The sequence below is a fragment of the Lagenorhynchus albirostris genome, chromosome 3 (genome assembly GCF_949774975.1).
Source record: "Lagenorhynchus albirostris chromosome 3, mLagAlb1.1, whole genome shotgun sequence".
Taxonomy (NCBI): Eukaryota; Metazoa; Chordata; class Mammalia; order Artiodactyla; family Delphinidae; genus Lagenorhynchus; species Lagenorhynchus albirostris.
This window is the reverse complement of record NC_083097.1, coordinates 82,097,115-82,169,203: the sequence shown is the minus strand read 5'-3', so window position 1 is coordinate 82,169,203 and position 72,089 is coordinate 82,097,115.

The window sequence follows — 72,089 nt, the reverse complement described above, 5'->3', positions numbered from 1 at the left end:
ACCGGCAATTATTTTGAATCCAGTAATTTGTAAGAGAAACAGACTTGTCAGTGGTTGATGGCATACAGGCTAACTCCTTTCTGTCCTCCCAGTCCTGACTTCATTCCTTATTCCTTCCCCTCATGGTGTAGATAATTAGATATATGGCAGAGAATTATAGGCATATGAAAACTCAAAGAACACGGATGCTGTGAGCTATGCTTATCTAGCTGAAGGCAGAATTTTTTCCAATGTCATCCTCTTTGTCAGTTACAAAACTGCTGGGTTTATACATTAATAATTCTTCAGTTGATGAAAGGACGTCGCTGTCAGAACACAACTTTCATTGAACTGTTGGTCCCAGAAGGTCTGGCTCTCAGTTGGCTGGATGTCTATTTTGGTGGAAAGTCATTTTTTCAATAACTCATTATCATATACTAAAAAATGTGAAAAAATTGCTTTATTATTCCTGTGACAAGGCTGAAGTGGACCACACATGTGACTGGAGAAATGAAACATAAGTCAGGCAGCATTTTGGACCTGTGTACTTTCTCGCTGGATAAGAAGACTGTGCTAGAATCCACAAATTTTTTTTTTTTTTTTTTGCGGTACGCGGGCCTCTCACTGTTGTGGCCTCTCCCGTTGCGGAGCACAGGCTCCGGACGCACAGGCTCAGCGGCCATGGCTCACGGGCCCAGCCGCTCCGCGGCACATGGGATCTTCCCGGACCGGGGCACGAACCTGTGTCCCCTGCATCAGTAGGCGGATTCTCAACCACTGCGCCACCAGGGAAGCCCAGAATCCACGAAATTTTAATGAATATTTACTTGACCAATAAAGGGGTATGAACAGGGATAAACTCTAATAACCTTTTTTTTTTTTAATTGCTAAAGGCAAGAAAACAAGAGGGAGAGACTAGGAAGTTAGACTAATCAGATAACGTAGCATTTTATAGAGATTAAATTCTTGTTGCATAGTTTTTGATATGTCACGCCTTAATCTGATTCAGTCATCTTAGCGAAATTACACATTTTAAAAGATGTATGTGTCCTGGCATATTTCATATTTTAAGGACTATCAGAGGAGCACAGAAATGTTTTCCCATCTTCTCGGATTAAAATAGCAAAAGTGCACCATCAGATAGGGTTCACTTTACAAGAACAAAATCTACTCCAGCTGATTAACCAGAATAGGATTTATTACAGAGTACCAAATGGCTTAGAGAATGATGAGGCGAGCTGATAAAATAGACTTCAGGCTAAGCATCCAGAAACTGTTTCTCAGGTCACACCACAGACCTGGGCAGTCAAGGTGGCTGCTGCTCCTGTGACAACCAGGGTGCTGCCTGGTGAGGAGATATCTGATGCTCTGCTGCCTGCTCCAGGGCAGTGTTAACCCCGCCATGATCCACGCCGGGAAAATGGCACTTGATGCTCTGCTTCTCTTCTCACTTAGCTCCTGTCTGAATTCTAGTTTTCTAGCAATGCTTCTGACTGGTGAACCTAAATCACATTTAGAACTGCACATCTAAGGGAGCCTGGGAAATGCAATGCTTAGACTGCCAGTCTAGGCAGTACAAGGGACACACTAAAGAAGTTGGGTTATCTGCTGAATGCGTTGATTTAGTATCTGTAATTTTATAATATGGGTGTTGCACAAAGATTCCTTGAATTTCTTGGCACTCTACAGGTTTCAAAGTGCCTTTGGAGTCATTAATGCATTTGATCATCACCACAGGATTATAATGGCTAAAGTCAGGTGTCTGAGTCTCAATTTTTCTCATACTTAGCAATACTCTGTAGAAACATTTCTAAGGCATCTGTACACCTTTAATTCATACATTTCACTAACTGCACAGTATTACATGATGTAAATGTACCCCCAAGTTATTTAATAGTCCCCCATTAAGGAACAGTTACTGAGTTTCCTATTTTCCTCCATTATAAACAATGCTACAACAAATATCCTAGAAGACATGTCCTTGTATGCAATTACTTTTTTCTTTTGCCCCATCAAAGAGTGAGTACATGGCTAGTCATCTCTTAGGATTATTTCACCTTCTTCCTTAGCAATATAACCCTTAACTTTCAGGTGAGCATATTTATTTCTTGCAGCTAAAAGTACTTGTGTGACTAGGTAATATAAGCACAGTTCCTAGAAAACATCTTAATATGGAAGCAATGAGTTTTTAATGCCTTTCTTTCATATACTAATTGACAACTGACATGAAGTTGTGATGGCTGGAACTCCAATATTCTTTGAGAGCCCAGAGATGTAAGCTGTGGCTAAGGATGACGGCTTTGGACAAGACCCTGATTACCATGGAGTGTCCTAACCAGATTGTGTATTTCTAGGCTTATTTTATGTGAGACAGAAACTTCTATTTTGTTCCTCCACTGTCATGTTAGATTTTCTGTTAAAATGTGTACATTTGGCTGCAGTTAATAGTCAAATTGTGTTCCCCAAAAGCTACAAACTTTACATTTCCATCAACAATGAATAAAAACATACTTTCCCCCATATTTTTGTTTTTTAACTTTTGCCAATTATATGGGTAAAAATATCTATGTTAATTTAGTTTGAACTTCCTTAATATTATATTTCAGTATGTTTTTATGTGTATTTGGCCATTTGGATTTGCTTTTCTGTGCATTATCGTGCCATACTGAGTTGTTTATCTTAAAATGTATGAGAGCTTTTCATAGGTTTTTGATAACTATAACTCTTAGCTATTATATTGTTTTTGTAAAATTTCTAAAACATAAACAATAATAGTAATTCCACATATATTTCTAAAGTGTTTTTTATCAAAAACTTTTTTAGTATTTCTTAACTAAGTATAGTTTGGGGGAGTGTATATTATCTTTATTATGGTAAAATAAGATACTTCTGTGGATATTTTATTTAAAAGTTTTTTAAAAACAATAAGTGAGAGGCAGTATGAAATATAAAAATAATTTTTAAAATAAGAGAAAAATCAAATGATCTTAGTCATGCAAAATTTCTGAAGTTTATGTCCACATACCCATCAGGAAGATATGGAGAATGTAACGGTGGAGTAACCAAGATAGAGACAGAATCTAAAAAACAGAGAATGCCAATAGGAAAGAATGCATTACCAGTCTCCATTCTAACTCCCACAGCAAAGCAAGTTCCCTTCCAGTGGCAATGCTCGGCTATGTATCTTGGTGAAGGGAAATAAAAGTTCTAGAATACAATGATTACAATTGGTGTGCCTCATGGAGCTTCTTATAATTTATAAGAACATAAGAATCAAATGTTTTCTAATAATAATCCAGATAATTCCCATGCTTTTATTCTTTAAAAAAATTATTGAAATATAGGTAATTTATAATGCTGTATTAGCTCCAAGTATACAGCAAAGTGTTTCAGTTATATATATATACACACACACATATATACATATTTTCTTTTTCAGATTCTCTTCCATTATAAGTCATCACAAAGTATTGAGTATAGTTCCCTATGATTTTATTCTTCATTCAAGTATTCTTTAGAATAAAATAAATGTTATTCTGTATATGATTTTCCTCCAAATGCTGAACTCCTGACCTAGACTTAGTTCTAGAAGACCAACACTAACACACAGGTGTCTAACACTGTGTTAGTAGATTCAAGGCTAGTCTGACGCTAGACACCTCGTGAGCTATTACTGTACCTACAACAGGTATAAAACTCCTTATTTTATTCATTTTATGTTCCTTGGTGTCACAAACATTTAACTCTGAATCCTAGGAATTCAAGTAACTTCTCTGTATCTCCATTTTCTCACCTATAATCTCTATTTTACTTGTTGGGAAAAACAGATACATTAATGTATGTGCAGGTACTTCATTCAGTTTTGGCACATAATAGATTCTCAATAAACGTAAGCTTCACTGAGTCCTTATATGATGCTACTGGGAAGATGATTTGAATTCCTGTAAAGATATATATGCCATACTCCCTACACTAAAGTAGTGGTTCTCAACCCAGGACAACTCCCCACCACCACCAGAGGATATTTGGCAATGTCTGGAAGCATTCTGGTTCTGTCCCAACTGGGAGAGGTGGTATTACCAGCATCTTCAAGGTAAGGCCAGGAATGCTGCTAAATATCAAACAATGCACAGGACAGCCCCCCACAACAGAGAATTATCCAGTTCAAAATGTCAGTAGTGCCCTTCTCTAAAGATACTTGCCATCTAAAATATCTAAACATGTTTCTGACTAGATTCATAGCAAAACTGAAAGCATGACCCAATAAACTTGTTACATCCTAACATTCTCTCCTTGACTATGGTTTGAGGGAGATGCATTACGTACTTTTGACCAGGCCATTGGGATCCTTTCCAATCAGGAGCTGGGGAATCTTACAACCTGGACCCTCAGCAAGACCAGCATCAACTGCAGAATATGAAGATCCAGCTTTGTGGTGATCTGTTTAACTCAACCCCGCTCAAGTTGCATGGTAGTCCCGTTGCTCTACCATGTGGCTTTCTACTGTCATCCAAACTGTGACATTATTTGTACGGTTTAGGGCAAAATTACTAACAGTGCATACATTAGCCACAAAAAAATGTAGCAGTCCCATAATAAATATGCCATAGAAGAAAATGACTGACTGTTGATGTTCTGGTGCAGAAACTAGGTGGACACAGTACCTATTCACTTGCTTTGTGTGACAGGGGATACAATATTTATGATTTATTTAAGGCAGAAATTTCTATATCTTTTTTAATAAAGCAGGCTGTACAATGAAGAAAATGTATTTTTATGAGGGCAGTTTGGGAGCACCTTGGCATTTCTTTTATTTTTCTATCTGACTTTTTGCAAGTTGCTCTCTGATGCTTCCATATATCAATAGTTGACTTATGAAATGCAGGTTCTGCACACTCTCTAAAATCACAAAAACCTTCTATAAGGTAAATATAATTGATTAATATAAGCATAACATCAATATCCTAAAATATGCATATTTCAATGGTAATTTTTAAATGTAAATATCTATAAGCCCGCATGTATCAAAAAATTGTAAGCTTTTTATAGAAATAGTAATTCATCTGCATATTCTATTCCATGTGTTGATGTAATATATCCCTACATAAATCCATTTAAGTATTACCAAAAATATGCAAACATAAAATTAAAATGTTATTGTGAAAACCTCAACCTCTGTCCCAATAACTGCTTTTTATTTATACTAAAATAATACAAATTTGATAAAATTACAATATTTTTATAATGCATTTTATTATATCATTCATATTTTCTTCTCAAGTTATCAAAAGCTTAGAAATTAAAATTAGGCAAAATAAAAAAATTTACTTGGTAGAAATGTGGCAAACTTCTTCAAATCTCTTTTAACCAGTGCTCCTAAGAAATACAATAACAAAGTGTATAAAAGAGCCAATAAGACATGTTTTCCAAAGATGGATTCAACCTAACTACCAAATATACGAGTCATGCAAACTAGTATTAACCTACTGTCAGGGCTGAAAAGAAGTTGGGCTTTATACATCTAATACCATAGAAAAATGAGGGAATTCACCTGACCATTTTGATCAAAATCAACTACTGTCCTATCATTATTTAAAAAACAAAATAAGCAAACAATAGTAACTCTTAATGACTGCTATAGGTTTTTCAAATCTATGGTTGATAATTAAGAGCACGTGATACTAGAGAAGTAAGTGTGCTAATTTATCCTGGCATTTTCTTATACAGGCCTCCCAGTAAAGCTCATTAGCAGATATTTTACTCTCATCAACTGCTGAGCGAAATTGTCCTGGCTTTAGTGTCATCTGCAAATCTTGAGATGTTATAATCATTCACTCTATGGAGAACAATAATGACAGGTCCCAGAAATTCAGAATTGGACACTTACGTGAATGTGTACTAGCCATCTATTCTAATTCTAGATTTCTTTTCTGCACCCTCTCATCTGATCTATTCTCTTGGCTTTCATCACTACTAGTAAACAGAGAGAAGAAGAAGGTAGAGCAAAATGTTTCATACTCTGCACGGTCGTTTTCCTGTCAGGCAGAGGGAGATGGTGTTCTCTTGCTTCCCCTTCCTTTTGACTTATACCCATTTATTCCTTCCCTCACATGGCCCCTTCAGCCTCTGAACTATTTGTTTTTTATCTCTACCCTCCTCCCAACACACCAGCTTCAATATCTTGAGATAACCTCTACAACAAATTTATAATTTTATAAAGATGTATAAGTCTTAGCTTCAAATAGGTTTTTTGTTTGTTTGCTTTTGTTTTTGTTTTATTTTACTTTTTACCTTGCAAGGAGAAAAATGCTAAGGATTTGACTACTTACTTGAAATGGAAAGCAGGGAGAGGAGGTATGGAAGAGAGAAAACAGTTCTATAGGAAACAAACATATCTCTTTGTATTTTTTTTTCTTTAAACAAAGGTATTTGGAAATCCTAATACTGGAAGGGCAAAGAAAGCATGTATTAAATGTATGTATATAACTTCTTTCACAAATTTATAATTTCTCTCAATTTTCTTACAGACAGATCTTACTTCCCATAGATATTCTGTGTAATTAAAATTTTTATTAAGAAAAAAATACTAAGAAATGTAGATTCAAATTAGGAGTGTATTTAGAAGTTTAACTATACCCTTAAAAAAAGTTCTTTACTAAAATTAACTATTAATTCTTTAATGGAGTCTAACTGCAGCAGATAAGACATGGATGCTTGCATATCACCCACTCTATCCTCCAACTAAAGTAACATTATCAGTACAGAATTTTGTTTTCTTTTGCAGTACGGAGGCCTCTCACTGTTGTGGACTCTCCCGTTGCGGAGCACAGGCTCCGGATGCGCAGGCTCAGTGGCCATGGCTCACGGGCCCAGCGGCCATGGCTCACGGGCCCAGCCGCTCTGTGGCATGTGGGATCTTCCCGGACCGGGGCACGAACCCGCGTCCCCTGCATCGGCAGGCGGACTCTCAACCACTGCGCCACCAGGGAAGCCCCAGTACAGAATTTTTATATGATTTTTCAAAAAAGAATTTATAATTGATATATAGATCACTTGAATCTTAGACCCTGAATTAACATATACACTGAATTATAAATAACCCAGGGGTTCAGGGAGCTTTTAGTTTCTGAAATTTTCATAATAATGAGTTGTAAAAACGCTTTGTCAAAATCTGTGACTTCCAGAATGAAGATTCTCTTAATGTTGCCAGAAAAACAAACAAACAAGAGCCTTAGAGTCCTTGTAAACCTTTCCTCTAGTTACAAAATAATGGGAACTGTAGTTCCTGAAATGGCTCAGAAGTCATTGATTCTACCTTTCAATGAGTATCTTAATATAAACTTTAGAATTTACAGAAAGAAAAAACAATATTGTAGCTATAAAACGAACTGCCATAATGGTAGATCCTTGTTGCCCATCTCTGTGATTAATATTTTGCAAATGGCATCTGAGAAAATGGAGCTTAAATTCACTCTTCAGTTGCAATATCATATTGAACTGTATTTGTGAGTGGTTAGACCATCATTGTACTTGGTATTAAAATAGATCTTTCTGGCATTTCTTTCATATCATAATTGCAATATAAAATTTACATAGGGACAATTAGATAGCCTTAATATAAAGCAAGTTCCAACCCAAATTAGGATAAAAACTTTAACTAATCCTTTTAAGTTTAGCACATTGTCTAACTGATAAGTGTAAAAAATAACAAAAACAAAAACAAAAGGCTTTTAAAGCTATTTCTAGTCTTAAATAATAAATGTTATCATTTGCAATTTGGAAGTGAAAGAGCTAGTTTTAAGGGAAAGTGCTCTGGCTAACCTTATAATGAAACCAGATATTTGAATGCATATTTGAATTTTGTGGAACTCAGTGATGTGTTCAAGTTTGCTCTTTGAAAATTGCTACTTGTCGTCCATGCCAAATATCTATCTTTACAGGTGATGGCTGCATTGGGGATTATTTCTGGTAAATAAGAATGGTGCAGACTTTGGAGGCTAGGCACTGGATTTTCATTATTTCTTCTACAATAAATGAAATTATGTGTAATGAATTGTAATTTTGTTAATGTGTACGCAGATGTTCAAAGAAAATCTAGTTTTTGTTTGGTCTTTCTATTGTTTCTTTGTCGTAAACCTGTTGAGTGGGATAGGAACCATAGTCCCACATACTATATTTAGAACAATCCAGTAAATTCATTTGATTCCAGGAACTTAAATTGTTACTTTAGGTACACTCATCTGTTTTGAATGAATCAACCAATCTCCGGTAAAAACTGAAACTAGGATATTTGCCTTACAAAAATGATAAAAGGAGTAAACACAATTTGAATAAGTCTTATATTGAACAAAAGAGAAAAAAAACTAACAAAAAAGCATTACAAGCATTAACTGTTAAGTAGAGAAACTGAAGCCAAACCAAGTGTAATAACTACTGGATGATAGTAAGTAGCCCAATCTTTTTTTCATTAAGAGGTAATAGTGGGACTTCCCTGGCAGTCCAGTGGTTAAGACTTCGCCTTCCAATGTAGGGGGTGTGGGTTCAATCCCTGGTCGAGGAGCTGAGATCCCACATGCCTCAAAGCCAAAAAACCAAAACATAAAACAGAAGCAATATTGTGACAAACTCAATAAAGACTTTAAAAAAAAAAATGGTCCACATCAAAAAAATCTTTAAAAAGAAAAGAGGTAATAGTCTCACAATGGAATGGAAAGGGCTTGTGATACATATTGAATATTGCCTTCACCTCTCTAAGTTTAAAGATGAACAGTTCCAACAAGGTATTCCAGTGAAAAGAAGGTTAGCTATAGATAAATGATAAATAAAAAAAAATTAAGTCCCCAGACTTACCCCCAATATCCTGCTTTGCTGAGAATTACTTGAATAATTTGTGATTTTTAAAAAAGTTATCAGGTTAATTACCTTAATACTTCATTTTCTTTGAGTGTGGAGACCTAACTACCGCTTCATCATACTAATTACACACTGCACTTCGTTAACTCACATTAGCTACTATTTATGGGGATACATATCTTCTAGGCATGGTATTGGGCCTACATATAATACAATAATCAATCCTCACAATGAAAATATAGATTTTAGAATTATTTCACAAATGAGGAAACTGAGGTTCAGAATAAAAACATAACTAGCTCAGCTTCACCTGGGGTAGTAAGTTGCAGAAAAGGATAACAAACAAGGTCTAGCAGACTTTAAATTTGTTTTCTTCCAACTAACCTATATATAAAGAAATTATTGAGCACCTGTTCTGTCCTAATTTTTACTGAAAACCTGGGTATGGTTAAGCACAAAAAGGAAGGTCATTTACCTATAGCAAAACCTCCCTCTTATCTATTATATTGCCAAATATCTATTCTTCTATGATACAGAACACAATGATAGCTGCCTAAGGTATGGCTTTATAAAGGGGGCTCTACTTAGCTTGGATTATTGCTCAGTAAATATCTACATCTCCCCCGCCCCCATGTGAGTGCAGTACACTTCTCCATCTCATTGACATTGAGTTCGGCCAAGAAATTTACATTGACCATGTGTTATTTGCAATTGTGATGTAAATGGAAGTTTGAAATATGCTCTGAAGTTGCACTTGGTCACTTGTATTCCTGCCCTTCTATGAGAAGACTCTCAGGTACCTACTGGTCTAAGAATAAGAGACACATGGATCTCATGATTTTTCCCTCTTCATCTATTAAGGTAGTAAATGAAATTGATTGCTTTCCAAATTAAACTACCCTTGCAGTTCTGTAATACCTACATGGACAGGAGAAACAGTCCATTTTATACATCGCTGGATTTTATTTTCTAATATTCTGTTGTGGATCTCTGCATCTATGTTCATTAGGGATATTGTTCTGCAGTTTTATTTTCTTGTAATTCTTTGTGTGTGATTTTGGAGTCAGGGTAATGTTGGCCTTTTAAAACAAGATGGGAAATTCTCTCTCCTTTTGTATTTTTCTGCATGAGTTTTTGTAGAATTGGTTTGTTTGATAGGATTTGCCCACAAAGTCTTCTGGACTTGGGGTTTTCACTGTGGGATGGTTTTCATATATGAATTTGAGATATGTAAGAGTTATTGGTGTACTAAGGTTATATATTCCTCCTGAATGAACTTTAGTAATTTGTATCTTTCAAGATACTTGTCTCTTAAGTAGTAGGATTTATGGGCATAAAGTTACTTTTAATATTCTTTTAATTTTTTCTAATTTTTCTCATTTCTGGTATCATAGATCACTGTTCAAGGCCTTGAATCAGTTACCTACTTTTTTTTGGCTATAAATTTCTCTGTAAGCACTGCTTATCTGCATCTCACGAAGTTTGATATTTTATGCTTTATTTTTTATTCAGGTCCAATATTTCATAATTTTCCTTCTGATTTATCCTTTTACCCATGAGTTAGACTGTTTGTATACATTTTTAATTTCCAAATTATTTGGGGATATTTAAGATACCTTGCTGTTTTTGAATTCTAGTTTGATTCCATTGTTGTCAGAAAATTTAATTTATATAACTTGAATTATTTTAAATTTGTTGAGATTTGTTTTTGTGCTAAGGATATACACTATCTTGATAAATATGCCATTTGCACTTGAAAAGGATGTGCATTTTGCTATGGATATGTCTACTGAAATATGGTCAATACATCTGAAAACCTAAACTTTCTCTTTTGTTTATTAAAGTCATTTAATTAATTTCAGGTTTATTTTAAAATTAATCAAATGAACTTAATTGAAAGTAAATAAAATTTAACTTACTATGCAGGACTTGATGACTTAAAACTATAATAGCGACAACAACCATTTCTCATCTCTCATTACCCTGTGGGTTGCCTGGGCTCAGTTGAGTGGCTCTTCTGCTCTGTGTAGTGTTACTTGGGCCACAGGCTCTAATGGGTGAGAATGGAAAAATGAGGCCCACTTGCATTGCTGGCAGTTGATGCTGGCTCAGCGTTCAGATTTCAGTTGGGGCTGTGAACCAGTGTGCTATGGTCCTCCTCTAGGTGGGCTCTCCACATGGCTTGGAGTTCTCACTGCATGTCTGCTGAATTCCAAGTAGAATGGAAAGCATGAATGGTGAAAGCTTCTGAACTCTTAAGGTCCATCTTCAGAAGTTAAACAGTGTCATTCCTGCTACTTTGTATTGATGAAAATAATTTTCAGGATAAAGTCAGATTCTAGGAGAGGGGAAAGAACCTCAATTCTCAGTGAGAGAAATAGGGAAGACTTTGCAACCATCTTTAATGCCCTATCTTCGCATATATCTTTTTGACAAAAACAAAATATGTCAATGGTAATTCAAGAGCCCTTTCTTCTCTTTTAATCAGGAAGTTCAAAAAGTCATGGATACTTAATATTACCATATTTTAACAATGCTAAAATGTGCATTTTTTCTCCTTTATAAATCAAGAAACATGATCAATAGTATTTTACACTTATAACTGGTAGTGTATTATTTTGCTTTACATGAGGATGCAGCTCAAATAGTGGTTTAGATTTGATAAAATATCACAAATAGGAGATTTTATGCATCTACTTAGCATTACTCATGCTCTTTTTAAGCTATGAAAGTTCGGGATTTTACTTTATTTTATGCCCAATGTTGTTACACTTGAATGTGAGTGGGGAGTCTCTTCAAAAATAATACATCTGACAGGCGGAAAAGAATCTATGAGCAGATCCATCATATATGTTAGGTGGTTGGTCAGAATAGGCTAGGTTACAATGCCTTAAACAATCCCCAAATCTGTGGCTTAATACAACGAAAGGTATTTTTCTCACATACTACATGAACAATGCAGCTTTGTTTTACACAGTAACTCAGGCACCCAAGATGATAGAATGTTCACATCCCATAGTGTCATCATCTGTACATATGAGCTATTATGGGAGCAGGAAAAGAGATGGTTGGTACTGACTCTTTTATTTTGCTTTCAGCTGGTCCTGTCTATTGCACAGTCTATTCATCTTAATAATTATGACTCCACACAAATGAAAAGGGACATTGATTTTAGGGGAGACAGATGGAATACTGGGTGTGCATCTTTCTTTCTACATAGGCTGGCATTGCTTCTATCCAGTGGGATTTAAGAGGACATCAGGAATTCTCACATTTAGAAAAATTGCCCTGCAGGCTAATTATTTATGTTTAAACATCCATCATTAGAGATTTATTCCAGTGGATTAAGACAGTATTTCTCATTTACATAATTATGTAATTATACAGTCAATGCCGAATACTTTGAATCTTTATTAATATTAACAGCTTGGTGTGAATGAAGTTATTAAGGGTTATTTTAATGGATAAACTTAGTAAAATATAACTTGGTAGCATGAAAATCTAGATTCAACTCAGTAAGGTCAGGCTTGAGTAGCATGTTTTAGTGAGGGATTCTGTGCAACTCAGGTAAGGATAATGGAACTAGGCTTCTTAGAGTGATAGAGGTATCATAGGAAAGGGTATGATAAAACAAACCTTACTTTAAGTGAATTACTCTAAAAATAATAACTAAAAAAAATTTGTGAGAACCTTTGGTGCTGTTCTTCAAATATTTTAAATTCTGTGCCTCTAGAACGTATGGTTAGTTTTCACTTTCTTACCTATTTATTGTTGGATGGAGGCCTGTAAACGAGCCAGGGCTGATCTGTGGGCATGTGATCTGTGCAGTCTCACAGGGCCCTGGTTAGAACGTTCCCATGCTTGATTCTGTTTTCTACTACCATCATCTTTAAAGTCCTACAATTTTTTGAATAAGATTTTAATTTTAAGTATGCATTGAGCCCCATAACTTATGTAGCTAGTCCTATAACTAGTTCTGGGCAATTAGTTGTGAATGGAAGTGATATGTATCACTCCTGGGATGATGCATTTATAGTCAGGGCCAAATCCTGCCCAGTTTTCTTCTCCTACAGCAAATGATCCAGGTTTCTCTGTTAACCTGGAGTGAGTTTCATTTTGAGCAGAGGTGCCACGTGAAAATAATGGTCATGTCATATGAATGAGGAGTAAGTTTGCAGTAGATTGCAAATATTGGTAATAGGGGTAGGGATAGAATAAGATAGTTACACAGCTAGAAATCCCACTAGGGGAAGATAGATAGAGAGGGACTTCAGGAGATCACCAATAAGCTAGACACCAACTAGAAAATGCCCAGAACATATGGCAGCTAAGCAACAATCAGAACATTTCAAAACTAAACAGACTTACTTAGGCCACTACCACAGAAAAATGGGTATAAGACCTGCATTCATTCAGCTTTGGGAGGTCTGTAAGATAATGGACCCTGAAAAAACTGTATTCCTGCACTTAGCCAAAACAGGAACACAGGTGAAAGGGGAAAGAAACTAGGTGAAAGGGAACATTATACTGGAACCCAACATGAATTACTATATTTTAGTACATGTTGCCACCCTTCTGCTAATATACATATGATTTAAATAGCGCCATGATAGTCCCAGTTAGACCATATAGGGTCAAAGGAGGAACTACTGATGTAAGCCTTAATGCCTACCCAAGAATGAGGAAGAAGGTGGTCTTCTTCCCTCCCCAGTTTTTCTTTGATTATAAAAATGTAGCGCTCTTTGTTCTCAGGGCTGAGCTCTCTTGCCTGCCTGCATGTATCTCTCACAAGCGTCCTGTGCTAATATACTCACTCTTGACTTATCACTTTGCCTCACGCTGAATTCCTTCTGCTTCAAGACAAAAGAACCTGAGCTTCAGTAAGTCCTGACACTAGGTGAGCAGTTTTAATTAAAAGGAAGTGGGTTCAAGTCCCCTCCTAAGACAGGGATTGTGGGTTCAATTTCCAATCTGCGGTGCAGCTGGGTTCGAGGGCCGTCAAGGAGTATGGTTTCATTGATACAATTCTCAATGTTCCATGTGTGTTTGCCCCTTAGGAACGAGCTTTTACAGCTCCTCACTTCAACAGTGGAGTCTACTTTTCCACTCCTTGAATCTTGGCTTTCTTGTAACTTGCTTTGGGAAATAAACTGTGGTGGCAATGATACTGTATGTGATCTGAGCCCAGCCCTTGGGAGGCCTTCCATGTTTTCTCTCTTTTAAAGCCCTGCCAGCTGCCATGTAAACAAGCAGGGACTAGCTTGCTGGAGGATGAGAGACCATCACGAGCAGAGCGGAACCACCCCAGTTGAGACCAGGGATGTGTGAGATCCCAGCCATAAGCATAGAGGCTACCAGTAGGTTGCCCCCCAGCTGCCCACAGATGCATGAGTGATCTCCTCTGCGAGTGGTTACCTCTGCAGAAGAACTGCTCAGGTGACCTACTAGCTTTGAGCTATTGACTTTTTGTGTTTTTTATTCGGCAACCATAGCTGATATAAAGATTTGAAAGATTGTTAGCAGAGAATATTGACTGAAAAGCTATTTTTTTGAAGCATGTACCCTATGCTACAGATACTGTTCTAAGTTCTTTATATATTATCACATTTGAGTCTTTTAACAATTACGTTGTTCTATTATTATTCTCATTTCACTGATAGGATAACTGAAGTAGCAGAAAATGATTCACCCAAGGGTTGCAATACATAGTACAACAGAATGCAAGCCATGCAGTTTCACATTGGGACTGTTTATTTTACTCAAGTTCACAAAAATTGCTAATAGGAGATCTCTTTGTGTGACAAAACACAGATTGCTGGACATCAACATGAAGGTTTCTTATTTGCTAATATTACTGTATGGGGGACTGTACCTTGGAACCACTGCTCTTGGCTTTTGACCTTAGACTGGTTAAAATGTGTTATATTAAAATTCAGAGTGTTTCTCTTAACATTTATTGCTATTGATGCTTTTTACATTAATTAAGTGAAACACAGTTTGATATTTCTAGGAAATATTACGTTCACTTTCCCTATTTGCTATTTGTAAATGAACCACAGAATTCCTAATTGAAAAGAGAAATTCTGTGGCAAAATCTTAAAGGACAACTTCTAAAACTCTGGTTATTCTTTTGTTTCAGAGATGCCTGGAAAAACTGTGGTTATAGATTACAGTGAGAAGATTTAGTACTAGGGTTTTTAATATTCAATCTCACCATATTTTCAGGCTGTAGTTTTACAAAAATAGTAGTTCATGTCAATCTAGATTGCTCTGATAATTGAAAAAGAAAGAAAACTGCAACTTAATTTGTTTCCTCAATGGCTGTGTAAAAGCAGACATTCCATAATGATGTTAACCACAGGAGGTCATGGTGAAAGATAGCCCACTGGTATTTCGATTACCACAATGAGTTTGTATAGGCATCACTGATGAATGATTATTATTGTACATTCACTCACAACTTCATTAAACTCCATTAGGAAAGTTTATTGCACAGTTGCATCATTATAAGTAACATGAACAGCCAGAAAACCCTGAGGAGAAAACATAGTTAAATGGTGGATTAAATAGTTTACTTAAATGGAAGAAATGGTTTAATATTAATTAGAGAAATGAGTATTTTTAATTATCCAAGCCTGGGCTTTCTGCCACATGCATACGGGTTATGGCTATCTATGCAACAAAATCAGTATGAGGCCAGTTTCCATATACCATCCGTTCGAAAGACTGAGGAAAACAAACATACTATTTTCACCAAAGTCGTCAAATTGTAGACTGGCATCCTAGCCATCTTCTATGGAAATTATTGATTCCAGTGGTATGACAGCTGTTACCTTTCTTCTAAGTAAGAAACCAGCTGTTACTTTTACTGGAATCAAATTATCTGTCAAACACTGTTGTTGAACACAAAGTTAATACGCGTCTCCCAGTCCAATTTGAAAAGTATCTGACAGAGAAGGAATTTACCTCAACATAATAAAGACCATATATGAAAAGCTGACAGCTAACATCATACTCAGTGGTGAAAAACTGAAAGCTTTTCCTAATCAGAAACAAGGCAAGGATGCTCATTTTCACCACTTCTATTCAACATAGTACTGGAAGTCCTAGCCAGAGCAATTAGTCAAGAAAAAGAAGTAAAAGGCATACAAATCAGATAGAAGAAGTCAAATTATCTCTTTGTAGATTACATGATCTCAAAGAAAACTAAGAATTTAACAAAAAATGTTAGAACTAATAAACCAGCTTGGTAAAGTTATAGGATACAAAGTCAACACACAAGAATCAGTTGCATTTCTATACACTAGCAAGGAACTATACAAAAAAGGAAAAATTTTAAAAAGTCCTATTTACAACAGCATCAAAAAGAATACTTAGAAATAATCTTATCCAAGGAGGTGAAACACTTGTACACTCAAACTCTAAAACATTCATGAAATAAATTGTTTTTCTTAGATTTTAAAGAAACTTTAAAGAGATTTGAGATGTATTTTATCATATATTCTTAAATAGGTGAGGTAAGAACACTTTTGGAATAAACAAAATCAGGTACCCATTTTATGCCATTTATAGTAAATCCATTTGCCTTCCACTTACTGAATATGTGCCATGTGCCAGATTTTGTGCTTGGCACTTTCCAGATTATACTTCATCCTCACATCAGCCTCTAGGTTAAATATTTTCTTCCCTTATCAAACAATTCCAAAATGTGTACTTATAAACAAATTCTCTTATAGGGTATTATTCTAGTCCATCACAGTTACTTGAAAACTATATTTCTATTAATGACAACTAAATCCAAGGATCAAACTAGTAATGGTGATAATACCTAATTATTTACTGAATGTCTCTATAGTATGTCAGAACATTGATAAAATGGAAAAAAAAATCATGATGTAAATAGTAATATAAATGGAATTACAATTTTGGTGCTCCTTATTTTACCAGTCATATGGGAGTGAATATATAAGACAGTATTTGATTTTTATTTCTACCCAAAAGATATTTCTTCCCTTTTCCTTCCTTATTAACAAAATCAGAATCTGATTTTGTTCAATTATTTACTCTAAAAGGACAGTAACCCTGTTCAAAATTTAGGGGTAGGGGCTTCCCTGGTGGCGCAGTAGTTGAGAATCTGCCTGCTAATGCAGGGGACACGGGTTCGAGCCCTGGTCCGGGAGGATCCCACATGCCGCGGAGCAACTAGGCCCGTGAGCCACAACTACTGAGCCTGCGCGTCTGGATCCTGTGCTCCACAACGAGAGAGGCCGCGATAGTGAGAGGCCCGCGCACCACGATGAAGAGTGGCCCCCGCTTGCCACAACTAGAGAAAGCCCTCGCACAGAAACGAAGACCCAACACAGCAAAAATAAAATTAATTAATTAATAAACTCCTACCCCCAATATCTAAAAAAACAAAACAAAACAAAAACGGAAAATAGGGATAGTATTAAAAAAAATTTAGGGGTAAATGTGCTTTAATGAAAACTAATCATGGAAACCCCAGACATTTCATAGATAATTAATCTAGGATGTGATACAATTCCATTCAATGGGATGTGAAGGAACATCAGCTATGAGGCTTCTTAGAAGGGTTTTTTGATTTTTAATATGATTAAATTGGAGTAGACAGCATCTTTTTTTTCCCCACTGTACATTATTACATCTTTCTGTGACGAACTACAGCACCCATTGTATGACGACAGGATAGCTGGACTGTTGAAATAATCACTTGTAAAGTTATACTACCTCAGGCTTTCTCAGTATACAAAATAAAAATTTTAATTAAACTTACTGATTTTGAATTAAGCTTTTTGTTACCGGCAGCTAAGGTACATCCTATTTATTACAGTATGCAAAGTACCAAGTGCATGGAGACTATAGTGAAAGAAGAAATTGATCTACAGTTTGTTCTATGTGGTCTCTTTTTGCAATTCTGAAACTAGTAGTACTTAATTTGCTTAATAAATGATTTATCCTCTCATTTATTTCTCAAATTCAAATTACAATCAATGAAGAATATAAGATATCTCAACTAGATTCAGATTTCCCACAATACATATGATTTATTTACAACGATACCTTGAAAAATCAGGTTATTTCTTTTTGAGTTTTCTCTTGCCATCATCTACAGTTTCATATCTCAGTCAATGAAGGTTATAAGAAATGAACAAAAATCTACAGAATATTTTGAACTTTACTAGACATAGAAATAACTTTTCAGATTTATCTGATCAAGTAATTTCTTTAAAGATATAGAAGGAAAATCAATTACAAATCTAATGATAAAACAAAAGCATGGAACAAGTCAAAGGAGATGAAATTGATTTGTAAATAATTTAGAAGGTGGCATGAAAGACCAGATGTGGAAACTTGGAAGGCCTTTAATAACCTAACCCATTTTTTAACCTCTCCTCCTTATCCCATGCAATGTCTTACCCTGGTCTCTCCCCAACAGTTTCCTTGAGAAAGACAAAATTTCTTCCCATTTTCTCACTGAAACCAGTGCTTCACTCAGCTGAGATCTTTCTCTTTGGTACAGCACCTTCTTCCTGGAACATTCATTCCCCAGATCTCAATCTGACCAACCCCTACTCCTTTTTCAGTTATCAGTTTAAACTCCTTTCTTCTTGAAGCTTTTCCTGACCCACTATAACCTGTTTAGGTACCTTCCTATTTAGGATGCACCTGCTACTTTTCCCATGATGGCACTAATTCTATTATATTGAATTTGACTGTTTAATAGACTATGAGCTCCAGAAGAACAGGGTTGTGTTTGATTTGTTCACCATTTTATAGCCAGCATCTAACAAAGCACCTAGTACTTAATGGAGACTTAGTTAATACCTGTAGTTTGAATGAATAAATAATTATTCTGAGTAATGATGTTGGCATTTTAGAGCTTATGGGAGGAGAAGAGATTACACATATTAAGAATGGAATTGCAGGCTTTGAGAGGAAAACAAAACAGACTCAGACTCCCTGGCAGATCACTGCACTGTTTTCCAGATGTGGAATCTTACAGAGCTGTAGGTTTAGTTTTATAAATACCAAAAGCTATTAAGTATATTATTTTTAGCTTTCTTCTATATATGAGATACCATGGTAGATACTGGTTAAATAATGATGAATAAAACCTTGGCTTCTGTGCCTTCAGGGGCCTTTCAATCTATGGAATGAATGTCTGAATAATGTGTTTCTGTGCAGTACTTTAAAAAAAGTATTTGCATTTACTCTCATTCCTCAGAGACTCCTCTTCTTCCACCAACCCATTTCTCTTTTATCAACAACTTTTTCCAAGGAGTTTAAATTTAGATCCCTGGGTAGGAGGAACTTGATTATTATGCTCATCTCCACATGGCCTATCTATTAGTTATGGTTTGGCAAATCTACATGTGTTCCATCTTGAATTGTTGACCTTATAGCAGCTTTAAAAAGAGATAATAAAAGTGAGAAATGTATTGGACCCTTAATTAATGGGTGGTTCTAAGAGCAATGTCAAGATGATCAAAGGTTTAAAATAAAAACAGATTGGTTGAAGTGATGAAACAAAAAAGTAATTTACCTTTCTTGGTACAGCAAATAGGCTGAATGTTCCTGCAAAACTAACTTTGACCCAAGTACTTTACATGTTTGATTACAGTGAATGTATCAGGCCTATATAATTTTTTTTTTTTGCTTTTTGTGGTACGCAGGCCTCTCACTGTTGTGGCCTCTCCCATTGCGGAGCACAGGCCCCGGATGCGCAGGCGCAGCGGCCATGGCTCACGGGCCCAGCTGCTCCGCGGCATGTGGGATCTTCCCGGACCGGGGAACGAACCCGTGTCCCCTGCATCGGCAGGCAGACTCTCAACCACTGCGCCACCAGGGAAGCCCAGGCCTATATAATTTATTGGTAAATAAATGCTATGTAAGGTTGACGTGAGTTAGAACTTCATAGACTAATGGCCATTTATACTATGAATACCAATTTTCAGCACAGCTGAGGCAGCACAATAATGAATCATGGCTAAAGGGGGAAAGAATAAGAAACATTTCCACATTATGAACCACAGTCCACTTCTTGCTAATGAGGCTTAAATCCTGCCTTCATATTCAGTATAGAGACTGAGCTCTTCATTTCCAGAATATTTTTGGGATAACAGATCATTCAATTGGGGAAGACATTAAGCAAAAACCCAAACAAACAAAATATTCATGTTTCAAAAGTTAGAGAACAAATCTAGTTTATCTGTCTTATTGAACTAAAAACCCTTTAAAATAATATAACTAGATTATAAAGGCCATTTGTAATAACAGAAATATATGTCACTCATTATTTTACTAGTATTAACCAAATTGCTGTTATTAATAACTATATTTGTTTCTATTTCAAGCCTTTTACATTTTAAAAAAAGTGATTCCTTTTTCTTGAAAATCTTCATTGTTATCTATATGTGTATCTTTATCTATAGTTTATTCATACATTCACAAAGTTTGTTTTTTCCCATGGGTTAGGATTTTATTATCCTAACTCTTGGAATGTCTAGTAATTTTAGATCAAATACCATTTTCTGTTAATCTTTTTAGAGATTCCAGATATTTCCAAGAGAAAAAATAGACAACTGAAAAAGACTCATAGGTGATTTAGATATTAGTGTTTACAGGTTAGGGCTTTAACTGAAATTGCCATGTTTACAAAAAGGAAAAAAAAACTCCGGAGAAAAAAGTTCAAATGATTGGGAAACATTAGATTGTAACATGGAGTTCCAAGAGTTCTTGGAAGAACCTAGTTATGTCCTTTGGAGTTTACTGTTGTACTTCAGTACAGACTGAGTGAACAAAGACATTGGTGGTTTCCTTTTGCTTGGTGAATTATGAATGCAGAAGGATGGGTGGCAAAGTCTGCTACTGTAGGCATATCACACAGTGCCACAATGGGGCATCGTGTATTCCCCTATCAGGTGTGGTAAGAATAGGTGGCTTGACAAATGTATGTCATTGTGGCTAGCTGGACTCAAGCTGTCTTTAAGCAACCTGTCCCTGTTGAGGAGTGTTTTTTTGGTATGAAAGTTCAGGAGCAGTAACTACTGCACATAAAAGAAAGAAAGTGTAGCCTGTATGTATATAGCTCATATCAGGAAAATATAAAATGCTGAGTTTCTCACAGGGCCCCCAAATATTCTGATGATATCAGTTTGCATTATGTTGAAGATTGCTGTGCCTTTCATTGTTTTACTTTTTCTTATTTTTTCATTTTTTTTCTTATTTTATTTTTCATTTCATTTTATGTTACTTTATTTAATTTTAATTTAATTTGATTTTCACGGGGAGAAACATTTCTTGTTAGTAGTTATCTTGAGCAAAGCTATGAAAATTATGAAGTAAAGAAAATTCCATAGGAGCCATGGACTATTTACATATAAGGATTTATATGTTACATTTTCATTATTTACTTTAAAAGCTTTATTTTAGAGGAGATCTTTCTAATACTATTGGGAAGTGAATAACTTGTCATAAGTAGAAAATAATAAAAAATTATTAACTATCTATAACGATTTATATTTTTAAAGTTCTCTTTGTATCATCACAAAATCTCATTACAAACAGTGATATGTATAGCCCGTTTGGGAAAAGATGCGTATATTTGAACTAGCACTGACTCTGATGTTAGGAAGACCAAGACTATATCTAACTTTCTATCACTTTTAATTCAAATAGTGATAATTTATTCTTGATAGTTGTCTAACATATCTGGCACTGGTTTCCTCATACGTAATATGCAAATAAGGGTATCTCAGGATTAAATTTAGCAGAATGTCTTTAAACAAGAAAATAGAATAGTGCCTGGTCATAGTCCCTAAGCAGTGCATAGGAATTCTTATTATGATCGTCATTTCTTTTACCTAAACTGTTTGTTCTACTTTCTATATTTCCATCTGCTAAAATCCTACACAAGACCAAACTTAAGTATTACTTCTCCTATTTTCCCAGTTGTAAGTAATAATTTCAAATAATATCTTCAAATAATTTAAAATTATATATGGAAAATTAATACTTAGAAAAAAGTCAACACCTTTTTAGGCCTTTAATTCAAGATACAGATTCAAACATTAAGAGAAAAATAAATGGATAACTGGTAGGATTATGGGCATATCTTGGAGATGTTGAAGATTTGGTTTCAGACCACCACAATAAAGCAATTATCACAATAAAGCAAGTGACATAAATTTTTTGGTTTCCCAGTGCATACAAAAGTTATATTTACAGTATACTCTAGTCTATAAAGTATGCAATAGCATTGTGTCTAAAAGAACAATGTATATACCTTAATTAGAAAATACTTTATTGCTAAAAATGCTAAGCATTTTCTGAGACTTCAGCAAGTCATAATCTCTTTGCTGGGGGAGGGTCTTGCCTGGATGTTGAAGGCTGCGACCAATCGGGGTGCTGGTTGCTGAAGCCTGGGTGGCTGTGGCAGTTTCTTAAAATAACAAGGAAGTTTGCCCCATCAACTGACTCTTGCTTTCATGAACAATTTCTCTGTAGCATGCAGCACTGTCCGACAGCATTTTACCCACAGTAGAACTTGTTTCAAAATTGAGGTCAATCCTCTCAAACTCTTTCACTGCTTTATCAACTAAGTTATATTTTAAATCGTTTATTGTCATTTCAACAATCCTCACAGTCTCTTCACCAGGAGTAGGTTCCATCTCAAGAAACTGCTTTCTCTGCTCATCCATTGGAAGCAACTCCTTATCTAAGTTTCATCATGAGGCTGCAGCAATTCAGTCACATCTTCAGGCTCTACTTCTAATTCTAGTTCTATTGCTATTTCCACCACAACTTCAGTCTTCGGTACTGAAGCCTTGAACCCCTCAAAGTCATTCATGGGGGTTGGAATGGACTTCCTCCAAACTGCTGTTAATGTTAATATTTTGGCCGCTTCCCATAAATCATGAATGCTCTTAATGGCACCTAGAATGGTGAATCCTTTCCAGAAGGTTTTCTACTGATCTTGCCTGGATCCATCAGAGGAATCACATTCTGTGGCAGCTATAGCCTTACAAAATATATTTCTTAAATCACAGGACTTGAAATTACTCCTTGATTTATGGGCTGCAGAACGAATGTTCTGTTAGCAGGCATGAAAATGACATTAATTTCATTGTATATCTCTACCAGAATTCTTGGGGGATCAGGTGCATTGTCAGTGAGTGGTAATATTTTTAAAGAAAAAAATTTTTTTTCTGAGCAGTAGGTCTCAACAGTGGGCTCAAAATATTGAGTAAACCATGCTGTCATTCAGGCTTTGTTGTTCCATTTATAGAACACAGGCAGAGAGTAGATTTAGCATAATTCTCAAGAGCTCAAGGATTTTTTGGAATGGTAAATGAGCATGGGCTTCAACTTCAAGTCATCAGTTGCATTAGCCCCATCAAGAGAGTTAGCCTGTCCTTTGAAGCTTTGAAGCCAGGCATTGACTTCTCCCCAGCTATGAAAGTCCTAGACAGCATCTTCTTCCAATAGAAGGCTGTTTCACCTACACTGAAAATCTGGTTTTTGGCATAGCCACCTTCATTATTTTAGCTAGACCTTCTGGATAACTGCTGCAGCTTCTACACCAGTCCTTACTGCTTAATTTGCGCTCTTAAGTTATGAAGATGGTTTCTTTCCTTAAACCTCACAAACCAATCTCTGCTAGCATCAAACTTTTCTTCTGCAGTTTCCTCACCTCTCTCTGCCTTCATAGAGTTGAACAGAGTTAGGGCCTTGATTTGGATTTCAGCTTAAGGGAATATTGTGGCTAATTTGATCTTCTGTCCAGATCACTAAAACTTTCTCCTATCACTTATAATAAGGCTGTTTTGCTTTCTTATCATTCCTGTGTTCACCAAAGTAGCACTTTTAATTTCCTTCAAGAAGGTTTCCTTTGCATTCATAATTTGGCTGTTTGGCTCAAGAGGCCTAGCTTTTGGCCTATCTTGGCTTTCGACATACCTTCCTCACTAAGCTTAATCATGTCTAGCTTTTGTTTTAGACTAAGAGATGTGCAACTACTGCTTTCACTTGAATACTTAAAGACCACTGTAGGGTTATTAATTAGCCTAATTTGAATATTGTTATGTTTCATGGAATAGGGAGGCCTGAGGAGAGGGAGAGAGACAGGGGAACAGCCGGTCAGTGAAGCAGTCAGAGCACAACATTTATAGATTAAGTTCACCATCTTATATGGGCATGCTTCATGGCACTCCAAAACAATTACAATAGTAACATCAAAGATCACTGATCACAGATCACCATAAAAAACATAATAATAATGAATATTTTTGAAATATTGTGACAATTACCAAACTGTGACACAGAGACAGGGAGTGAGCAAATGCTGTTGAAAAAAATGGCATCTATAGATTTGCTTGTTGTAGGGTTATCACAAACCTTCAATCTGTAACACAACGCAATCTCTGTGAAGCGCAATAAAGTGAAGCACAATAAAACAGGTATGCCTACGCCTGTACTCCATTACGTGCTTTTCATAGCATTATTTTTATGAAATCGGTATTTTAATATTAGAAATGATGGGGTTCTACTTTACATTTCATGAAAATGTTAGAGAAATAATACCCACACTCTTATATACAACACACAATTTCTGAAAATAATCCACTGCTCAGTACTCTATTTTTAAAGAGAAAGGAAAAAGGGCAGTATGCCATTTTGTATAACTAGAGAGTTTAATAATAAAAACTCTCATATAAAGAACAAAATTAGCTGAACTTGCAAAAGGAGTGTAGAACACATTAAAATTCGTTAGAGTAAGTGCTTCTGCCTTTTAATGAGCTGAAGCATAGTCTCTGTCTGTACAATTGGATACATTCCTATCAGGACAGAAAAGGGCTATTAAAGCTGAAGAGGCCAGAAAATAGCAAAATCGTGAATAATATTAAATCCTTAACAATATGCATATAGTGATTCTTCCTGGCATCATTAGTGGATTTTAATGAAATGTATGTAATTAACATATCTGTAATTATTATTCTTATTTTTAAGGGAGAGTGCACTTATTTAATATGAATTTAGTTGTACATCAAAAATTTGGATATTAAAAATATAATAATCATTGTTTTTATTCCTACAATGAGATTAAATCAAACTAAATAATGTAAGAGCATTGAAAAATTATAAAGCAATAAATGCACAAGAAAAAATATGTCAAACATGATTTTGAAGGGTCAGGTAAGTTTTCAAGAAAGTCTTCTTTCTCAGTGGTAACATTTTCTTTCCTATAACTTTTAATTTAGTCTTCTTTAAGGTTATAAAGGAAAAGTTATACAGTATATGTAAATCCATAAGCAGTTACAATCACTTTATAAAGTCAAATCTTAGCAGATGGCAGCACTGGATGATTGAACAGTTTCCTGTAGTACTGTGTGTCTCAACTAAAAGAGTTCTGGAATTCATAAATATGGAATGTGTGAAATGTGAAATAAAATGGAATCTCTTATGTCAAAGGGCTTTAAAATGGAGCCAGGAGGCCATTAAGAAGGTGGTGGACCTCACGCACATCCTCACCAGACAGAACCAAGAACTTTTTAACTGGGCCAAACCACAAATAGTCCAATGACTCTGCAAGAACACCTGCAACTTGTCACAGTAACAACTTTTACCTCCCTCTAGGGAAAGCCTTAGCACTCAATCAAGTTTAGCCAAGACTAGCTTCTGTCTCTAACTATAATTAAAATCCTTCATAATGTAAACCTCTCATCTTTACCTTTAAAAGCCCTTTTTGCTCCCTAGTGGGGACACTGTTTGAGTTGTTACCCAAGGATTCTATTCGGTCCTGAATTGCAATTCTTTGATTCTGAATAAACACTTTTTGCTTCACTATTGCCTCCTAAGTTTATTTAGGTTGACAAATGCATTAATAGTAATGGAGGGTGATGCAATGTCTTATCTTTTGAAATTGGCAATCTTAGCAGCAGTGAAATGATGTTTTTTATTTTTAAATTTTTTTTTCATGGAAATAGCTCAGCTGACTAAAAGTCATTGTTTATATTCTATTAATTACTTATAAAAAGGTCAGAAGTCAAATTAACTTTTAATTTAGCAAGTTACATTCTAAATACTAGATTGTTCTTTAGAAGTGATCTGATAAAGTTTTTGAGGACAAGCTTCTAATTCCCGATAATGTGTTGTTATGTTGAGAAGGCATTTGACAGAATTTGAGAAGGTGACAAAAATCTCTGAATAATATAGATCCTAGGTCACCAAGAATTAGAACTGTAGGGGAATCTCTTAAAATGAAGAGGCAGCTGCATCCAGTGATTACAGATCAGCTTCTTTAAGGTTTTCTCTCTAATTGCTGCTGTCATTGCTATAACCTCTGGAGCTGCATCTTCCCTTTTAACACTCTGGACTAAAAAATAGACATTTCCTTTGGTAAACCCATGTAGAACTAGAGATAGGTTAAGGCTTAAAGAGCCAGGGAATAAGAGAAGGAATATGAGTTAAAGTACAAAGAATCTGAACAGCCTGGATTAGAAGGGGTATTTTAGAGTTTTTCAGAATTTGAGAGAGCGCAATGAACTGAATGTTTGTGTTCCCCTAAATTTCACATGGTGAAACCCTATTTCTAGTGATGGTATTTGGAAGTAGGGTCTCTGAGAGGTAATTAGGTCATGAAGGTGGAGCCCTTATGAATGGGATTAGTACCCTTATAAGAAGAGGCCGGAGAGCTAAGAGAGCTAGCTAGCTCTCTTTCTGCCCTGTGCAGATACAAGGGAAGTTGGTTGTCTTTAAACCAGGAAGCTGGCCCTCACCAGACACTGGCTCTGCCAGAACCTTGATCTTGGACTTTCCAGCCTCCAGAACTGTGAGAAATAAATGTTTGTTTTTAAGCCCCCAGCCTACTGAAATTTGTTATAGCAGCACAGAAAAGTCTAAACTAAGACAGAACTAACTTAGACAAAAACTAAGACAGAAAAGTCTAAAACACTACCAATATTTTAGGTTTCAATATGTTAATAATGAAGAAATCCAAACAGAATTATAAAAATGTGGTGTTCTTTAAATGTGAAAGAATTTATACTTTTAACATAGTAATATGACTACTGCATATATAGCATCTTTTGGCTGTGTAATTAATAACCTAAATTTTAATTTTCTTGGAAATATGAGGCTTGGGGACAAATGACCTTTTTCTTGTATAGGTCCTGGATTACTTCACAGAATTTCTTTCTCATTGTGATCAAATCTTAAATATAGAAAAATATTCCACTGGGTCCCTTAAATGCCTGCTACCATGAGGCAAATGCTCTGTTTCACAGTCATCACATATGAACACTTCCTACTGTAGACAGACTTTAAATTTTCTACTAAGACAGAGGCTCATTCCCCTTTTCTTCTTCCCTGTTACCTATATTTGGTTTTCTGGCAGAGGAAATTTCAAGAGGAAAACCATGGCCTAATATCATGTACTAAGCACATTTATTTAAAGAGAGACACGCATAGTAATAGTGAGGTCATTCCCTTATAAGAAGAAGGACAGCAAATGAGAACTCCTTGGTTTTGTAAAGATAAAAATTGTTAAGTGATAATACTTTGAAGATCTGCACTCTTGGAATTTAAAGTAATTTTTCTCATTTTGTGTGGAAAACTCCCTAATAGTCTTGTAAATAGATATACAATTACTGTATTAGTGCTCACATTAATACCTATACCAGGCTACAATGACTTTGGGGCAAATTTCTTCCCACAGGTTCTGCTACCTAAGCTGCCATATTCACTATTTATTATTTACCATCAGGGATTAAACAAGACATGTGGGGATATTAATATATGATTGGCTAATAACTTACGACCTGTGTATATAATCGTTTGCACAAAGATGTATTGGGCCCTTCAGATTACTTCCTTGAGTATTTGGAATTGGGCAACGTTCAATGACAGAGGCAGCTGGTACTGGGTCCAGATGCTGATCTAATTGAGAGATAACTGATTTAGAAATAGGACTGAAATGAGTCATGAGCAATCACACAGGATGAGGGAGCAGGACCTATTAGTAAGTAGAGGAATCTGGCTGATAGAAGAAGGAGAACCAACCAGAAGAGCCACAGACACCATCCAGGCCCCGAAAGAGAGTCAGCACAGTTTTTGACAGTTTTCTATGTCCAATTACATGTATTTTATCAGTGAATCACTGCTTTTCTCTTGAGGTGACTTGAATCTGGGTCAGTCCTAGCTTTTACATAAATTTGACTAAATCGTTGTCAGTTCTTAGCTCTTACTCTATGTGGGACGAAAACAACGTTTTGAGAATGATCTGCAGGGACAAATCAAATGAGTATTCTTTCTTCTCCACCTTGTTTTAGGGCCAGTATTCCTTTGAGGATACATTTAGAAACAGCCAATTTTTTTAATATTTGATATCAAAGTCATTGATAATGTAGCAACTTTAACTTCAGTGAAGAGACTGAAATATTCAGCAGCTTTGACAAGGAGATTTAAGGGTCAGTGGGTACCCAATAGATTATTTTATAAAGAAGAAATGAAGAATGATTGATGCAATCAGCAAAGGAACAGCCTGCCAGAAGCTGTCCCATTCAGGCAGCTCTGGACCCAGACATGAGCAGCTTGGGTGGAACCATGCAAGGAACCCAGTGCAAACACAGATTCTAGCTTACATTCATCAGTAATTTACTAAGTACCTTCTGGGTTCCAGGCACCATGTTAGGTGTTAAGCACTCATGGCAGGAAACAAACACAGAAAACAAGGCTACCCTACAAAGAATCACTGCTTTCTCTGTTTAGGAATTTGTTTTTTGCAGCAAATCCATTAGAGTACCTAAAATAATCACTAAGCTTCTTTTGGTTGATAAAGGTTGTATTAAAATATAACGTTTTACATGGCAAAGCTAATATATGAAACCACTAATAGTCAATAATTTGTTAGCAAGAATTATTAATTAATTAGGTAAGTGGATTATGAACAAAGAAGATAGTGCTACTGGTAAAAGTTTAGCCATCAGAAACAGCACTGGGGATATATTTATGGCAGAGACCTCACTGAGGCTCTACAGATCAAAAACTATAAGAACTCTTTTTTCTTTCAAGAATAAAATAGATTTGGAGTAGACAACAAAAAAGTTAAAGTGTAGCACCTCTATGGAGAGTTCCAGAAAGTGAAGAAATGACATGAGGGTAACGCACCATTGGGCAAGGGAAGGGTTGAAATGGAGTAGGAATTTAGAGAAATAAATCCTGAAAATGAATAACGCTTAGCAAAACAGAGGCAGTGAGAAGTCAGAAGAGGAATGCTGGAAATTTGGAAGATGCTCTGGCCTCATTTGATGAGACTAAGATTCCACAGCCTATTGTGTTGACCACGCTTCTCTAAATTCTCTCTCTTCATGAATACATTTTAAAAACTACATGTTGACCCTGGGGACCACTGGGGCAAAGCACCTTCCCACAAAGAGAATTAAAAACCATGGAAGTACAGTTTTCCAATGTTTTTTCCCTGTGACAGGTCTAGAGTGAACCAGTAGTTCTGAATGTGAGAAATTTAAATTCAAGAATAATATTACAATATTAGCAATTGTCCTACAGTGAAATGATACCAAGGATGGAAACTAGCATTTATTAAAACAACATTTGAGCTGCTTTTGGAAGAAATCAGGCTTTACATATGATTTAATTCTCAGATTAGCATTTTAGGGACTAATTGACCTTGAAATTACTTTGCTTTCAGAAAGACACCTTGTTGAACTCTTACCTCACCTGATAAAACAAACATTAAGGAGAGTGAAAAGAATGGTGCCATTTTATGAATATGAAAAGCAATATAAATGCTAAATGACAATAATGCCACCTCTGCATAACATCTGCTGAACTTTTGGAAAAGTTCTGCCTGGGTACTAGGTAGCTGTTCCTTCTCTTCTGCATTAAATAAGTGAAATGAAAGTATATCAAGAAGCGGAAAACGGATAAACACAGGAAAAGTTTGTTCTGTTTGAAGGTTTAATATACTGGAATTAATTGCTAAAAGTGTTTTCAGCTGTAAAACCACGAACACCATGCCAGTACCAAGCCAAATAAATATGCTGGAAAGAAGAGAGTAAATCTGGAAAAAATCATGACACAAAAGAAGGATGTCTAAATAAACAGCTATGGAGCTCTGGGTTCAAGAAGGCGACCTAGTTACATCCTGAATTCATCTCCCCCCGCACCCCACCCGCCACCACGGACATGCTGAGTCTGCAGCTCAAGAGCGAAAATTTTCCTCTTTTAAAAACCTAAAGGCGGGCTGAATGACAACTCCACATCAGATAAACTAAAGAAAAACCACATCAAAGCAGGGCAGAAGAGGCCGAAACACAATCTCGACATAAACCCCCTCCCCCTACCACCCCGTGACGCGACCCACAGCAAAGAGAAAATTCAAAACCAGGACCTTCTCCCTGAGGAGCTAAGGTTTCGAAACCCACGCGGGGCACCTCAGCTTTTTAAGATGTGTACGCGAGAAACAAGCTCCCCAAACATTTAACTTTAAAAACCAACAATGCTCCCATCTCCAGACCCAAAAAACTCTACGTAATTATCTGAGAAACAAATAGCTCGCGCTACTCACCTACCCCGAGGCCCGGCAGAGACAGCAGATGGCGTCCAGACATCAAGTGAAGGAGGCTCACCTGCTTATATGATAGGCAACCGCCTGAGGGGCAGGCGCCTAATTAGCACATTCATCTAGGAGTTCTGCCTGTATATTAGATTACTGTTTCTTCTCTTCTGCATTAAAAAAAATGAAAGTATATATTTTAAAAATAGGCATTTATGTTTTTTGGGTCTGTGAGTCTACCAGAATCACCAAGGCGATCCCTGAATTCTGCTAAAGGTCAAAATAAAGTGCCTGCCAAATCAGGATTGTTCCCAACACCTGGGAAAGGAGAGTGGCCATCCATTTAAGGCTTTAATATTGGAAACTAGAGGACTGTGGAAGGCAAAAAGTAAAAGCTGAAACTTTAAGTTCAGTAGGAGCATATTAGATACACGAGGGGAAGAAGATGAGTTCTTTCCTCATCAAGGAAACTGACTCAAATTAACTTAAGCAGGAAAGGGGGATGTATTTGGCTCAGTAACTGGAAACCTCAAAGGAGTAAATGGGCTTCGGACATGGCTGGATCTCAGCTTTAAAGCTACATGATCAGGAATCTGCCTCTTTCGCCATCTCTTAACTCTACTTTCATCCATGTTGGCTACATTCTCAACAGGACTAAAAACAGCCACCACCAGGTGGACTGAATTATCTTTCAAGCTAGAAAATTTAGTGAAAGAGAATATCTCTTCCAAAAGTTTCAGCAAACGTTCAAGCAGGGCTGATTTGCCTGGCTTGTGTCCTGTGCCCACCCCTAAACCAATCACAGTCTAGAGAATGAAGAATCTGATTGGTGGATCTGGGAAATGTTTCCACCTGTATGGGCAAAAGGTGCCGGGGTGTGCAGACATACCCAAACACAAAGAGAGGGTTCCTCAGAAGAAAGAGGACAAAGGAAGGGGAGCAAGAATATATGATGGGGAGACAGGGAATACAGGCATCACAGCTCACTACAGCCTTGTTACTAAGTGTGGTGTGCTGAGCAGCAGCATGGACATCACCTGGGATCTCCGGTACAAAGGCAGAATCGCCAGGCCTATCCTAGACCTACTAAATCAGAATTGGCAACCAAAAAAAGATCCCCAGGTGATCTGTATGCACGCTGAATTTTTTAAAGCACTGACTGACACTTCCACAGAGGATTACATCCATAACTAATCTCACCATCCGTACCTTCTGCCAGTTCATATTATTAATCTTTTTCACATCCCCAGGTTTTTAGGCTCTACTTAGTGGCAGAATGTCTGATACTTTCCTCCGAAGGCTCCCATACATCACAATAGCAGAAATAATCCTGATGCAAAGTGAAAGTAAGTGGCACGTTAAGGTTTGCTTGCAGGATTATAATGCCCATCAGTTCCCTTCTCTAGATAAATTTTAATTTAATTCTGCCCATCAGTTCCCTTCTCTAGATAAATTTTAATTTAATTCTGTATTCCACTTTATCCTTTAACGGCTTTTCTTTTGCTTTTTGTTAGGTTATCTTATAGTTTATGCAGATATAAATCTAGAAGGATCAGTGGATATTATTTTAGTCACAATCCTTGCTCAGACCTTGTGCAAGTCACTTGATTGGCAATTGTTTACTCTGCTATTGTCTGGATCATCCCAAATACTCAGACAACGGATGTCAAAAACATTCACTGTTCTTTTTTTTGTTTTCCTTGTGGCTTTGTTGCTATGCTGCTGTGCTTGCTCTGTGTTAATGTGACATTACTGTCAGAAAGTTTTCATTTTGGTCATCACTAGCAGTTGCACTGCATTTTTCCATGGCAGCTCGTAAAATGCCCTGGAGTGCCTTGTTACTCTGTTGGAATCACAGGGCTCAAGTTACTATGGCTTTTCTTATGGTCCAATTTACCAAGATACATCAATAGTTTTGCAGAACCAACTCAATGTGGCTAAAATCGCCTTAAACATGACATTCGTTTTTCCCTTAACTTTAAATAAATAGTAAATGGATAAAGAGTAAATTGGTTTATTTCGAAGGCTTTATTTCTATTAGCAACCAATGTCTTTGCTTCCTGACTCCTGTTTTCCTGAAGACATTTTGCTAAAATATGCCATTCTTGGAAACCAAAAGCAGCCTATTCCCCCAAAAAGAATGCTTACCTCTTTTTATTTGCTAGTAAAAGGAGGGAAATAAATATTTAGCTTCAAAAAGTTTAACTTGGAAATTAACATTTATTTGTAATTAGTTACCTCTACTTTTCTAAGATTCAGATCACTTCAAGAGCAACCACAAATAAATTACTTGGAAATAATCATTCTTTTTGGAGTATGCTGAAATGGGGCACAATGTGAAGACTGGGCAGACCTATGCACAAATGATTGTTTCATCTCTGCTGGGAAGTCATTTTATCCTTTAAGGTGGGGAGAAATGCCAGGTGTAGTAGACAAACACTGAACATATTTTTCTCAGTAAAATATGAAATTGCTTATCAGGTTTTGGAATGCTAAAGAGCCATCATTTTAATTTTATTTTTAAAAATGTAAACAGTACTATATGTGAGTACATATCTTAATCTGAATCATTCTTTAATCTGGGTTCACGAGAAGCAACCAGAAAGAGATTCTCAAATACTTGGTATAAACTAGGCGGGTGAAGTGAGAAAAAAGTGGCTGAGATAATAGTTGTCTTAAATATTAAGTAATGTAGGAGAATTCTTTTCAATATCTACCCGTATTATTAGTGTTAAATAAACAAGACTGGAAGGGCACGATGTGATTTTTCAGTCTATCCATTGTTGAATTATCTCTCATGGCTCATGGAAGTTCCCTAAAAGGAAAAATGTGATTGCTCTTAAATTGCTTAGGCTTTTTTTTTTTTTCACTAATTCAACCATTTTTGATATTTTGTTTACTGTTGGTCACATAAAAATCATTTTTTTTTTACTTTTTCAACATAAAAGTATACATTAAAATAGGAGGACAGAACATATTTTAAATAACTTTGTTAGATTGAGTTATAAAATTTAAATATTTAGATATGTATTATGTTGGGTCTTATTTGTATTTTGTCCCTGAACCCCTTGTATCTTAGGGAAATCCAATTTGAAGGTTATTAAATTGCTTAGGCTTTTAGAATTTACTGAGCTTTATGGAATTTTATTAGGAATTTCTGATCTCCCATAAGTAGTCCTAGGGCAATGAATTTTTGTCAGGACAGGTCTTCTTTGCCATATATCCTCTAGGGCACACTGCCCTATATGGTAGCTACCAGCCACAAGAGACCATTAAGCACTTGAAATGTAGCTAGTTAAAATTGAAATGTGTTGTGAATGTAAAATACACACTGGATTTTGAAGACTTAATTTGAAAAAATAAAGTGGAATACCTTATTAAGTTTTATATTGATTATACATTGAAATGATAATATTTTGGATATATTAGGTAAATATATATTATTAAACATAATTTCAACTGTTTCTTTTTACAGTTAATATGTGGTTACTAAAGAATTTAATATTATATATGTGGTCCTCATTTGTGGCTCACATTGTATTTCTATTGCAGTGCTGATCTAGATTCTTTATTGTTTCTGAAAAGGATTTAACTTGTGCTTAAATTATTAAGCACAATTGCTTAATAATACTTAAATTCTTAGTTGATTAATAAGATATTTTTATCTTCAATATTTCTCGTGGCAATTGAGACAGAAGGACATATGCATCTCTAATGTAGTTGGAAATTAGGAGAATACATAATGCAATGTGTTTGTGCAGTGCTTTTCATTCACTGTTCAAGCAATAAAATAAATTAAATATAGAGACTAACAAATGACTTAATGTTTAAAAGAGAAAGAGAGAGAAAAATGTATCCCTGAGTACTCTTTGGAAATACCAATGACCTTGGCATTTGGTTACCACATCTGTGGCTTAGTCAGAGGTAAATTTTTTTCCATATTAGAAGGAGAAGCTGTTATTCTCTCAAAAAGAAGATTAAAAAGAAATGAGTGGCATTTATATTATTAAACACCAATTTTTGTTAGTAGTTGAATCCAATAGCCAGTTTATAAAAATTGAGTACTGTAATAAGAAAATACCTGGTATAAGTGAAGAAACCAATGGAACAGTTGGTTTCCTAGGAAGCAATTTGCAGAGGTATCCTGTAATGTGAAGAGTTGATGTTGAATCTTACATTGTTAAGTGGCTTTGCTCGGGAATTTTATCAACACAATTATGATGCATTTTTCCAATAGAAAACTAATTTTCATTTAAGCAGTGAAATCAAGCTCCAGCTTGATCGTTACAGTGACAAGGATTATGCTGTCAAATCAGATGGGTCCACATGAAGGCAATGTTTTTGTTTAGACAAATACTGAAAATTATTTGAGTGCAAAAGATCAGCACAATAAGCTTCCAACTTCACTGAATAAATTTTAAAGAGAACTTGTGTCTTCTTTCTTAAATGAGAGTTTAAAAAGACTAGAAAATGCCATGAACAGAATTTTATTTTTCATTATGAATTTAAAAATTTGATTTTGTATTGATTACCTGTATTGATAGTGTTCTTTACTAATGTTAATGCTTCCAGTATTTCCAAGTTGTACACTTCCAATATTGCAGGACCCTATCCCCAGAGCCTTTAATTTGGTGAAATTCTTTTGTCGTTTGTTAAAGTACATCGTAAAACCAGGAACGTGTGAAGTGATGATGCTTGTGGCTAGGTAGCCCTCTTTCCATAATGAGAGGAGGAAGACTTCATCACCAGTGAGAAGAGCAGAGAAGAAGAAACAAAGGAGCCTTGAAGACATCACTGAGTTCCTGAAAATACCTTGGGACTTCCCATCTCTCAGTGATGTCTTAAGTAAACAACTAATAAACAACTAAAACACTATGCTTTAATCACTGCCCAAAGCATTCTTCTGATGATGTAATTCCCAACCTGGGGATCTAAGGTGCTTGCTCACACCCATTAAGCACTTTCAGAATCTCAGAGGTCCTGGCATGTGGACAAGGTACATTACCAGGTTAGTAGGGTGGCCTTGACTTTGGCCACAACTGGCCTGATAAAGCAGCTTTGGTCTGGTAAAGCTACCTTGGCTGGCATACCTGTGTCCTCAGCACTGGCTTTCAGTGTACTGACTCAAACATGCCTATGGAAAGGATGAATGAATAGGATCAGATGGATGGACGGTGTAGTGCCTTTGATGATGGTTCTTCGTAATCCACTCACACCTTCCCAGTCCCCTTTCTCCTCCTTAGCTGCTCAAAGTGCTCTGTTGAAAAATAGTGGTGGCTGGGGAGTTTGTAAGAAATTGATGCTTTCACAATTTCACTGTTGACTGTTTAGAAAAACATCTGTTTTTCTTTTTTGCAGGAGTTTTAATTACAATCTCCTAATTCCAGGAGTTAGGGGAAAGTAGTTATAATTTTATAGTCCACAATATCATAATATCATGGCACTAAAGAAGGAAGCTCTGTGGGCAGAAGTAATTGTTGACGGATTATGGGGAAAATTTGGAGTAAGGGTCAGGAGACTTTAGTTCTTGTCCAGCCCCACTACTGACTGGCATGATGACCTTGGGATCTCAGTGTATTCATCTGTAAAATGAGGAATTCAGATGACTAGGTTTCTTTCACTAAAACACTGTATAACCCTCCTACAGTCCTCACTGCTTTGTTGCTTTACTGGAGGCTTCAAACCTAAGCTGTACACTGTGTTACAGCTCTAATATATATTGTGCTATTTCATTTTTTAAAAAACAAGGAAGAATGTATGTGTAGCTTTTGGTAGCCACTGGGCTTTATATCAAGTAACTCTTGATAGTTTTATACCTAAAGGGCAAAATACATCAAAGGGATGATCCACTCTGTAACTCCTGACATATTTTACCTTGTCATACAGATGCATTTTCAGCTACATATGCCAATACTAAGGTTATACTCAAGGTCTTAAGGTATATTTGGACTTCTCAAATGAAATTGAGTTTTCTGTGTCTCCTAATATTTTGTATGTGGAAAAAATTTTCTATTTTAGCATTGGATGGGAGTAGTTAAGTTTTGTTGCCTGTGATGGCAGGACAAAGAGATAAGTGCTTAAAGGTATGTAGATTATCTACCTATCTGTCTATCTATCATCTATCTATCTATCTACATCCTAAATATTCTAAATGAAAGGCTTCCATGAAGTTGGTGCTGATTTCCCTATGAGCCTATTGAGTACTACAGACTCTCACCAAGAGTAAAAGTAGAAAAGAAGGCCTATTATCATCCACACTCTGCCCTTTCACCAAAAAGAAACGCTGTGCCTTTTGAGAATCCAGTTGGTCAAAGGGATTTTTCTGACTCATTCAAAAGAATAACTCAGGTGCTTTCCAAAGAAGGATTTATTTTTTTCTGAGTAGCAAAACAAATTTCTTCCTATGCCAATGATTCACATGAGGAGCTGGCCTCCAAGCCAGAGATTAAAATGAAGCTGTCCTATTTCTCCTCCACTTCTCTCTTTGGAGCACACTATGCTTTTGGAGTACACAGATACATTTTCAATCAAAAGTAAGCTCTTTTTTTGTTGTTTGTTTTTTAAACCATGTACAAAAAACTGTCACTGGTGGACGCCTGAAAATATATTTTCTCCTTATCCTAACTGAAAAGGTACAGTTATCATCGTTTCTATTAGTACTGCACCTGTAGAAAGGCAGAATCCACCCAGTTTAAATTCCTTGCTGCAAAGTCTCTGTAGAAAGGCAGAATCCACCCAGTTTAAATTCCTTGCTGCAAAGTCTCTGCCTCGGCATATTTGGGTGCCTTGGCTCTTTTTTCCTGTTGTCGTCAGACTGACGGATTCTATATTTCCTAATATTGATACCACCATCACTGACAAAAATAAATGGGATTTTCAACTACAAGTGAGTGAGATTCTTGGGTTTGTTTAGAACTCTACACTGGAATGGGAGCAGCCAAAGAAGTAATGCCTGGGCAACTGTCCTCAGAGCCAAAGTCCTGGGGCTGGATTATGAATAGCTGCTCAAGCCTTATTTGCTATGGGATGTTCCTAACTTCCCTCCAGTCAGAGGATTACTCCAAGAAGATGGTCTATGTGCTCAATTCTCCATTTCCCCTGTATATATGAGTTTGAAAATTCAAAGGAATAAGGTTGATAGGTACTAAGAAATTTTGTAAGGGAAATCTGTCTCAATGAGAGCTTAGTGTAGACTGGAACACAAGGTATGGCTCTATCTTATGATAATTCTTTCATAGATGAATCCCCAAAAGAGACACCACCTCCTTGAAATCACATAGCTAACAACTCAGACTCACCCCCAGGTATGTCTTACTTTACAGCCTGGGTTTTCCACCCCACCAACGCTTTGCCATCTTTACTTTTAGATATTCACACAACTCCAGAGATCTCAGAGGTCTTGATAGGGTAGAAGTTCAAAATTACTCTATGCTTTTATCTAATTTATATATTCAATTTTCAGATAGGATATATGTGTTCAAATATTTTTCCACTATTTAAAATAATTTGAAAACTCCTCAATATTTTTTTTTCCCTATCTGCTTCTTGGTTCTGTCCTCTTCCAAGGAATAGAGGGAGGTGGGTGGGTACATATGCCAGACCAACTGACTTATTTTCTTCCCCTCAACCATTCATGCTCTGCTTTTGATATCTATTTATATATATTATGCATGTATACACGTATACAAAGAGAAAGAGAGAAAGAGAGAGGTATACATACATACGTCTTGCTGTTGTTCCTGAAACAACCTACTTCAGTTGTCCAAAGGTAATATTTTGGCTTAACAAGAAGTTGGCCTAGTTAGATCCAGTGACATATTCTGTTCCCTTTATCTTCTTGTTAACCTGTAAGTTTCAAAGGTGTGGGAGAATATCTTTAGTAGACATGTTTAGTGAGAACACTATTTTTCCAATAAATTCTGGGTGCTATTGGAAGAAATGGAATGGATATTTGTTTTGGGGTTTCCATCTGATTCACTTCAATTATGGTTATGATGTACAGAACGTATCAAGCTGTTTTGGACTTATAGCATATTAAGTTCTTTGGGATTTCAAGACTATAAAAATAGTGATAGGAGAGGAATCTTAAGAGACTGGGAACTGAAGGTTTGATACAGGGACAAGGACCAACATTAATGATTACAAATAGTACCAATAAAAAAGGATGCTTTTTTTTTTGCTTTAAAGGTGAGGAAAAATTGGTGGGAAATCAAAGGATTTCATGAATACCTAAGCACTTATCAGCACTGTGGAGCATCACAGCTCAGGTGAGATAGCACTGCTTTCTGCCTGTGGGAATTAGAGACTTCAATGAAGAGCATATGAAACTGCAACTATAGTCTGCAGAAATCAAGAGGACGATGAAGAACTCTGAGGAGTTAACACTAAGCTCAAATTAGTCAGAAGAGCTTCCATGAAGCCGCAAATCAATCACATGCACACAGATACGGAAAATGAAGCCCCAACTGCAGTATTCTCTACTAAGAGCAAGTAAAGAAGCAGCAGTGGGTGGCTTAGAACAGGGGTCCCCAACCCTCGGGCTGTGGACCTGTACCGGTGATCATGCCTGTTAGGAACCGGGCTGCACAGCAAGAGGTGAGCGGCGGCCAAGCAAGCGAACCTATTACAGCCTGACCATACCCCCCACCGCCCATGGAAAGATTGTCTTCCACGAAACCAGTCCCTGGTGCCAAAAAGGCTGGGGACCGCTGGCTTAGAAGACTTGAGCTTTCAGAAAATCTTTCCTTCTCTGTCTGAGACACTAGACCAGAAAGAAGGAGATCTGAGTTCAAGCTCTACCCCAGCACTCATTCCTAGTGCAGGGTGGGAGAGCACTGGGCTGTTTTCCCATTTAGAACAAGGGTGCTTCAAAGGTTCTCCCAGCTGCGGCATCTAGGATTCTCCCAGGTTGGCCACCGCTAGCCCATACCTGCTCCCCTTCTGAATGCTCCTCTACCTGTAACAGGAGTCACCTAATTTTGTGGAGTTAGGTTCTCAGTCTCCTTCTCAGGTTCGATGTCTTCATCTGACTGGCTTCCTGGTCCTCGCTTTGCGTCACATCACCTCTGGCTTATCCTTAGTCTTCTATTTCAGGTTGTATTGCTTGTTCTTTCTGCCTCTGCTCCCTAAACTGGGCTCTTCTCTGGATTGATTTTGTCTTGTCCTCCACCCACTCCCACTCCTGCCTTCCTAAGCCAAGTAAATTACCAGAGTTTAGATATCTTAACTCTAAAGGAGAGCAATACAGGACAAAAATGAACTTTAGGTATACTAAGTGATTCTAGAGTGCAAGTTATGAGAAAATGAAAAGCATAAGGATCCTAGAAAACCTTTGTTGCTTTGTACAAATACATTAGATAATCAGTTGAAGAAAACAAGTATTTGGTATTTATTAAAGACATCTGGGTTCAACTGAAAAGAGTAAAGATAACACACTCTGTAAAAAATATTTGAATTTAAACGGGTAGTTTATTAATTTTCACATCCCAAATTAGATTTTCCAATGCACAACTTTTCCTAAGAATGGCAAAAAAAACCATTAAGAAATAATAAAGATATATAAAATTTTAATTTACCTCAGAACCCTTGATAGTGAAGACAAAAATCACTCATCACCAGGATTTTCTGAAAGAAACATGTGGAAAGTTCTGTGGAAACTATGTTCCCTATCATAGTCTGGCTCTTGCTATGCCTTGTCACGTCTTACTTCTCTTTTAGCTTTTACCTTTGTGCATCACTTTCTCAGCAGTAACTGACCTTTGTTTTATAAATGTTTGCCCGTATCAAAACATAAACTGCTTTGCACACAGTAATTTTTGATCCATCTGCTACGGCCTTTGTTAACCATGACATCCCTGAGTGGAATTTTGTAGCCAGAAGAATCACACATCCACCTGCACTGCAGATTGTGGCAGAATTCTGCAATGATCACAGCAATGCAACTTTTTAGTGGATGACCATTAGAAAAAAAAGCCCTCATTGCATAATGTGATTTGGGTGCTCAGCAGTTAAAGCTTGAATGCTTCCTGTAACTTCCAGGTTTCCAGAAGCTCCTAGAAGCTAGATTGTCCTACAGAAAGAGAGAGACTGAACTCTAGAATTAGATAAACCTAGATTTGAATTTGTGTTCCACTGTTTACAGTCTGAGTGATGCTAGGCAAGCTTTTTCACCTTTCTGAGCTTCTGCTTCCTTTTACTTACAATGGGAATAATACCTTATAGCAGGATTTCTTAGCCTTAGCACTATTGGCAATTCTTTGTGATGGGACCCCTCCTGTGCACTGTAGGCTATTTGGCAGCATCCTTAGCCCCTCTCCCCACTAGATACCAGTAGTACATCTATAGTTGCGACAACCAAAATCTCTGCAGACTTTGCCAAATGGACCCAGGGTTAGAAATTACCCCTGGTTGACAACCACTGCCTTACAAAACATGAGAATCAAAAACAATATTTGTGAAGTGCTTCATATATGGAAATAACTAGTTATTAACTGGAACCCTCTCCGATATCATTTTTTTTTTTTTTTTTTTTGCGGTATGCGGGCCTCTCACTGTTGTGGCCTCTCCCGTTGCGGAGCACAGGCTCTGGACGCGCAGGCTCAGCGGCCATGGCTCACGGGCCCAGCCGCTCCGTGGCATGTGGGATCTTCCCGGACCGGGGCACGAACCCGTGTCCCCTGCATCGGCAGGCAGACTCTCGACCACTGTGCCACCAGGGAAGCCCTTGGATATCATTTTAAACTCTGATTTGAGTTAGTATTTTGGGTACTGAAAATAAAACTACACATATCAATGAGACAGGAGCCAGGAACCTGGTGATCGTAAGGGTGTAAGGGGTCACTGAGCTGGAGTCAGGCATGAAAGCAATCTGGATAATAGACGTTGGGTGGCATAGATTATAGTGTACTACTGATCTCTCCACCAGACTCTTTTAATTAGGTAGAGAGGAGGGTAATACTTTTTGTTTGAGAAGTGGGTAAATGATTTAATTTGGGAGGACAGGAGCAATTTGGACATATGGCATTCGTCAATGATAACACTGGGGAGTTTCTAAGAGCAACTAACAAACAAAACAACCCAGAGCCATCCAGGAGACTGTCTTTCTGAGAGAAATACATATTGCAGTTCAGGATCTGTTATTCTTTCAGCAAGATCTTAAAAACGCCTCTCAAGAGAAAGTTCAGTTTTCAATCTCCCCTCTGTTGTGTTATTGCGTATTAGGTAATATTTCAACATGATTTACAATGTAGTATATGAATTATTAGTTGAGAAATCCAGAAATCTGTGCCCATTTTCTCCTCTGCAACTGTAAATACTTCCTTAGAAATCTTTGTGGCAATACACTATATACTCTGGATATTGCTCTATGTAGTGTGGACGGTTCTATAAATTATCTTGAAAGGAAAAGGGTAGTAAATGTGAGTCATGGCACCACACGCTGCTATAAATAAACAGGGGTGGGCTCAGTGACATTTTGAAGTCATTCAGAAGTGTTTTGTGAGGTCACCTGTCCTATTAGATGCATATTCTTATTAATGGTTTCTCCGCCTTTTTTTTTTTTTTTTGAGAGAAGACCAAGAGGAGCTGGGGAAGAAGTTAGGGGAGTAGAGATGGTGGAAGGACATGTCAGCACTGGCAATTATATTTATTAACTCAATTACCTGGGGGTACAAATAAAAACGGTAATCATGAGGCCATCTAAAAGGCATTAGCTGTTTTACTGCTAATGGGGCCCTTGCCAACATGAAATGGAACCAGATGCTCTTGGTGGGTGCTGGCAGCTGTTTGGTAGCACAGAATCAAATAGGTTGGACTCGGGTAGGGCATCTGGACTAATGACAAAAATGCTTTGTATTTATAGAGTGTCTTTATTCAAGGAATACCAACACATGCTTTGCAAAACATGAATGCACGAACACTTACAGGGCCTTCCCTGGGGAGACAGAATGAAATTTTATGGATGGCAAGAACTATATGCAGGAGCACATAGAGGTGTGCCTTCCCAGGCCATCTGTGATAGACTGAGCTATCAAATCTTAACTGACATATGCCCCAGGTTTTCCTTCTCTTTCCCAGCTCTGCAGCTGAGGCTGCTCTAGAAGTTTCAGTGCCCACCGTGAATCTGTCAACCTAAGTATCCAGTAAGCTGCTCGGGAGGTGGCATCAACTCTGTACTCTGAGGTCTAGGATTTTATGAACAATTACAGGGTGATCCTTGGACTGCTAAGGCTTCAGGGATGGCATGTGAATGTTGAGATCTTTTATTCATTTACCGTACATTTATTAAAAACATGTGGAATGCTAAACACTGGGTTGGAGAAACAGTGTCATGGAAAACAGCATTGTCCCACACAGAGCTCTCAGGACACAGTGGAAAAAAAAAAACAGCTGGCATTCATAATATATCTAGGCAACTGTGATGGACACATACAGTCTGAAATATTTGTGGGTGGTTAGGAGAGACTTCTTGGAAGTCAGGAGAAAGGCATGATCAAGCTAGATCAGAAGGAAGAGCAAGAGAAAACCAGGTAAAAAATGAAGAAAATAGATGATGTCACGTGAATGGCAGATATGTCTAAAGGTCTAGTGGCAAAAAAGCATTTTCCACTACAGGAACAGCAAATGGTTCCAGAAATTAGGAGACAGGAAAGAAGATGGAGAAAGGGAGAATAGAGAACGATGAATTGAAGAATTATGTAAAGGACTAGACTTGTTACAGGCACACGAAGGATTTCAGATTGTGTGCTGAGGCTGTCCTGGAAGACACCTAAAGGAAAAAGACAGGATTTTCCCTTTATAAAGGTCATTCTGCTGGCATTCTGAAAGTGAGTGAAACTGGAAACAAGACCAACATATGGCAGCGGCAGTAATCCAGAATTGAGCAATGAGAATCTGGCAGTGTGCAAGCAAAAAAAAAAAAAAAAAAAAAGGAAGGATTTTAGAAATACATAGCAAATGGAATCCTCAAGACTTGATTATCTGGATGAGTGGTTGAATGATCTGAACTGACTGGCAGTTCTTGCTAGAGTTGGTCTATTTCTGATTCTCTTACTCTGGAGTATAGCCACTGGGGTCCTAATCCACAGTGACTTAAGTGTACCAGGGCCCTGCCTATGTGACATGGCTTGAACTACAATATTTCCTCGCAGGCCATCATGGCTGTCAAAGGTGGGGCTCACATTCTGTTACACTTACAATTTCAGGAAAAGCGTTAACCTTCCATTTCTTGGAGATGGAAAGTCCCCTTTTGATGATTATCAATTATATTAGCCATGCAGATTGTTCAAATAGCTTAATAGACTGTAAAACGATTTACAAACCTGAAGAATTTCCATGTGCTCTTCCTGCTTATGGTGCTTTGTAATGATTGCTCTGACAGGGCAAGGGTGGAGACAGGTAATGACTCTGATATTTTTTAACCTCTGCTTTCCATAAAGAAGGTACTTCTCAAGAAGACTATGGAAGTGCTCACCTTGCTATTCTCCTTTCAGTAGCATTGTTTACTACACTAGGATTAAAATTAAAGAAATTGGATCCAATCAGAAGACAGAGGAATTGATTTAGTTGACATTTCTTTGTTAACTATTGATAAAGAGGTGAAGTTAAATATTTTGAATATTTGTCATATTGGTTATTTTCTTCAATCATTACTTTTTTATTTGTGGTGGTTTTTACTCATAAATTTTCTTTTTTAAAAATTTTTGTGGCGGACACATGTTAAGGTGATCATCAACAAGTCATGCCCTTATACGATCCTCTCCCAATAGAATATGAGAAAGGTGATGGGATTACATTGTATTATATAAGACTCTATCTTAGCGGATGGAAGTGAAATTCCCCGTGGCATTGAAGAGGCAATTTACCATGCTGTAAGAGGTCCTTTAAGAGGAAAGGAATTGCTGGTGGCATCTGGGAGCTGAGGTTGTTCCCTGGCAGACAGTCTGCAAGAAAATGGGGATTTACTTCCTACAACCAAATGGAATTGAATTCTGCCAACAACTACATTAGCTTGGAAGAGGACGCTGGGCTCCAGAACACAGCAATATGACACATTGATGGCAGCCTTGTGAGGCTCTGAGAGTGAGGGGAGAGGCTGTTTTATGCCTGGACTCCTAAACCATGAAACCCAGATAGTAAATGTACATTGCATTAAATTACAAAGTTTGTGGTAATTTGTTATCCAGTAATAGATAAGTAATACAGTTGTCATTTGATCAAATCTGTTTTTGTGTGACTTTTCCCATTGTTTTAATTATGCAGAAATATTCTGCCCATATTAAGATCATGAAATAGTCACCTACTGGTGTGTTCAAGTTCAGAATAAATGCCTGATATTTGCTAGAAAAGAAAATTAAAGAAGTCTCCAAATTACCAATTCATTCATTCATTCATTCACTTATTCATCCCAATAAAGCTACCAACCTCCTTAACACCAACTATATACAAAGTACATGGTAAGTAAGCCACAGTTCTATCTTTGAGAGGTTGTAGTCAGGTGCAGATAGAGGCTGACTCTAAACAAATATTTTCTCTATAATGGGATAAAAAACTACAACAGAGGCATATATAAGAATTAATACCAATATCTAAGAGAAAAATTATTTTCCTTAGTGAAAAATAACAGAAAGACTTCAAAAAGAGGTATTCTTGACTTGAATGTCAAATATGAATATGAGCTTTTCAGGCACTGAAGAAGAGAGGAAGATACGCCAGGAAGAGGAAAAAACGTGTGCAAAGATATGAAAATATTTCAACTAGATTTTAAGCTCAGTGAGGGTGAATCCGTTTCTGGCTTTACCACTTTTGCATCCCCAGCACTTAGCACTTTGCCTTACCTAAATAAATCATTAATATGCTCTGAATACATGAAAAAATGAAGACATGCAATCATGCAAGAAATAATCACAAATGTTCAGGAAATAGAAAAATGTTTGCTGTGGCTGGACCATGGAGTGAGGTAGTGACCAGAGTGTGAGTGGCAACAGTAGGGGGAGAGGAAAGGCCCAGTTTATGTAGAGTCCTTACATTTGATATCTATTCAGGGTGAAATGGGATGACCGGCCACTTTTATCTGACAACAGAGTAGTTATTTATTTTGCACGAGAGCTTTTTAATATGACAATAGTTACAAAGGTAGAAATACTGATTTCTTTAGCTTTTTTAAATAAAAATTCACTCTATTAATTTTTTCTTCTGACAATAACCCAAACATACAGCTAAGATGCTATGGTTTTAAAAGCATTAGCAGGGGGTGGGTGTCAATATAGCTATACTGTGAAAAATAATGTAAGACTGCTGTCCAGGCACCAACAAGATAGTTTGCTACCTAGATTCCTGCACTGTGAAGCCAATCTTGTCCTTTCCATATTCTGTTGACTTTAGCAATGCCAACAAGCCTAATCTGCTGTCCTGACATTGTTGCTACGTAAAACCTTCGGGATTTTCATGACCTCTATTATCTCAAAACATTAGTGTGATGTAACGTGGTTGGTCGGGGACCTCTACTGGGTGTGTGGGTGTTCCAAATGGTGCTCATGCAATTTACAGGCCAGTTTCTAAAATTATTGAAGTGGTTCCCTGTGATGTTATTTCTGATGTAATTTCTCAGGAATGTCTACCATAATTATCATCTCCTTGACTCTCATAATCTGGAGTTGAGAAGTTTTGTGAACTTAATACATTATGAAGACAGACTTGAAAGAAGCTGGTGATGATATAATTCCTCTCTTCTGTGCTCCCTAGGAATTGAGTTGAGACTAGAAATTTCCTATCTAGGTAAAATGCATCACTGAATAAAATGACTAAGGGTGCTTCCTGACCAGAATTGCTCATAATGAGGTAAAATTGCCTTAGATCTAGAATAATATATCTAATAGACACACAAATGAATATACACAGACTGTAAATATAGTAGCTTTAAAGAGATTCTGCTGAACTGATATCATTAAAAAGGCCCAAATGATCATTTGTGCCGTCCCTCAGCACCGCATGATGCACTCCTGGGCCTTCAGCATTTTACAGCAATAAAAATCTGTTTGCATTTCCATGCTCATTATTGGAGGCATTCTACCACTGGGAAAGATTTAAATTTCCATAAAAAATGCAATGAATCTAGAGCTGACATAAATGTGCTTAGAAGATGACAAGTTATGATCAGTGCCTCCTTGGATGTGGTGGTCTCCATTTATTAATTCTAGCAGGAGGTCAGTGCATCGACTGCTCATTAATCACTTCCCTTTCAACGAAATGACTTTTAAAATGTAACAGGGCATAAACGTACCTGTTGTTCCATAACATGCGTGTTAAATACTTCAGTCTTGAGTGACTCAAAGTAACCCATATTTGGCGATGGACTTGCATTGGTGCTTTGTCTCCTTGTTCTCCAATTCTACTCTGATGGTGTTTCCTCTTATTTGAAAAACCGACAAAGGGTTAAGTGCATGATTATGAGGCACCTAGTTTAGGTCTGATGAGTTTGCTAAGGTGAGATGTTCTGGAAGTTAAGGAGATCTACGTGCAATGCCACGAAAGGCTGACTGATTATATACCAACATGCCTACAAGGAATTAACTGGCTGTTGGCAAATAAGACTAAGCTATATTCATACTTCATAAAAATTACAAACATAAGCACTAATGTCCACATACCCATAAATGCACAGAAACACAGCAGTCACAATGAGCATGATTAGCTTCTTCTGAGGTACTTATGCTTTTGGTTCCTTGTACCTAATCTGTGCATGTTTCTTATTTGCTTTCATTAACTAGTAGATAATAGGTAGTGGGTTCCAAAGGCTCAAGAAAAAAATGTAGGAATTAAAAAAATATATAGTGTATTAAAATTAAATGTGATAAAAACCCCATATATCTTCCTAAAGAATGTTAAATTCGTCTAACATGTTATACCAGTCATGGTTTACCTCAGTTCAGGTGCCATAGTTTGAGTATGACAAAGCTACTGCTCTAATCTGAAGAACTTTGTGATGAATTATAATAATATATGAAGTGATAAATAACAAGTCATGCTAAATCTGGATGAGGATAAATTTTGAGAAAAGAGAGACTTAACACTCAAGCCAGCTGAGGAGGGTATTAAAATATTATGCAAGATAATTACATACAGATTCTCAACAAAATAAATATAATAAATAAAGGCACAAAGCACTGTGGAAAGTATTTGTGGCAGAGTGAATCTGGGTAAATGAATAACACTGTTAAAGCTGATTTTTAAAATAAAAAACAAAATGAAAAACATGTAAAATTTAAAGATAAATATTCTTAAGTGAAAAGAGTATATAGTATTAGAGTATGTAGTAATTTACTCAAGGTAAAATAGAAACTTGCAACAATTATTAGTGTAATGGACTAGAATATGAAAAGGAGATGATATTTTAAAATATGTTTTACTTAAACTATATTGACATACATTTACATCATGCCTGTTTTCTAAAGAATGCTATTTACCTTTAGATATTGTTTATTATTTTACAAACGAGCATTTTATGATTTAAACATCAGATTGAAAGTTGACTAGTCACCTTGGTAATAACACACTGTATTATGTATTCTATAAATCATTAAAAAATTCTTACCTGACCTTTTTGGTTTAGTTGCCATCTAGTGGATTTGTTACTTAAAGATATGGACAAATTGATGTATTTACTACAATCATATCCCAATTAACCCTAGGCTAGCCAATATATTTAGAATTGTGTTTATTTTATTTGCATCTTTGCTTATTTAAATATGGGACTATTTAGCAAGTGTGCTGTCATTATGTACTCAGTACCTATTTGTTACATTATTGAAGATTAAATCTATTACTTCAAAGATTCATCCATTAATTCTAAAAGGCATCACTAAATTTAGTTATAAAATTCACATTTTTATTAATGAAGTAAGAACTATAACTTCATTAAATCTTAATACTCCAACTGCGCCAAAGAAATGTAGAAAAATAACCTAGTTTTGAAGAAGAGTCAGGATTTTTTTTTTTCATTTCAATTACAAGGAAAAAGATTAAGGGAGCTTTGACATTTATCTGGGTCTATGGTAATGGTTATAGATTTTAAACACATTTAAGGATTTATTACTATATTAGTCTTTATTTTTCCCTCACCGAGTATTATGTAAGTCTATGAATTTTAATTTTTTAATCACTCCACTCAAAAAGAAATGGGCAAATATTATCAACACATGACTTTGTTCCTCATGTCTTTTATAATTTCATGAAATAGTCAAAAGCAAAAGCTGCAAAGTAAAAAAATAAAATTAAAAGTTTTCTAATTGTCTTGACTGTAGTAAAACAAAACAAAATAAACAAAACTAATTTCTTAACAGCTAATATTTGTGCCACAAAGCTAAACAATTGAATTAGACTGAGTTAGATGATGTGTGTTTCAAGTTATTACTGTACCTAGAAGAACTGCGACTTACAAAAGGAGTTCATCCTTCCTTGATCAAGAGTTTTGGTTGGAGGGCTGTCTCTCTCTCTCTCTCTTTCTTTTTCTCCCTCCTTCCCTCCCTGTCTTTCTCCTTCTCTCTCTCCACATTAAATCCCCCAAACCTGTGAAACAGATTCATGAGGATTTGATGTACTGGTTAAAATGGCTTCTTTTTAAAATTTATGCTTGGTTGGGTTTGTTTTGTTTTACTAGGGAGCAGAAATTAAGGATCTGAATATTCTTATCTTGCCAGATATTAGGCTTTCATATTTGAATGGAGCCTACATTTTTTTTTCCCATAGATGACTGAGTTGCTTATGAACTAGAGTAGAATGGGAAGTTAAGGGTCTACTTTTGTTCTGACTTTTGACATCCAGTCCAATTGCCAAGTAAGACTCTTTGAGTCTTTTTTTCACCAACAGTGGAATAAAAACCACTTCAAAAACACAATGGCTGGCCTTCCCTGGTGGCGCAGTGGTTGAGAGTCCGCCTGCCGATGCAGGGGACACGGGTTCGTGCCCCGGTCCGGGAAGATCCCACGTGCCGCGGAGCGGCTGGGCCCGTGAGCCATGGCCGCTGAGCCTGCGTGTTCGCAGCCTGTGCTCCGCAACGGGAGGGGCCACAACAGTGAGAGGCCTGCGTACGCAAAAAAACCCAAAAAAACAAACAAAAAAAAAACCACACTGGCTACATCCCTGTCATGTAGATCTTAAAGTGTTAACAGATAAAAGGAGAATAAGTAGAATTCCAATCTAAACTTTTCTCCTGGAACAATAAGAAAACAAAGAAACAAACAGGGCAGGGGAAGCCTCCCGAGTGCTCCTGTGAATTAAGCTGTTACACCTCTGGCTTCTCTTTCTTGGATATACAATGGTAGGGAATCCTAATTTAACTTCCACAACGTCATGCTACTACCACAATGCATAAGGGGTTTAGGACTGGAGCCAGAATTCAGGGAATAAGCTAGTAAATCCTGATCCAAATCTCTTTTCAAAATTACATTTAGAGATCACATGTCTGGAGTTCTCATTCTGCATTATCATAATATAGCTTTATGGTGTCATATATAATACATATTTACATGATTAAATTTCCCTACAATTTTCATAGCTGTTATGAGAATTTACTGAATATAAAACACTTTATGCAATATTTACAAAGAAATGTTTTTACTACTAAAGGAACTAATATAATGCCTAATAATTTTTATTGTTACTCATAAGGGCCTGTTAAAAAAAAACTCTTAAAATCTTGTGGTTGTATGAGTTTGACTATTTTATATTCTGCATATAAGTGAGATCATATAGAATTTGTATTTCTGTATCTAGCTTATTTCATTTAACTTAATGCCTCCAGGTCCACCCATGCCATCACAAATGGCAGGATTTCCTTCTTTTTTTAAGACTGAGTAATATTACATTCTATCTATTGATCAGTCGATATATATATCACACTTTCTTTATCCATTCATCTATTGATGGACATTTCAGTTGTTTGTGGGGAGGTCAGGGTTAAATAGCACAAAACTTCAGTTGTACAAGGTAAGTTCAGAGATCTACTCTACAGCATAGTGCTTAAAACTAATAATACTGTATTGTATACTTAAAGTTTTCTAAGAGGGTAGATCTTATGTTAAGTATTCTAACTATACACACACACACACACACACACACACACACAAATAATAATAATAAAGAGAGGTGGGAGGAAACTTTGGAAGGTGATAGATATGTTTATGGCCTCCATAGTGGTAATGGTTTCAATGGTGTATACGTATCTGCAAACTCTTAGAGTTGTATACCTTAAATAAGTACAGCTTTTCATATGTCAATTATACCTCAGTGAAGTGGTTCAAAAACACATCCTTTGGTTGATTACGAATATTTATGCCTCCCTATAATGGTTACCTTGGAAGATCTCTTCCTAAACCAAATCTGGCTTTGGCCATGTAATTTGTTTTGGCCTTTTGGATAATGGGTCAATATCAAACATGACAAAGGAGCAGAGACTTGAAAAGTGCTTCCATATTGTTGCTCCTGGTATAGCCTAACACATATTGAGAGACATATGGCTCAGGCAGCCCCACTGCCTACACTGATAGCCAGTCACCCACAAAGCAGCACTTTCCAAATGACCAACATTTGACTGCAGATGTATGAGAAAACACATCCCAAACCAGCAGAAGGATCACTTAGCTGAGTTCAGGCCAAATTGATGACCCACAGAATTGTGAGCTAGATAAATGTTTGTTTTTTCTGCTACTAAAAGTTGATATGGTTTATTATGCAGAAAAAAAGCTAACTGATACAAATATTGGTACCAGAAACGAGGCACTGCTGCAATAAGAATGTAAAACACGTGACACTGGCTTTGGGACCATGTGGCACGCAGTAGCAACAAGGAAACTGTTCATGCGGTCCAGAAAAGCAGTGAGAAAACTGTTAGTAAAGGCTGAAAAAACTGGTGAGGAAATAGTTATTAGAGGCTAGAAAAATGGCAACTTGCGTGTGTCTGTAACAAACAGCTGGCAAAACTGTCACTTGTGGTATCTTGGAATCTCAAAAAAGTATCTAAAATTTTTGGGGTCTGCTTAGAAAGGATGTTTAAAACATGTGTTAGATATTCCTAACCATATAAAATAAAGCATTATAACAAGTTAAGCTAAACAGGGAACAATTTAATGTGTAAGCAGAATGTAGAGGAAATACAGAGGGATAGGACTTGCTGTATTAGGAAATAAAACTGGCTTTCATTTCATTCTCCCTAGCTTATAAATGTTTTTCAAAGAAAATTCAGTCTGAGGAGAAGTCTTCAGGCAAGGATAAGATTGCAAAAACCATAAACTTCTGTTCAAACTTCTAAACTATTTAAGTCAGTGCCTAGTAGACACTATAACTTCAGCACTATTGACATTTGGGGCCAGATAATTCTTTATTGTGGGAGTGTCTTGTGCATTAAAAGATGTTGAAGAACATATCTAGCCTTTACACACTAGATGACAGAACACCACCCTCACAACAACTGTAACAACCAAAAAATGTCTCTAGACATCTTCAAATGTCTCCTGACGAGCAAAAGCACTGAGAGCCATTAAGTCAGACAAAAGCGATTCTAAGGATCTTTATGACATTTTCCACAGATGCATGAAATGCCCAGAGTGGAGAGAGCCCTATCTCAAACAGGACTGTTGTCGTTATCTTCTGTGGAACAGAGTGGGCCATAATCTGATGCACAGAAATTCCACAGATTTTTAAGAGAGTTGTATTAATAAGTGACCACACTAAATTAGACAAACATGGAATGAGGTTGCTCAAGTTGCCAAAAGACTTCTGGGCCTTTCTATGGACAAGTAGCAGGCTGGGAAAGCTACTACACTGCATGTACAAACCATTTTTCACATAAAAGAAAAAAATGCGAGTGGATCAATCCAAGAATCCAGAGAGAAGAGCCAAGAACAATGGAAAATAATGGACTGGGGAGTCACTGGCCGGAAGCAGAACCAAGTCCTCGTAAAGTAACATTCCCCGCTCTCAGTGTAAGGGCCTGGGCAACAGGTCCCTCTCAAGACTTCAGAAAAGTTACACAGCAACAGACTGTGCCTCTTGTTTCCTCCCTTTCTGAAATGGAGAATCTTTTGTGACTATCGCATTCCTACCTCACTATCAAGTGCTGGGTGTGAGGAGGACAGATGATTTGACTTGACTTTATAGGTTCCTGAATCAAGTATAACTATATCAAAGGATATCCATTAAATTTGATTGTAGATTTTGTGCTCTTGGATTTTGAAGTTATCCAGTGAGATATTTAATAAGTTATCTGCGTAATGAGTCTTATTACCCAATTAGACTTCTGGGGATCCTGGTAAGAAATGAATGTGTTTTGCACTGTGAGGAAAATGAAGCATTAATGTCTCAGGACAGACTGTGGTAGATACTCTTTAAATATGGTTCTCCATTTATTCATGCCTTGCATATTCATGTCCTCTGGTTATCTCCTCTTATCAGTGAATCTGTCTATCCACATGCCTTATTTTGGCAAATAGCACAATAGCAAATCTACCTGATATAAACAGATGATTGAAAAGCACTTGCTTATTGGAGCTTACCCTCTCCTGATGCTCTCTGATGTACATTTCCACATTGTGGAGATACCTGGGCTAGCCTACTGGATGAGGGACACATGTGACTACAGCCATTCTTATCTCAGCTGATGAATCAAGCCCCAGAAGCAGAAGCAACTCAGAAGCCAAAGAAGCAACTAAACACAGAATCATGAATGAACTGAGCCAAGACCAGCCTAGCTGAGCCCAAGTGAAATTATTAACACATATACAAAATTCTGAGCAAAATAAGTGGTTGCTGAATTAAGCCAGTAAATTGTGAGGTAGTTCGTAATATAATCATCAAACAACTATTCCCTGAAAATGTGTTGCTAATTGCAATTCATGTTAAAAATACTGTAAGAATGTTAGATTTCCATACCACCCGAATTTCCTTTTTACTGTGCTTGCACAAAGCCTACCCATAGTAGGTCCTCAATCCATATTTATGAAGAAAAATTAATTGTAAGCAGGCTTTAATTGGTTTAGATAGTGGCATCATGTTTTCGGCTACCAAACTGTTTTCTTTGATGACTTGGAAAAATATTTCACCTTTAGATCTGTCCTCTTTTAATTTCACATGATTCAATCTCTCTCCTTCCTTTCATCCAATTCTAAAGGAGGCTTTGTGGTTAAAGCAAGCTTCTAGTAAAGCCTGTCAAAATTCTCACAAACTAAGATCAATATGATGATTTATAAACAGTTGCTATTTTCCCTTAAAAATTACTCTAAATGATGAGGATGCCCTTTATTAATAAGGTTATAGAGACAGAGCTCATTTGCATAACCAGATGAAAAGGGGGCTAGAGAGGGCAGCTCTCCATTCTCATGTGTGAGGAAAACAGGAAATAGCAATATGCTCAATAGGCTATGTGCATGGTCTAATCACAGGGCTTTGTATGTCACTTTATTAATTAACATATAAATAGCTGCTATTTAAATCTCTGTCTTTGAATGAATCACTATAAGACACATCAACCAGATATTCCCATTAATAAGATGGCATTGCAAATATAGTAGAAAATGGGTATCTCTATTAGTATTCTTGGAAATTGGAGGAAATGGTGAAGAGTGTGGCAGATGTCTTCATCAGACAAAGAGCTGTTTGACAGGCACCCAGATCCACTGACCCGAACACCCCTGAGGAATGGGAAATGAGCCAGAACATGTGGGGGATAGAGCTGTCTATGTATTACCTATTATGAAAAGATTTTCTTATTGCTTTTTCATAGATTTATGGGGTTCACTTTCACAACAGATCCCAGGCAGTGTCATTTCATTTGAAGACAGGGCTGCATCTGACAGAATGGGAAAGAAGTTATTCATGGTCCCTATTATCTTACAAAATATTTAAAACGAAATCACTGCTACCTCTTACTGAAAAACAGCTTGTTAGACAATGTTCTGTCCTATTAAATATCAAGTCATAGAATTGCATGGGATATATATTTATAATATATATATATATATAACACAAGCATACTCCAAAGAACTTAGAATAATTTAATTTTTAGCCAAGAAAAATTATTATTGTTTTTCCAGGCCAACAACAAAAATGTAATATCCAGCAAAATGTTTGTACTGAAAAGTAAAGAGAAACAAATGATGGCATGTCCCTACCTGAATAAAATTAAAATAATTCAGTTAAAAATTATTTCTCCAGGTACATTATTTTTATAGCTATTTTGACTTAAAATATTAAATTGTATGTAGCTTTATCACATAAATTAAATCTATGATTTCATATATTGAGATCCTTTATAATCTTTCACAAATAATCCTTTCTGATACTATATATCATTTTATAATAGGACAATAATTTATTTCATAGTAGTAGCTGCATATGGATGTCTCCTATATATGAGGGCACTACGTATCTTAGATTTTCTTAAATAGCTCTCTTTACAAATAACATTTCTCTACAACCTTCAATGGATTATTAAGCCTAGTATTCACCTATGCTACTTAATTTGCTTACAGATGAACCTATTTGCAGGGCAGGAATAGAGACACAGACGTAGGGAACAGACGGGTGGACATGATGGAGGGAGGTAGGATGAATTGGGAGATTGGGATTGACATATATACACTACAAGTGTAAAACAGATAGCTAATGGGAACCTGCTGTAGAGCACAGGGAGCTCAGCTCCATGCTCTGGGGTGAGCTAGATAGGTGGGATTGGGGTGGGGTGCGTAAGAGGGAGGTCCAAGAGGGAGGGGATATACGTATACATATAGCTGATTCACTTCATTGTACAGGAGAAACTAACACAACATTGTAAAGCAATTATAACCCAATTAAAAAAAAAACCTTACCATTAGAGAATGAAGTATTTTTTAACAATTAGAAAGTGATACACTGAAGTCTTCCTTATAATTACATCAGTTTTTGCAGGTCCTTTTAGAACCATTAATCCCACAGTGGCTAACTGAGTGCAATGAAGTGGCTGCAGGGTTAATTAATATTTTTTGGATTATACGATGTTCACATATCTGTACTTTTGGGGTACATTTTTTTAATCATGATATCTTATTTTAAAAAACGACAGTGAGGGACTTTGCTGGCTGTCTGGTAGTTAAGACTCTGCGCGTCCCCTGCAGGGGCACACCTAGATCTGGGGTTGGGTAACTAAGATCCTGCATGCTGAGGGGTGAGGCCAAAAAAATAAAAATAATTTTAAAAAAGGACAATGAGAGGGCTTCCCTGGTGGCGCAGTGGCTGGGAGCCTGCCAGCCGATGCAGGGGACACGGGTTCGTGCCTCGGTCCGGGAAGATCCCACATGCCGCAGAGCGGCCAGGCCCGTGAGCCATGGCCACTGAGCCTGCACGTCCAGAGCCTGTGCTCTGCAATGGGAGAGGCCACAATGGTGAGGGCCCACGTACCGAAAAGAAAAGAAAAAGGACAATGAGAGAAGAGAGTGTGGCGGGGAGATGGCGAATATCTCCCAGAGATCTCCATCTCAACACCAAGACCCAGCTCCACTCAAGGACCAGAAAGCTACAGTGCTGCACACCCTATGCCAAACAACTAGCAAGACAGGAACACAATCCCATCCATTATCACAGAGTCTGCCTAAAACCATACTAAGGCCACAGACACACCAAAACACAACACCAGACATGGACCTGCCCACCAGAAAGACAAGGTCCAGCCTCATCCACCAGACACAGGCACTAGTCCCCTCCACCAGGAAGCCTACACAACCCACTGAACCAACCTTAACCACTGGGAACAGACACCAAAAACAACGGGAACTACGAATCTGCAGCCTGTGAAAAGGAGAACCCAAACACAGTAAGTTAAGCAAAATGAGAAGACAGAGAAACACACAGCAGATGAAGGAGCAGGGCAAAAACCCCCAGACCTAACAAATGAAGAGGAAATAGGCAGTCTACCTGAAAAAAAAATCAGAATACTGCTAGTAAAGATGATCCAAAATCTTGGAAATAGAATGGAGAACATACAAGAAACGTTTAACAAGGAACTAGAAGAACTAAAGAGCAAACAAACAGTGATGAACAACACAATAAATGAAATTAAAAATTCTCTAGAAGGGATCAATAGCAAAATAACTGAAGCAGAAGAATGAATAAGTGACCTGGAAGATAAAATAGTGGAAATAACTACTGCAGAGCAGAACAAAGAAAAAAGAATGAAAAGAATTGAGGATATTTCAGAGACCTCTGGGACAACATTAAACACACCAACATTCGAATTATAGGGGTCCCAAAGAAGAAGAGAAAAAGAAAGGGACTGAGAAAATATTTGAAGAGATTATAGTTGAACACTTCCCTAATATGGGAAAGGAAATAGTTAATCAAGTCCAGGAAGCACAGACAGTCCCATACAGAATAAATCCAAGGAGAAATACGCCAAGACACATATTAATCAAACTATCAAAAATTAAATACAAAGAAAAAATATTAAAAGAATCAAGAAAAACAACAAATAACACACAAGGGAATCCCCATAAGGTTAACAGCTGATCTTTCAGCAGAAACTCTGCAAGCCAGAAGGGAGTGGAAGGTCATATTTAAAGTGATGAAGGAGAACCTACAACCAAGACTACTCTACCCAGCAAGGATCTCATTCAGATTTGACAGAGAAATTAAAACCTTTACAGACAAGCAAAAGCTAAGAGAATTCAGCACCACCAAACCAGATTTACAACAAATGCTAAAGGAACTTCTCTAGGCAGGAAACACAAGAGAAGGAAAAGACCTACAATAACAAACCCAAAACAATTAAGAAAATGGGAATAGGAACATACATATCGATAATTACCTTAAATGTAAACAGATTAAATGCTCCAACCAAAAGACACAGACTGGATGAAAGGATACAAAAACAAGACCCGTATATATGCTGTCTACAAGTGACCCACCTCAGACCTAGGGACACATACAGACTGAAAGGGAGGGGATGGAAAAAGATATTCCCTGCAAAAGGAAATCAAAAGAAAGCTGGAGAAGCAATTCTCATATCAGATAAAATAGACTTTTAAAAAAGACTATTACAAGAGACAAAGAAGGACACTACATAATGATCAAGGGATCAATCCAAGAAGAAGATATAATGATTGTAAATATTTATGTACCCAACATAGGAGCACCTCAATACATAAGGCAAATGCTAACAGCCATAAAAGGCGAAATCGACAGTAACACAATCATAGTAGGGGACTTTAACACCCCACTTTTATCAATGGACAGATCATCCAAAATGAAAATAAATAAGGAAATACAAGCTTTAAATGATACATTAAACCAGATGGACTTAATTGATATTTATAGGACATTCCATCCAAAAACAACAGAATATACATTCTTCTCAAGAGCTCATGGAACATTCTCCAGGATAGATTATATCTTGGGTCATGAATCAAGCCTTCATAAATTTAAGAAAATTGAAATTGTATCAAGTATCTGTTCTGACCACAAAGCTACGAGACTAGATATCAATTACAGGAAAAAAAATCTGTAAAAAATACAAACACATGGAGGCTAAACAATACACTACTTAATAACCAAGAGATCACTGAAGAAATCAAAGAGGAAACCAAAAAATACCTAGAAACAAATGATAATGAAAACACGATGACCCAAAACCTACGGGATGCAGCAAAAGCAGTTCTAAGAGGGAAGTTTATAGCAATAGAATCCTACCTTGACAACTCAAATAAACAACCTCACCTTACACCTAAAGCAATTAGAGAAAGAAGAACAAAAAACGCCCAAAGTTAGCAGAAGGAAAGAAATCATAAAGATCAGATCAGAAATAAATGAAAAAGAAATGAAGGAAACGATAGCAAAGATCAATAAAACTAAAAGCTGGTTCTTTGAGAAGGTAAACAAAATTGATAAACCATTATCCAGACTCATCAAGAAAAAAAAGGGAGAAGACTGAAATCAATAGAATTAGAAATGAAAAAGGGGAAGTAACAACTGACACTGCAGAAATACAAAGTATCATGAGAGATTACTACAAGCAACTATATGCCAATAAAATGGACAACCTGGAAGAAATGGACAAATTCTTAGAAATGCACAACTTTCCAAGACTGAACCATAAAGAAATAGAAAATATGAGCAGACCAATCAAAAGCACTGAAATTGAAACTCTGATTAAAAATCTTCTAACGTACAAAAGCCCAGGATCAGATGGCTTCACAGGCGAATTCTATCAAACATTTAGAGAAGAGGTAACACCTATCCTTCTCAAACTCTTCCAAAACATAGCAGAGGGAGGAACACTCCCAAACGCATTCTACGAGGCCACCATCATGCTGATACCAAAACCAGACAAAGATGTAACAAAGAAAGAAAACTACAGGCCAATATCATTGATGAATATAGATGCAAAAATCCTCAACAAACTACTAGCAAACAGAATCCACAGATCAAGAGATATACCATGTTCTTGGATTGGAAGAATCAACATTGTGAAAATGACTCTACTACCCAAAGCAATCTACAGATTCAATGCAATCCCTATCAAACTACCACTGGCACTTTTCACAGAACAAAAACAAAAAATTTCACAATTTGTATGGAAACACAAAAGACCCCTAATAGCCAAAACAATCTTGAGAACGAAAAATGGAGCTGGAGGAAATCAGGCTCCCTGACTTCACACTATACTATAAAGCTACAGTAATCAAGACAGTATGGTACCGGCACAAAATCAGAAATATAGATCAATGGAACAGGATAGAAAGCCCAGAGATAAACCCACACACACATGGTCACCATATCTTTGATAAAGGAGGCAAGAATATATAGTGGAGAAAAGACAGCCTCTTCAATAAGTGGTGCTGGGAAAACTGGACAGCTACATGTAAACGAATGAAATTAGAACACTCTAACACCATACACAAAACTAAACTCAAAATGGACTAAAGACCTAAATATAAGGCCAGACACTATCAAACTCTTAGAGGAAAACATAGGCAGAACACTCTATGACATAAAACACAGCAAGATTCTTTTTGACCCACCTCCTAGAGAAATGGAAATAAAAACAAAAATAAACAAATGGGACCTAATGAAACTGAAAAGCTTTTGCACAGCAAAGGAAACCATAAACAAGATGAGAAGACCTCAGAATGGGAGAAAACATTTGCAAATGAAGCAACTGACAAAGGAATACTCTCCAAAATTTACAAGCAGCTCAATATCAAAAAATAGACAACCCAATCCAAAAATGGGCGGAAGACCTAGACATTTCTCCAAAGAAGATATACAGATTGCCAACAAACACATGAAAGAATGCTCAACGTCATTAATCAACAGAGAAATGCAAATCAAAACTACAATGAGATATCATCTCACACCAGTCAGAATGCCCATCTTCATAGAATCTACAAAGAATAAATGCTGGAGAGGGTGTGGAGAAAAGGGTACCCTCTTGCACCGTTAATGGGAATATAAATTGATACAGCCACTATGGAGAACAGTATGGAGGTTCCTTAAAAAACTACAAATAGAACTACCATACAACGCAGCCATCCCACTACTGGGCATATACCCTGAGAAAACTCTAATTCAAAAAGAGTCATGTACCAAAATGTTCATTGCAGCTCTATTTACAATAGACAGGACATGGAAGCAACGTAAGTGTCCCATCTACAAATGAATGGATAAAGAAGGTGTGGCACATATATACAATGGAATATTATTCAGCCATAAAAAGAAATGAAATTGAGTTATTTGTAGTGAGCTGTATGGACCTAGAGTCTGTCATACAGAGTGAAGTAAGTCAGAAAGAGAAAAACAAATACCGTATGCTAACACATATATATGGAATGTAAAAAAAAGAAAAAAAAGGTCATGAAGAGCTTAGACCTACTAGAGAATGGACTTGAGGATATGGGGAGTGGGATAGGTAAGTTGGGTCAAAGTGAGAGAGTGGCATGGACATATATACACTATCAAACGTAAAATAGATAGGTAGTGGGAAGCAGCCACATAGCACAGGGAAATCAGCTCAGTGCTTTGTGACCAGCTAGAGGGATGGGATAGGGACAGCTGGAGGGAGAGGGAAGCAAGAGGGGAGAGATATGGGGACATATGTATATGTATAAGTGATTCACTTTGTTATAAAGCAGAAACTAACACACCATTGTAAAGCAATTATACTCCAATAAAGATGTTTAAAAAAAAAAAGGACAATGAGTATATCCTTTATTACCATCAAAATTTGATTCAGATTTCAATGACAATGTTTCACCAACATTTCAATTAACAATAAACTCACATCATTTTATTGCATCAAGCTATTTTTCAGTGTCAGTGCCCAATTTTGTACCTGAGATTAAATGACACATATTAACTTAAAAAAGGCTTCCAAATATTTATTCCATTAGTACATGTAGGTCCAATTTTTAACCTGTTGGTTGTAGAATTGGATTTGATTACATTTAACATTGTTTCTGACCTAGATATTCTGATTCTAGGTACATAAGTTTAAAAAATATTATTATATATCAAGAATGTGATAATTTTAAAAATATACTGATATAAGCATTTTAAATTTCATTTAAGACAATTTTCTATATTTTATATATAATGGCTTCTCCTGTAATATTCTCTGTCCTTGCAACAATATTTAGCTCTATATCTGTCTTTTGTTGTTGTTTTTTTTTTTGGCCGCAGCCTGTGGCTTGTGGGATCTTAGCTCCCCCACCAGGGATCAAACCCTGGCCCGTGTCAGTGGAAGAGCCAAGTCCTAACCTCTGGACTGCCAAGGAAGTCCCTCGACCTTTGTCAAGTAACTATTTCTTCTCTTTTCTTTCAAAAACACATAAGAGGTGGAAAGGGGGAGAAGGATATATTGGGAGATTGGGATTGATATATACACACTACTATATATAAAATAGATAACTAATAAAAACCTACTGTATAGCACAGGGAACTCTACTCAATACTCTGTAATGACCAAATGTGAAAAGAATCTAAAAAAGAATGGATATATGTATATGTATAACTGATTCACTTTGCTGTACAGTAGAAACTAACACAACATTGTAAATCAACTATAGCTCCAATAAAAATTAATTAAATAACAAAAACACGGGGCTTCCCTGGTGGCACAGTGGTTGAGAGTCCGCCTGCCGATGCAGGGGACACGGGTTCGTGCCCCGGTCCGGGAAGATCCCACGTGCCGCGGAGTGGCTGGGCCCATGAGCCATGACCGCTGAGCCTGCGCGTCCGGAGCCTGTGCTCCGCAACGCGAGAGGCCACAACAGTGAGAGGCCCGCGTACCGCAAAACAAAAACAAAAACATGTAAGATCCTTCATATGCCCCAGTAACTCTGTATTTAAATATTTGCATAGATATGTTTAGCTACAAGCATTAAATGTGTATTTGTTTGTTCTCTACTTCCTATGTCATGAATCTAAATAAGTAGAAAGAAAAAGAAAAGCTTAGAGTAGATTTCTATCATCCCATGAGTAAGTACTGAAGCACCATCATTTTCCTTTCGCTGGTTGAATCAAGACATTACAGCAATATTTTGGATGTGTCATGTATCAGTTTAAATGCCTACATCAATTAAATTATGTATTAACAGCTTGCTCTCAAGACATATATGAGGCAAATGCTATCACTGTCTACACCTTATAGATAAGGAAACATGCAGAAAACAGTTGTATGACTTTCTGAAGACTGTGCTCTTCAGCCTGTGCTCTGAACCACTGCCCCGTAATAAGTTAACTTCAGGGTATCCATCCAGCAACAATAGTTTCCTGAAACTGCATTTTCCAGAATTTGTTAATTTACTGCACTGGATTTAGTTACTGAAAATATTTGTTGTTGCAAATTTCTCATTTCTCACTGTTGTTTCCTTTACATGAGAACAATAAATTATATTTCAAATCTGACCCACTGTGAATTATTTCACCTAAATTAAATGCTGTTTGATAACTTCACAGTAGTACTTTAAATAATATACTACTAGCTATCAGTTTATGTGTTGAGTATAAAAAATTTAGCTGGAGTAAAACAGTCCCAACAAAGTCTCTCCATTTTAATTGCACAATATATTTTTATTAATGTTATACTGCCTATATGTCAGAAGTCTCTTATATATAAAAAAGTAAAAACAAATCAACAGATTCTACTGTATTTTACACCAGGACTCATAATCCAGTGAATTGAGATAAAGGAATGTTGTTCCCAGAAAATTCAGTCTTTCTTTAGATTCACTCATTCATGTTTTATCCTACAAGTTTACCTACCTAGACTTAAATAAATTTGAACACTGAATCTTCACATGGAGGTGAATCTTTGATTCCCTTTTCCTGACTTGATGAATACATGTAATCAACTGTTAGGAATTCCTATGGGATAGATAACTAACTGCAAGCTCACTCTTTTTAGTTTCTGTGTATTTACACGTACTCTTGGTCTTCTTTAATTCTTCCTTTCACATTCTTTTCCACCTTCTGCTTTCTCCAAGAACATGTCAAAAACATGTCTACACATACCCTCAGCTCCCCAGAAAGTAGGTACAGCACAAATCATTAAAGTTTTTAAAAAGGCGATCTGGAGAGAAAATCATGAGAACATGCTCCTTTTAATGAGTCCAGTTACCTTAGCTGTTTATTACTTTGTTATAGTGTTTTCATTAGTTGTATAGTACTCTGACAGATTCAAAATTGAACACACTGGAGGAAGTTTAACATGAAATGAAAGGTCTTTGGTGTGTATATGCAGCTGTACATCTGTACAAAACAAGTGACAACCCCTAGGCAGAAAAATCTAATGTAGCTTACGAGTTATGTTTCTAAAATCATGGAGCTTAGTTTTGAGTCTTGTACTGAAGTGTGTCATGATTTACAGTTCACTGTTGTCTCTAGCAGTGCTATATAAATACTTCATGAAATATTCTATTGAGTATTAGCATTTTGAGATGCAGCGGAAATTATTTATATGCTTTCTGTTTGGTAAACACTTTTTGTCAGTAAATATGAAGACATGAAGAACTCATATGTTTTATTTATAGTTGGCAAATCTTGCTTGGGAATTTACTATAAGCTGAGGCTTTGTCTGCTGAGATTCTATTAAGTCTTCATTGCAGTAGAAGCAAATTATTTTTCTTTAAAAAATATCTCGGGATTAGCATCATTAGAAAATGCTGCATGTTTGCAATCAGAGTTTGTTCTAAGGCATCATTCACAAAATCTTCAGTAAATTTTAAGAAACTAACCATTTCCCATGGGTCAAAAATACATTTTCTTTCTTCACTCAGTTACAGGAAATAAAAAAGAAAACCTTCTTAAGTGAGATTGGGAGAGGGTGAAAAGTATCATTGCAAATAAACATAAACAACACGCTTGGATTATTTAATTTTCAACATAATTTTTAAAATATTTACATGTAAAGTATAGAAACAGATGCTTTCTAATTTCTCCAGTGTCTTTAATCTCTTGAGCACATCACGTTTCTCAATTAACACCAATTTTAAGTAATTACATTTAGTCATGACCTTAGGGCAAATAAGATGAAGAAAGATGGCCTGTTTTGTTTAATAAACATTTTTCAAATATTTCCTCTACTCCAATCAACAAACCTAGTGCCATAAATACAAAAATGAAATACTATGTAGTACCTACCATTGTAGTACTTTTAATTTAGCAGGGAAGAAAAAAAAGATGTGTACCTCATAATATAAGGTATTCAAAAGGAATTGGTATGACATATTAACAAAGTGATATTGCAGACAGTAAGGAAGATTACTATTAAATAAGAGAATTAGAAATTGCTTCACAAATTAATAATGCTAATATCCAGAAACTTCTAACATACGCCTAACTTAAACTGTTTAAGGCAAAGATAATTCTATCCATGATATCAGAGTAAACATACGTCAGCTTCTTTCCTAATTCAATGTATTATTTTAATACATATTCTAGATTCTTTTCCTGATTCTAAGGATCTGTGGGAATAACAAAGAAGAAAATATGTTCTACATATGCTTTAGATTTGATAGTAATTTAAATTTGTATTTAAATTTGTCATCACCTTTATAATTTGGAAATTGACACATTGTTTTAAAAGTGCCGAGTCCAAACTTTTAGTCCAAATTTTTTCTATGTTGTAATTATAATTCCCTACATTAATTCCCTCTTGTAACCAGATAATACTCTGAAGCATTATATATGCACTTAACAAGAAAGAAAAGTATGCCTTTAAATCTCAATCTTTGAAGATACTAAAGAATAGCCCATTTCTCCATCCCTTCTTCTATACTGGTTCATAGAAGACCATTTAACAGACACCTATATAGGGAGATGCCCCTGATCACTTGACATGACCATTAGCCTTCAAGATAGACCTGAAACCTGAGGGAATCATTGGTTGGCTTATTAGTTTGTTTTCTGAAAATGACATGCTCACCCACCGCTATGTAAAAAGAACCTCTTGCTGTCTTCGTCCTGCCAGTCTGTGAACAAAAAAATCACATTCTTGTTTTTTCTTTAAAACAAACATTAAACTAAAATCAATTTAAACAGACAAAAAACAACAAATAAGCCCCTCTCTTATTTCTGGGTTTATTGTCATTTGTTTTTGCCCAAGTTAACTTTCTTGGACTAATAAGTCATGGATTGAAAACAGTTTATGAACTTATTAACTATTATACTCATGGCCCTTATCAAAAAAATCAAATCTTGATATCTTTATTAGGAAGAGTTGCAAATAAAGATCTCTCAAAAGTAAGGTCTCAATGGAACATGGCTTATCTCTTTTTTTATGAAGGCTCTAAAGACAGAATATTTGAAATTCCAAACTGCTTTGATGGTTGAATCAGTGATGTGGAAATCCCTGCACATAAGAACCATTTCAGAATCATGACTGAAAACTACTATTGATTCACTTGTGTGGGAAACTTGAGCAAAGTGCCTACAATCTTTCAATGTCTTCTGTAAGAATTATGAGTTATATATAACCTAAAATCTCAAGGAAGCTTGACACACCATCCATGTTTGTGCTTAGAATTTACTTATTTATGTTCTTATTTATGATTTGGTGAACAACAGAGGTGTTTGAAAGATGGCATTCCAGTGGTTGGGATGTTGAGTATTCCACTAGGAAGTAATAATGGAATGAGGAATAAAGATAAATACAAGCAATCCCAGACACATTGCCATGCTTGGGTGATTTATGTAGTAGTTTTGTTACCAATTCTATTTTGTTCCTACATAAAAAACCCTTCTAAACCTCTGGGTATTTACATTTTTCTTGTAAGATCATAAAGGCAATAAACATGCTTATAATGGTTTCTAGACTTGGTGTTAAAAGCTGTGATTTAGGAAACAATCAATATTTAAATGGGGAAAATTAGAAAGTAAAATAACTTGTCACATAAATTATTTTTATGATGTATTACTGTAGCTATGTTATGCATAGGCATGCTCTCATTTAAAATTGGGCTGCTTGAATATTGTTTATGCCTTGACAATATGTATGTGCTTTTTTTTTTTTGCTATAAAAAGATCCTAAATGCTTTTTGCATATTCTATAAGCACATCCTACAGAGTTTTTAGTAAAAAAAGCACTGACTTAAAGGTTAGAAGAGTTATTACAAATTTGTAACTGTGCCCCACTCTGAGCTCCTCTGCATCCATGGCCTCTATGTACTTAATTTGTTAGGACAAATAACATGGAAGGGCAAATGACTGCCTATCCTAGACTAATTCAGGGGCACAATACTGCAATACTGACACATGCTTAATGTTACTGCTATTGATTAATGGTATAGCTCACAGTTTTTTGACATAATATTTCCAGTAACTCTTTTTCTTATCATGGTATATTTCGCTACTTCTTCCATGTAACAGAATTTGTGAGTCTATCCCCAGTTAAAATTCCAGTAGCATTGTTTCATGTTTCCTACATGGGCAATTACTGGATCCAAAACATTACAGCTAAGTCTGGCCTTACCTATGTGTTCTAATCAAAAATGGTCATTTGAAAAATTAGGGAAAAAACAAAAAAAAGTAGCTTCCTTGACAGAACGATTTTAGATGTAGTGATTATAGGTATGTTTAAATCGAGGTTGGACTATTTACAGAATGTCTCTACTTTTGGTGAGAACTGTTAAGATAGAGTGGTGTGAGGTATTGGTATTCTGAGATTATCAAATAGTTTAGAGATTAAAGTAGAGATGGCCTGTTGAGATCAAACATTCTATATTCCTCAGTTGGCCAAGTTTCACAGATGGCTTAAACTGTTCTCTGCCATTTTTTCCCTCTGCCTTTCTCTCTGTCCTGAATATGCAAATTCAAGGTGTGGATGCTGAGTCTTAAAAATTATACAACCTTCTCATGTAGCCTAAACTGTTTTCAGCATCAAAAATTCTTCAGTCATGTTCACAAAATAGGCTCTGTGGCGCTTAAGAGATGTCCGAGTCAAAAATTGTTGCTTTTATTTCCCAGTCTCCTCCCTTTTTTTTTTAATCTCTTGGGATAAATATTGCATTGCCAAGAAAAAGCTGCCTTTACTCTTCCAAGTGCACCACTCTCTCCTCAGCTAGGGTAGCACCTAGCTACCCTAACAGCTACCCTAACAGCTCATGTGTCTCCAGCACTTTTCAGCTTATGAAGTGATTGCAGCACCCCAACTGATGTGCACAACCAACCTTGTGGCAGGTAAAAACTTAGCATCTCTATACAGATGGGGAGGCTGAGGTCCTGATTAGTTAGTGAGTGGTAGAGCTGAAACTAGAACCCACATATAGAAATTAATTTTGATGTTCTTCAAATTGTGGGTCCATCACACTCACCCTGCACTCATGCTAACACTAGAATTGTAGAACTGGAGCAGACCCAGGGTCACTAAACTAGTCTCAGTACCTCTCCTTATAATGCCCCCTTTCTGGAAGTCACCAACACGTACTCTCAGAGAGACCTTGTTGGTACAGTAGTTGTGCAAAAAGGTGTGTGTGTGTGTGTGTGTGTGTATGTACAAAGAAAAGAATGCAGTTTCTGCCCTGGTGAGCAGTGACCCAGCCTGTTAGAGGCATAGCCAGGGCAAGCAGGAGAGCACAAGATCTCTGACTGAGCCTCCAGAAGAAGGGGCTTCCCTTCCCACTGCCCATGCTGCAAACCACCCTGCTTACCTACACTCCACTCAGCACCTCCTTGTACCCACCACATTCAGCTTCTAAAGTTGCTAAGATCATCCTTTCAAAATCTTACCAAGATAAAAATAAACTTGTTCTCAGTTTCTGTATTACAAAACCCTGTCAGTGGTTCTGTCAGGTATATTGCTACCTCTCATGTCTGTTTCTTCATTTTGAAAGAGCTAAGTCATTTTTGAAAATAAGAATGGAAATATATGTGAGCAAAACACAACATTTCTGAAGTTAGAACAATGATTTTACCATAATTAGATTCCCATCAATAGAGCTGAGGATCAAAGGATTAGGTAGGCATAAATTAGGGATATGGACACTCCTTGTGTTTCAGTCATTCAGTTTCTCTTAAATTATACCTCTTCAATTTAATATTTCTTTTTTATGTTTATGTCTTTGTTTTGAAAGATTTAGTGTAATTCTGTGGATTTGGAATACAACATAATTGATGGGTTATTTGTATAAACAAATCCATATTAATGCAAAGTTAAAAGTATGTTACAAATGAGTTTGCTCAAATTTGCTTTCTCATATGTGACTGGTAATTGCTCTTAAGGAATGACTCACTATTTCCTCTTTCAAGAGACTTATAACAGTTGAGCAGCAATCCAGAATGAATAAACCCAAGGGCAGTGAACAATCTCACAATCCCAACAGAAAATAACTGCAGCATTCACTTCTAAAATATGTAGCAAATCTTTTGAACAGATTCTCTGAAAGTCTATTACAGCATATAATCAATATGGATCCTATAAAGTTGAAATATAACAACTTACTTTTGCTAAATTAAATGTAGACTTTAAATTTTTAAATAAAACAACTGCCTTGATTATAAGGTCTATATAAAACTAAAAACAAATGTTCAAGAATACTTCAATGAAATAAGAATGTATTTTAATTCCATCATTTTGGGGGCCAAGTTAACTTTCTAGCTTCAATACTATACAATTTTGGTATTTGATATCAACTTTTCTCCTTTATGCACTTCAAATAACTCTCAAAAATAATTTTATAAATAAACAGGCAAAGGTAAAACATATTTATACAGATAAATTATCCAATGGCTATTGATATTTTTCATCAGATATGAAAAGACAAAAAAATAAAAGCACCTGTTTTCTAAGGTGTTTGAAATATATCTTATTTCATCACCAACAATACCATGGTTGGTAAGAAAAGTAGGAAATACTTACTGTAGGTGTTCAGTCTTTTCTAGAATACTGCGTTTTGAGACCTTCAAGATGGCGGAGGAATAAGACATGGAGATCACCTTCCTCCCCACAAATACATCAAAAATACATCTACATGGGGAACAACTTCCACAGAATACCCACTGAACACTGGCAAAAGACCTCAGACTTCCCAAAAGGTAAGAAACTCCCCACGTACCTGTGTAGGGCAAAGAGAAAAGAAAAAACGGAGACAAAAGAATATGGACAGGACCTGCACCAGTGCAAGGGAGCTGTGAAGGAGGAAAGGTTTCCACACACTAGGAAGCCCCTTCGTGGGTGGAGACAGCGGGTGGCAGAGGGGGGAAGCTTCAGAGCCACAGAGGAGAGCGCAGCAACAGGGGTGCAGAGGGCAAAGTGGAGAGATCCCCACACAGAGGATCAGTGCCAACCAGCAATCACCAGCCTGAGAGGCTTGTCTGCTCACCCACTGGGGCGGGTGGGTGCTGGGAGCTGAGACTTGGGCTTTGGAGGTCGGATCCCAGGGAGAGGACTGGGGTTGGCTGCGTGAACACAGCCTGAAGGGGTCTAGTGCACCACAGCTAGCCAGCAGGGAGTCAGGGAAAAAGCCTGGATCTGCCGAAGAGGCAGGAGACCACTGTTTTGGGGTGCATGAGGAGAGGTGATACAGAGCACCACCTAAATGAGCTCCATAGACAGGCATGAGCCGCAGCTCTCAGCACAGACACGAGAGATGGGCATGAGATGCTAAGGCTGCCACTGCAGCCACCAAGAAGCCTGTGTGCAAGCACAGGGCACTTATCCACACCTCCCCTGCCAGGAGCCTGCGCAGCCGGACACTGCCAGAGTCCCATGATCCAGGGACAACTTCCCCGGGAGAACACGTGGTGAGCCTCAGGCTGTTGCAACATCACGCTGGCCTCTGCCACCGCAGGCTCGGCCCACATTCCGTACCCCTCCCTCACCCCAGCCTGAGTGAGCCAGAGCCCCCTAATCAGCTGCAACCTTAACCCCATCCTGTCTGGGTGGGAAACAGACACCCTCAGGCACCCTACATGCAGAGGCGGTCCAAATCCAAAGCTGAACCCCAGGAGCTGTGCGAACAAAGAAGAGAAAGGGAAACTTCTCCCAGCAGCCTCAGGAGCAGCAGATTAAATCTCCACAGTCAACTTGATGTACCCTGCATCAGTGGAATACCTGAATAGACAACAAATCATCCCAAGATTGAGGTGGTGGACTTTGGAAGCAACTGTAGACTTGGGGTTTGCTTTCTGCATCTAATTTGTTTCTGGTTTTCTGTTTATCTTAGTTTAGTATTTAGAGCTTATTATCATTGGTAGATCTGTTTATTGATTTGGTTGCTCTCTTCCTTTTTTTATATAAATATATTTTTTTCCCTTTTCTCTTTTTGTGAGTGTGTGTGTGTGTAGGCTTCTTTTTGTGATTTGGTCTGTATAGCTTTGCTTTTACCATTTGTCGTAGGGCTGTCTCTGTCCATTTATTTTTATTTTTTTGTATAGTTTTTAGTGCTTATTATCTTTGGTGGATTTGTTTTTCAGTTTGGTTGCTCTCCTCTTTCTTTCTTTCTTTTTTTTCTCTAATAGTATTTATTTTTATGTTTTAATAACTTTATTTATTATATTTTATTTATTTATTTTTTCTTTCGTTCTTTTTCTCCCTTTTGTTCTGAGCCGTGTGACTTACAGGGTCTTAGTGCTCTGCCCAGGTGTCCAGCCTGAGCCTGTGAGGAGCAAGAGCGAAGTTCAGGACATTGGTCCACAAGAGACCTCCTGGCCCCATGTAATAACAAACAGAAAGCTCGCCCAGAGATCTCCATCTCAATGCTAACACGCAGCTCCACTCAGTGAACAGCAAACTACAGTGCTGGACACCCTATGTCAAACAACTAGCAAGACAGAAACACAACCACACCCATTAACAAAGAGGCTGCTGAAAATCATAGTAAGTTCACAGACACCCCAAAACACACCAATGGACATAGTCCTGGCCCAAAAGAAAGACAAGATCCAGCCTCCTCCACCAGAACACAGGCACTAGTCCCCTACACCAGGAAGCCTACACAGCCCACTGAACCAACCTAAGCCACTGGGAACAGACACCCAAAACAAGGGGAATTACAAACTTGGAGCCTGTGAAAAGGAGACCCCAAACACAGTAAGTGAAGCAAAATGAGAAGACAGGGAAACACACAGCAGATGAAGGAGCAAGATAAAAACCCGCCAGACCAAACATATGAAGAGGAAATAGGCACTCTACCTGAAAAAGAATTCAGAACAATGAGAGTAAAGATGATCCAAAATCTTGGAAAGAGAATGGAGAAAATACAAGAAACATTTAACAAGGACCTAGAAGGTCTAAAGAGCAAACAATGATGAACAACATAATAAGTGAAATTAAAAATTCTCTAGAAGGAATCCATAGCAGAATAACTGAGGCAGAAGAATGCACAAGCAACCTGGAAAATAAAATAGTGGAAATAACTACCACAGAGCAGAATAAAGAAAAAAGAATGAAAAGAATAGAGGACAGTCTCAGAGACCTCTGGGATAACATTAAACATACGAACACTCTAATTATAGGAGTCCCAGGAGAAGAAGACAAAAAGAAAGGGACAGAGAAAAGGAGAAACATGCCAAGACACATATTAATCAAACTATCAAAAACTAAAAACAAAGAAAAAAATATTAAAAGCAGCAAGGGAAAAACAACAAATAACATACAAGGGAATCCCCATAAGATTAACAGCTGATCTTTCAGCAGAAACTCTGAAAGCCAGAAGGGAGTGACAGGATATATTTAAACTGATGAAAGGGAAAAACCTACAAACAAGATTACTCTACAAGGAAGGATCTCATTCAGATTCAACACAGAAATTAAAAATTTCACAGACAAGCAAAAGCTTAGAGAATTCAGCACCACCAAACCAGCATTACAACAAATGCAAAAGAAACTTCTCTAGGTAGGAAACACAAAGAAGGAAAAGACCTACAATAACAAACCCAAAACAATTAAGAAAACGGTAATAGGAACATACATATTGATAATTACCTTGAATGTAAATGGAGTAAAAGCTCCAACCAAAAGACATAGACTGGCTGAATGGATACAAAAACAAAAGCCGTATATATGCTGTCTCCAAGAGACCCATCTCAGACCTAGGGACACATACAGACTGAAAGTGAGGGGATGGAAAAATATACTCCATGCAAATGGAAATCAAAAGAAAGCTGGAGTAGCAATTCTCATATCAGACAAAATAGACTTTAAAGTCTA